We start from the raw sequence: 72,089 nt of genomic DNA, 5'->3' as shown, positions 1-72,089 counted from the left end.
GAGGGAGGAGTAGAGAGAAGAGCTCTGCTGGTACCTCCAGAATCCAGTATATGTAGGAATATATGTAGGAAGTTACTTAGTTCACCAATAGGTAAAAGACCCATTTGGATTTAGTATTCATAAGTATTTGAAAATAATGTATGATATACTCACCAAATGGCAACTACCTTTCTTAACAGGAATTACATAACCTATGAAACTATCCATAATATAAAGACATTTTCATGAAGTGAACCTTTTATTTCTTAGGTTTGTTATAACAAGTATAAAGAAAACATGTGACAGAAACATGGCTCCTGTTGTACCCATATTCATTCCCAATAGAGTGTTTTAAGCTGGGCATAATCACAAATATAATTTGTGAGGTTGGATCTCCTTTTATAGCCAAATCATTAGTGCATACTATATATAGTACCTAATAAGAGCTCAAGCTCTGTAATAATCATACCTGACTTCAAATGCTGGTATTGTCACTTGCAGACTGGGTCAATTTAGACAACTCTTTAATTACTGTAAGCTTAAATTTTCTAATTGGTAAAATCAATAATGATAACATTCATCATGGTTTGGGAAAGATTAACATATATCAGATAATAGCATATTTTATTAGTTAACATTTGTATTATTATGGTTGCTAATTTTACTGTGGATAACAATGGGACATTTACTCTTATTGCTCATTGAATATAATCAACCACAATATCAACTACTTATGTAGAGACAACTACTAAAATACCACAAATATGTCTAATATAAAAGAATTCATATAATTATTGTCAAAGAGTATAATCTTCAAATGCATCCTATCTAAGCTTGTACTTTGGTTTCCAGACTGCTAGTTTCTCAGGTATCTGTTTTAATGACTGGTGACTAATCTTATTGCTTCTAATGTGAAGTCGGATAATCAGTTCAAAGTCAGAGGATCATCTTCCACAAAGTACTGTATGTGGTGGGGCAGAAAGAAAAACACACACATATGTGCACTGGTAGTCTGGAAATAAATTAAGTATTTTATAAATTGTCATGCTTCCTGTTTATTGTCTCAGATAATTGACCAGGTGTTCACAGAAGCCAACTTTGAGGTTTCTAAATTCTTTCCATCCTCTCTAGACCCTTGGGCAGTTCTCACCTCAGTGAAAGATCAAATTCTCTCGGCGCACAGGAAGAGAACTGTTTATTACAAGCAGTAAGTGCCAAACACATTATTGGAAAAAGCAGCAAAAGTTGTTGCTCCCTACTCTGCAAGAATACCTCAATTTTCTTGTTGTTTTTGCTGGAGTTTAGCTGATAGCATTTAAGGAAGTCTGTAATATAATACCAAATATTTTACATGAATATGAATGTCAAAACAAACATGAGCCACCTTTTCTAAATTAGCTACCTATTCTTTCTAACTAGGTAAATCAACAAAGAAAAGTATTACCAGTGTAGCACTTTCAGAAATAGCCAAGGATTAATATTAGCCAAGTGTTACAAGTTCACCTCTCACATAGCATTTCTAATATACCTGGTCAGAAAAAAAGTATTCTTAATCCTGTGAAGGCAGAAGAATGCCAAAGTCCTTCATGATTGATGAAACAAAGACAGAAAACAGAGATCTTTATATTATGTTTATAAGAGCTTTATTGAAAATTTCAAAATACATAAGGAGAAAGTAAGATTGATGTATAGCAGCTTTTGTAACCACAGCATTGCATTTATATCTCAAAATTTTCAAGAATATTTAGTATAAATTTTAATAGTACCTCCTATAATGCCAGTTGTATCAAAAGATATGCAGTCCTCAAAAACCCAGTTAACATCATTACTCTTCATTAACATTTATTGACCTGTATTTCATTCCCTCCTGATTTTCTTATCACTCTTGTAGTTTCACTTTACCATAAAAGTGTTTTTAGCACCATCAGGATGATATTAGGTCTTTTCTTTTTTAAGATAAAATGTTCTCAACCTTTACAAAAGAATAATATTATTCTAAGTTTTATCATTATTTATAGTGAAACAGAATAATCTAAAACTTTCATAGCATGACATACTATGAAATAGTTATGAAAATAGTTTATTTAAACAAAATTACTATTAAAGGGAGCCAAGTTCATTTTAATTCCATTATATAAAGAAATCTCACTTTTAAGCTTATAGAATCAACTATCTAGAAAATTTTAAATAAGATTTTTTTTAAAGTTTGCTTTGTGTTATGATAGTTAATGTCAAAAATTCAACCTCACTGTGGTTTTGATAACTTATTTACATCTTAAAAATTGTTTACCTTTCAAGCAATAGCTGTATTTTTTATTATTTCTCAGTTTGGTTTGTTGTAAAAAAAATAGAATCAAATGTTTGAAAGGGGGAAGAGAGCTCACCTCTGAAATACAAATACAGTTATAATAAAATAGTTTATGAGTAAAACCAGAAGCATTTACTGATTTTCAATTGTCCTCTACAGATAAATTTTCACTTCCTCCAGTGACACCTATCACTTCTTAAATGATTACAGTCATGTGTCACTTAGTAACAGGGACATAATATAAGAAATACTTTATTAGGTGACTTTTTGTTGCATGAACACCACAGAGTGTACTTATATAAACCTAGGTGGTATAATTTGCTACATACCTGTTTTATATGGTAAGGCCTCTTTTCCCTAAGCTACAAAGCTTTGGAGCCTAATTCTGTAGGCAATTGTGGCACAGGGGTAAGAATTTGAGTATGTAAACACAACCATAGATAGAAAAAAATAGAGTAAAAATACTAGGTCATAGGAATTTTTTAGTGGCATTATTATCTTTTAGGACTATGGCAAATGGAGTGCTAGCATCCAAAGTCAGGTATGATTACTTCAGATATTGAGCTCTTATTAACATTATATGCAGTTTATTGTTGACCAAAACATCATTATGGGACACATGACTTCAATGATAATAAGGTAGGAAAACAACCAAAGAAGCTATCTGAAACACTTTTACCCCCTGAAAAAACTGAATTTAAATTCTCCTGAGAAAACAATTTTAAATAAAATGGTCATAAGAAACAATCCCAAAATTGTACTTGTGAAGACGTTTTTCATTCCCTAACAATTGAACTCACCTATGAATTCCACTTTGATAGCTAACAAAATTTTACTATCAAAGCAAATCAAATTATTTCTTTTTGATATTCTTTATTTCTTTCTCCCTTTTCCATAGAATTTTTTAATAAGCTTCTGGTTTTCTGCTAGCCTTTTAAAGTTCTGTATTTAGTGCCAAAAATCAAAACCTTTCTAGTTAGAGTTTACTCTAAGGAATAAACGTTTTTTGAGAAATCACCACTTAAGGAACCAAAATGTAATCACTTTGACATATATTTAAAAATATACTTTCACATTATTAGTTTGGCAATTGTAGTATATTCAAAGAATATCCAACTTTAGGAAATAATCTTTGCCTCAGATGTTTTCTTGTACATGTTTTTTTTTCTATTTTCATAAAGATCATATAACATAAAGTTTACCATTTTAAGCATCTTAAGTGTACACTTCTGTATGAGTATATTCCCATTCCTGTGAAATAGATCTCCAGAACTTCTTCAACCTGCAGATCTGAAACTCTATACCTAATAAGCAATTCTCCTTTCCCCTTCTCACTATCCCGTGTTAATCACCATTCTACTTTAAATTTCTCTGAATATGGCTAATTTAGATTGTTAGGTAGAATTCTGCAGCAATTCTTCTTTCATGACTGGTTTATATCACTTGCCATGATGCCTTCTAGGTTTATCCATATTGTAGCATGTGACAGGATGTTTTACCTTAAGGATGAATCATATTCCTCTATACCATATTTTGTTTTTCCATTCATCCATGATACTCTTTGAGTTGCTTCCACCTCTTGGCTATCGTGAATACTGCTGCTTTGAACATGAGTGTGAGATGTTTCTTTAACTTGAAATAAATGGATTCATGTTTATTCCAGTTTTCATTTAAAATTTCTACTTTAAAAAATGCCTAAATGATGCATAATGCCCACCTGGATAATCACCCACTATTCTGCCTATTTTCTTTATGGTCTGACCATTACCTCATTTTTTTTATACAGTAAATATAAGCTCAAAATGTGCATTAACAATAAAAGTATAATTATATATTTTAGATGAAAAACAAATGAAATTTGAGAGAATATATACAGATATATTAGATCAGGCTTGAAAACATAAAATGTTGAAGTCATTACAGAGCCAAGCAACTGAAACCAATTTTGTTTTCCATGTTATTTCAGTTGAAAAGGTTCATTGCATGTTTCTCATGGTGCCTCTATTTTTTTAAGTATAAACTGAATATTTTTGGTATTAGGAAGAGAACAGACCCAGAGAATCAACATCAGCACCACTCATTACTAGTATATGTATTTGTCCTCCTTAGTGTCCCATTTGATCTTCAGAGATTCCGACTTATTCTGTCTTAGCATTCTTAAATAAAAGAAAGTGAAAGTGTCTTTGTGAAATATGAATTTGAAATCTATTTCCTGTTTTTGTCCCAGATCACTTATCCTAGCAATTTATAATATGCTCTGGAGCCCTACAGCCTGGGACACAAATCTCAGCCCCACCACTTGCTTGTTGTAGGACCTTTGGCAAGTGACAAGGTCTGAGCCACCATTACATCTGTCTTAGTACCTACCTTTTTAGATTGTTAAGAGAATTACACAAGTTCACGTATGAAAGCACTTGAAACAGCACTCTTTGCATGAATAACATTCAATATTTATTGACTGAAATTTTGTACCTAATAAGTTAATACTTCAAAAAGAACAGAAAACTTAACTCCCTTTATGAAATACTGAATACATGTAAACAATAATTGAAATACATAAATTTATGAAAAAGATGAATCCATGTTCCATGTTAGTTTTTTAGGCTTATACAACAAAGCAGCAAAAATTGAATGGCTTAAAGTATGATAAATTTATTCTCTCACAATTCTGAATGTCAGAAGTCAGAAAACAAGGTGTCACTCCCTCAGAAAGCTGTAGGAGAGAATCTTTCTTTGCTTCTTTCTAAATTCTGGTGATTCCCGGTGATCTTTAGTATCATAACCCCAACATTTTCCTCTGTCTTCACACGACCTTCTCCTCTATCTTTCATTCTTCTATCTCTTATGCATAGTCATTGGATTGAGTTCCACTTGGATAATTCACATTTCTCTCATAAAGAGGCACTTAATTATCTCTGTAAAGGCCTTTTTTTAAAAAGTCACATTCACAGAGTATGCATTATGTGTTTCTTGGGCTTAGGACATGGAGATATCTTTTTTGAACTTACCACTCACTTTCCTGTACTACACTTTCTTTCCCTGTACCAATACTACACTTTCCTTGTCTATAACATTGGATCTTAATTTAACAGATCCCTTTAAAGTAGAATTAATATTATTAAATAGTAGGACTGATACATTAATTTAGATTGATATAGTTTTACATTTTTTATCTAATAATATTTAAGAGAAATTTTGGTTTTAATATTTAAGGAAATATTACCATTTGCCTGACTTTTTTGTTGATGAAAATAAATTCACTAAGCATGCATTTTCATTTAAGCCTTCAATTAAGAATACACTAAAACTTAAGAAGACAATTTTCTAATTATTTACAATTGAGGTTTGCCAAAATTCTTCATTCAATATATTGATGATGTTATTAACTTCTTAAACAATACACAAATGTGGTGCTTTTGACATTGTCACCATCTTTGGTACACACAATCTTATGTAAAATTTGGAGTCTAGCAGTAGATGAAAAGGCAGATGCTAAAAAAATCAAAGCACTCAAATAATTGCTATCTCTAGGGAACATGTTGGCAAAAAATGCAGAATTTTTGAAACAAGAAGACAACTAAATTAAGTCATGTTTTCCTTTGAAATCTTAGCATTTTTTAGTTAGTCCTTGGTTTTAGATTAAGATGCAATGATTTCCCTTTTCATTTAGAGGGGAGGGCAGAAAAACATTCAGGTGGAGAAATATGATGGAGAAATATGATAGATAAGTCAAGGCATAATTTCATTTAAGCCTTATGGTCATCTTGCAATTTCATTACTAAGAAGGAAAAGTTTAAAAATGACATTAAACGTGAATACATTTACTATAAAAATAATTTTAAAGTGTTATTTATAATCATTTTGATTGCTTGTAATTATTAATTAATGTTAAAATTTTACATTAATATGATGTTCATCAGAAAATATATATGAAAACTAAAATAATGATAAATTTTACTTTGAGAATCACTATCATACAAGGTTTACTTTTATCTTGTGAAGTGGGAAAGTGGATTATGTCTATATCAATATATACGAAGGTAAAGATCTATGAAGTCATTGAGTCTAAGAAGGAGATATTACCGGAAAAAATGGTTATTTTTGTATATATGGAAAGGGAGAATATTTTAGATGTACAATTTTTTTGCTCAGACATTTTTGACTTGGTAAAGTTACATGTAAAGAAAAGTTTCCTAGATTCCCCATCTCATTTGTCCATGAGCTAAAAATCAATATTATAACATGTTTTCACAATGTGTGAATAATTTAAAATAAATTTTATTTTTATTTATTTTGTTGTTTTTAAGTTGTTAGACAAAATGATGTCCTGAAGTATATATTTATTGTGGCATAACTAAATCTATTTCATCAACATACGCATTACTTCATATGATTATCATTTGCACATTCATGCTAGAACACTTTTCAAGAATACAATACATTATTGAATGTAGAAGATAATAAGTCAGCTTAAGTGTCCATCAACAGAAGAATGGATAACTAAAATGTGGTATAATGCAGAAAAATACCACATAGCCGTACAAAGAAGGAAATCCTGTTATTTGCTACAACATGCACGAACCTGGGGAATGTTACACTAAGTGAAATAAAAATTGCATGTTGTCATTCATAGGTGATGTCTAATAATGTTGATTTCATAGAAGTAGAGTAGAAATTTCATTAACAGAGGTTAGGTAAATTACAGGGATGAACTGGGAAGTTGTTGTCAAAGAATATAAAAGTACAATAAATGGTATAAGTTCAAGAGATCAATTGTGAAATTTTATTAAATTAATTAAATCTATGTCTCAATGATTTTACAAAATAAATCAACTTTCTTATAATTTATTTCAACCCTCTCTTTTCTTCCTTTTTATCTTACTTTCCTCTGTTAGCTATATAAAATGTCAAACTAATATAATTTTACAAAAGTTGTGTCTCACTATTATCATTATATTTACTTTATTATTTTCAAAAGTCTAATTTAATGTCTTAGATTTTTTTGATGATACCTCTCCCAGGAAAAAAAAAATCGTTCCATGTGCATTATAGTACATATATTGGCACTATAGGAGAAAAGGAAGATCATGTACTTTCATTTTCAACTGTTACCAATTATTAGGTAAACCAATGATAGCCTTACTTTATTCATTTAATAAATGTTATCATTTTGTTATATATATATATATATATATATATATATATATATATATATATATATATTATCAAAAAAAATCGTGCTGCCCACTTTTAACATATGCAAAGCAATCATGAAATTTATTTGGAAAAATAAAAGACCCAGAATAGCCAAAGCAATCCTTATCAAGAAAAGTGAAGCAGGAGCCATCACAACACCAGACCTAAAATTAAACTACAGAGATATAGTAACAAAACCGGCATGGTATTGGTACCAAAATAGATTTGTAGATCAATGACACAGAATAGAGGACATAGAAACAAACCCACATAGATATGGTTATCTCATACTAGACAAAGGCGCCAAAAACATTCAGTGGAGAAAAGATAGCCTGTCCAACAAATGGTGCTGGAAAAACTGGAAATTCATATGCAGCAAAATGAAATTAAACCTCTATGTCTTACCCTGCTCAGAAATCAACTCAAAGTGAATCAAAGACTTAGGCACTAGAACAGACTCTACCTAACAGAAGAAAAAATAGAACAAAATCTTCATCATGTCAGCCTACGATCTAACTTCCTTAACAAGACCCCTAAAGCACAAGAAGCAAAATCAAGGACCAATAAATGGGATGGATTCAAATTAAAAAGCTTCTTCTCAGCAAAGGAAACAATCAGTAATGTGAGAAGAAAGCCTATAAATTGTGAGAAAATCTTTACCACCTATACCTCTGATAAAGAATTAATCTCTAGGATATATAAAAAACTCAAAAAACTTAACACCCCAAAACACAAATAACTCAATACATAAATGGGCTAAGGAACTAAATAGGTACTTCACAGAAGAAGAAATAAAATCACACAACAAATATATGAAAAAATATTCAATATCTCTGGCAATTAGAGAAATGCAAATCAATACTACACTAAGATTTCATCCCACTCCAATCAGAATGGCAATCTTCAAGAATACAGGTAACAATAAAGTTTGGCCCGGATGTGTGGAAAAAAGTTACACTCATACATTGCTGGTGAGACTGCAAGTTGGTACAACTATAGAAAGCAGTATGGAAATTCCTCAGGAAGCTTGGAATGAAACCACCATTTGACACAGATATCCCACTCCTTGGTTTATACCCACAGGACTTAAAATCAGCATACTATAGTAATGCAGCCATGTCAATGTTTATAGCAGCTCAATTCACAATAGCTAAACTATGGAACCAACCTAGGTGTCTTTCAATAGATGAATAGATAAAGAAAATATGATGTATATATCATATTTTCTTTTATATATATATGGATGGAATATTACTCAGCTTTAAACAAGAATAAAATTATGGCATTGTCAGTAAATGGATGGAGTTGGAGAATATCATGCTAAGCAAAATAAGTCAATCCCCCAAAACCAAAGGCCACATGTTTTCTCTAATATAACAGATGCTAATTCACAATAAGTGGGGTGGAGCACTAGAGAAGAATAGAGTTACCTTAGATTAGGTAAAGGGAAGTCGATGGAGGGATAGGGAGGGGATGTGGGGATAGGAAGGATAGTAGAAGGGAACAGGTATTATTACTTCATGAATATATGTGACTGCATGACCAATGTGATTCTACAATATGTACACTCAGAAAAATGAGAAGTTATATCCTACCTGTGTATGATATATCAAAGGGCATAAATGCATTCTACTATCATTTCTAACTAATTAAAACAAATAAAAAATTTAAAAAACAGAATATACTCCAGAAGAAATAAATAAAGAAAAAAAAAAACATCAGAAACCAAGCAGCTTATCCAGTTAAAAATGCACATCTTAAAAAAAAAAAAAAAAACATAATTGAGAAAAACATTGTTCACTTTTAAAGGTCTTGTTAAACTAAACATTTTAGGACTAAACTGGTTTGGCATCTGTTCCACTGGAGAGTTCATCTTCACATTCTTGGCAACAATGATGAAGGTTATGGTTAATGATAAGATAATTGGCCAACGTTTTTGTTGGCAAAACATTGAACACATAGCAACATCTAAGTTTCACTCACCATCAGAACCAAACATTGAGAAAACTAGGGATAATTTTGGTTTTCTATTTATATTTAGACAGTGCAGCAAAGGTAATGGAACACAGAAGTTTTTTAATTATATACATTAACTCATAGAAGAGTGATTTTTTAGTTTTTTTTTAAGTAATCCAGAGACTTAGTAAAGCTTTATTGTTACCAAAAGATGTTTAAGAATTTCTTCATAAAAAGTAAAAGTCAAGTTATTATGGTTTCTCCAAAATGCAACTACAGAGAAAACCTTGTATGTGGGTAGTGATCTTAGGAAATATGAGTAAAAGAGAGAGGAATGAGAGAAGATACAGTAAAGGAAGAAAGACAGCGAAGGGTACACTTATTAGAGGATTCCTGCTGTGAACCATTGATGGTCCACTCTATTGGATTCCTCTAATTGTCCCACTAAATATGAAAGATAGGATTCATCCACCAAATCATCTATCAATTAAGGGTGACACCAGGATGGGAAGTCCAGTACACTTTTGTTTTGGGAGGTGAAAAATGTCACAGATGGAGAAACACTTGAAGCTACTTACAGTAAGTGTGGTTCTCTCATGATGAGGCTAAAGCTGTTTTCCTCAATGGTAGGAATCAAGGGAATATACAGGAGGGATTCAAGAAATTTCTCTAAATGTTTTGCAAAAATTTGACCCCCAAAATATTTCTGTGTGGAGCAAAACACAGAATCCATAAAATTTTAGACAATATGGTATATGAATGAGGGATTTATATTACTGTACTGAAACAATTCCCACAATATGGTATTTTTCTGAATATTTCTGAACAATTCATTCTAGTTCCTATGAATGAAGTTCATGTTAATTTTTCAAACTTTTCTTCATTTAAAAATTAAGATGTCCTACTTGCTCTTTAAAATTATCTTTAGGTTAGCAGGCATACTACTGCACTGTTGTATTTCCAGTGACCTGAGAATCTGATTCAGGATGATCACAAATTCAAGGACATCCTCCAAACTTAGTGAGGACCTGAACAACTTAATGAGATCTTGTCTCAAAATTAAAAAATAAAAAGGGCAGGGAATATGTTTCATAATTAAGCACCTTGAGGTTCAATTCCTGGTACAAAAATAAATGAATGAATAAATAAATAAATAAATAAATAATATTTAAGTGAGATTCCTAAAATATCAATGTCTTTTAATTAAAATTACACAGGACCTCAAGAAATTTAATATTATACACATACATTTATGTATACATAGTTGTCTTGAAGCCGAAGTTAAAGTTACTTTATAGTCAGGTGCAGCGTTCTGTAATCCCTGTGGCTCAGGAGGCTAAGACAGGAGAAAGGCAAATTCAAAACCAGCCTCAGCAACCTAGTGAGGCCTTAAGCAATTTAGCAAGACTCTGTCTCAAAACAAACACACAATAAATAAATAAATAATAAATAATAATAATTTTTAAAATGGTCTGGACATGTGACTCCATGAATAAGCACCTGAGTTTAATTCCTGGTATGAAAAAAATTATTTTATACACTATTACTAAAAATAGTATATATTATTTATAACAATATAAATATATTAATAGTCAAGTCATTGACTTTGGTTTCTTATAGCATGTGAAACTTTATTTTCTTTCTACCAGATAATATTCAACTTTTTAAATTGGCAGACTTAATAGATATGATCTTACCAATATTTTTATTGGTGCATGGTAACTATACAGCATAGTGGGCTTCAATGTGGCTAGATCATACAAACATATAATATAATTTGAACAATTTCACTCACATTCTCTTTCTTTGCTCTCCCTTCTTACTACCCCTAGATTCCCTTCCTTTACACTGTAGTCTCCCATCTACATTCTGAGTGAATTTAAAAAAAAAAAATCTTAGAGACTGCTTGCAAAGAACTAACCCATTCCTTGGACCTAGGAAATTTGGTTTAGGAGAAATGGCAGATCAGGAATTACCTAAAGTGATAAAGCCATTTGGACATTGTCTTTTAGTATGTCCAGTTTTTAAAATCCACAATGCCTTCACCTCCTTTTTTTCTTTTCTTTTATTCTTCCTTCCTCTTGCCTTTAAAAGCATAATGTTGGATTTAAGTGAAATATGAAATTTTACCCTTTTTCTATTTTTATTCTTTGGTAGTACTTCCTTCTAGTATATTCATTGAAAGTTTGTAATGTGCAATGGAAACTATCACAAGTTCAAACCAACTGTATCTCTTTTTCTTATCAGTCCTTTGCTTAACCAACGGAAGTGTAGTTTTTGTGAATGGACCTTGCAATTTGGGCCAATATTTTGGAAACAGAGAGTCTAGCCATTGTGTCTCTAAGATTGTTTGTTTATATGATTGCAGTAAACACAGCTGAATAACTAAAATTCAAAGCAGATTCCTGAGCAAACAAATTCGACCTCAGTTTTCATGACACTATATTCACCCTCTGTTAGATGCATATGCTTTCTCACCTCCCAAACTGCACATTAAATAAGTGATAGTATATTTCACTTTTTTATGCATGACAACTATAATTGCACAGAAAACTACTGCCTCCTAGTTGATCTTTCACCCCTAGAAGCATCATAAAATGTTGGCTTCTTTGTCAATTGTTCAAAATTCTGAGGGGAAGTATTCAATTAATATTATGAAAAGATGTGATATAGAAAAAATAATTTGTTGACTCAGAGTTAAATGAACAGCAGGGAATTGTCACAAATGAATCTGGACTTTCTCAACTCCTGCTTCCTGGTAGCAAATTCATTTTAAAAATATGTATAAACTGAATGCGGTTGGAAAATCAGTTGCATTCATGAGTATTTGGTCTGGAACTATATCTGCTCAAACATTTCTTCCATATTTTCTCCTGGTCTATTTCATGTTCAAGCAATAATTCATTTGCACGAGTGGATAAAAACAAAAAAATCTAAATAGGGAGTAATAGTGGGAAGTAGTTTAGAAATCAAAAGGCTTTAAAATAGCACAGCTGTTCTGATATTGTTATCATGCCAGCTATTTAAGATTGTTAGATGATAGTAAGAGGCAGAACACATTTTCTAGGCAGCTATTTTGGTAAACACATTTCAGCCATTGTGCTGTGCATTTATCTTTTCTTGTGATGCTTCCCACATGCACACATTGAAAAGATGCCAATAATATGTGTGTGCTCTTTGAAAGATAAAAGTTCATGATTGCAATTTTTGGTACTTCTTGTACCAGGAGACCAAAAGCCATTCAAGTGTCCTGACTCCAAGAAATGAATTATACATGTTTCCAAAACTAATGGAATGATTCACACAAAGTATCAGGATTTGCCTGGCTCCAATGCTTGCAGTTGCTGAGCTATTTACTCCTCAAAGCAGGCTTTTTACAGCAGGGATACACCGGAAGAAACTAAGAACCTGAACTTTAATGAAACATTCTCATGCGATTATGCCTAACAAGCTGACCCACTTCACTTTTATGTTTCTGTGTCTTCTACAAAATATTCATCATAATAGTCTCTACTTCACAAGTCTCTACCTCACAAGTCTCTACCTCACAAGTTGTGAGGACTACATGAGTAATTTAAGAAGACAACCTAGATGCTCCTCAGTAGATGAATGGATAAAGAAAATGTGGTATACATACACAATGGAATATTATTCAGCAATAAAAGAGAATGAAATCATAGAATTTGCAGGTAAATGGATGGAGTTGGATAATACAAAGCTAAGTGAAGTTAGCCAATCCCCAAAAAACCAAATGCCAAACATTTTCACTGATATAAGGAGGCTGAATCATAGTGAGGTTGAGAGGGGGAACATGGGAGGAATAGACTGAACTCTAGATAGGATAAAGGAGTGGAAGAGGAAGGGAGGGGAAATGGGGGTAAAAAAGATGGTGGAATGAGATGGATATCATTACCTTAAGTATGTATATGAAGACATGAATGGTGTGAATATACTTTATATACAACCAGAGATATGAAAAATGTGCTCTACATGTGTAAAATAAATTGTAATGCATTCTGCTGCCATATATAACAAATCATCATCATCATCATCATCATCATCATCATCATCATCATCATCAAGAGCTCTGACCTGTGATAAGTATTTTGTAAATGCATTATTATTGACATAAAAAATTTTCATTACTCATCTTTTATCCACTCCTGGCTCACATTTAGATATACTTGTCTCTTGCCAACTTAGTGTACCTTAAGAAACAAATATGAAAGCCTACTTAACTACTCTGACCTCTTCCTACTTTCATGGTATCAATCATAAAATACAAATAAATAAAAGTATTGACCCTTTGGGTAAACAATGCAAAATGCATAAATCCCTGTTAAAACCTAAGTGTTAATCAATTTCCAGCCTTCCATACATGAGTATTTATTGGTTGATTAGGGCAGAGGGATGGGAGGAAAAAGAGGGGGCAGGGGATTAGAAAGGATGGTGGAATGTGATAGACATTATTATGCAAAGTACATGTATAAAGACACAAATTGGTCTCCACATACTTTATATACAACCAGAGATATGAAAAATTGTGCTGTATATGTGTAATAAGAAGTGTAATGCATTCCACTGTCATGTATTTTTTAAAAAAATCAATAAAAAATAAGAAGATAAAAAATAATAAAGTATAGCTAATAATGAACAACAACTAAACTTGATCTTTTCATTATGTTTCCACATATATCCAACTAACATTTTTTTTCTTACCAAAACTCCTAAAATGAAGTAGCTATATATAAGTTACTTGAATATTTGTACTTTATACACATCTACTCAATAAATATTTGTTGAATTAAATATAAAGCAAGTTATGTGTCACAGGGAAAATGGAGCAAGGAAATATAAAACTGTCAGACATAGATATTACATGAAGACAGAAAAGTGTTAAGATTCCTATAGAAGGGATGGACCTGGGAATGATGAAGAATGCCTGAGGAGCAGGACCATGGGTTCTGGAAACCTAAGTAACAACAGAAAAAATAATTTTTAAAATGGGTTGGGCATGTGGCTCCATGAATAAGCACCTGTATTTAATTCCTGGTATGAAAAAAAGTTATTTTATAAACTATTACTAAAAAATAGTATATATAACTTATAACTCAGCATAATATATTAATAGTCAGGTCATTGACTTGAGTTGCTTATAGCATGTGAAACTTTATTTTCTTTCTACCAGATAATATTCAACTTTTTAAATTGGCAGTCTAATAGATATGATCTTAGTGATATTTTTATTGTTGCATGGTAACTATACAACATATAGCATTGAAGTACACTTCAATGTGGCTAGATCACACAAACATATAATATAATTTGAACAATTTCACTATCATCTTTCTTTGCTATCCCTTCTTTCTGACCCCAGATTCCCTTCCTTTACACCATAGTCTCCCATCTACATTCTGAGTGAATTTTTTAAAAAAAGAAAGAATCTGGGAGCTGAGAGATGTGGATAAATATATGCCTATGTCCATGGAAGAATTTGCTTTAACATCTTGTATTTTTTCATAGGAATTAGTGTGCTATTGTTTATAAACATCTGAAACTATGGTGTCTGTTCTGGTTTGGATGTGAAGTGTCTGCCAACAGCTCAAATGTGAGACAATGCAAGAAGTTTTGGAGGAGAAATAATTGGGTTTTAGCCTTAACCTGATCAGTGCCTTAATCCCTGATGGGAATGACTGAGTGGTAACTGGAGGCAGGTGGGTTGTGGCTGGAGGAAATAGTTCATTGAGACATAGCTTTGGGGTATATATTATTGTTATTATTTATTTATTTATTGTGTATTTGTTTTGACACAAAATCTTGCTAAGTTGCTCAGGGCCTCACTAGATTGCTGAGGCTGGCTTTGAATTTGCCTTTCTCCCTCCTTAGCCTCCTGAGCCACTGTGATTACAGAGCGCTGTGCCTGACTATAAAGTAACTTTAACTTCAGCTCCAAGACAAGTGTGTATACATAAATGTATGTGTAATATTAAGTTTCTTGAGGTCCAGGTAATTTTAATTAAAAGACATTGATATTTTAGGAATGTCACTTAAGAATTATTTATTTACTTATTCATTCATTCATTCATTTTTGTACCAGGAATTGAACCTCAAGGTGCTTAACTATGGATCCATATGCCCAGCCTTTTCTATTTTTTAATTTTGAGACAAGATCTCATTAAGTTGTTCATGGCCTCACTAAGTTGTGGAGGATATCCTTGAATTTATGATCATCCTGAATCAGATTCCCAGATCACTGGAAATACAGCAATGCACTAGCATGCCTGCTAACCTAAAGATAATTTTAAAGAGCAGGTAGAACATCTTAATTTTTAAATGAAGAAAAGTGTGGGGTACATACTTTGTATCTGGAAAGTGGAGTCACTTTCTTTCTCTGCTTCTGATCATCATGTGAGCTGCTTCCCTCCACTACTCTCTTCTGCCATGATGTTCTGCCTCAGCTTGAGCTCTGAGGATTGGATCCAGCCTTTTACAGATGGAGACTTCTGAAACAGTGAGCTTCCAAGTAAGCTTTTTGTTCTCTACAATTGTTGTGATCAGATCTTTTAATCACAGAAGTGAAAAAGCTGACTAATCAGTGTCTCAGGGCAAAAAGGAAGAAGAGGAGGAGGAGGAGGGGAGGAGGAGGAGGAGGAGGAGGAGGAGGAGGAGGAGGAAGAGGAGGAGGAGGAGGGGGAGGAGGAGGGGGAGGAGGAGGAGGGGGAGGAGGGGGAGGAGGAGAGGAGGAGGAGAGAGGAGGAGGAGGAGGAGGAGGAGGAGGAAGCAGCAAACAACATGACAAGAAGCTTCCATGTCTAACATGATAAAGCTGCTCCAAAAGAAGTGACAAACAAAAAGGAAGTCATTTGTCAATTATCAAAAAATGTGAATGACAGTTTTCCCAGAATTTTTTCTAGACACCAAGTTTAAGCAATTACCTTGTTGCTAAACTTTTGAGAAGATCTAAACTCAAGTTGAAGAGCAGTCAGAGAACATATAATCCCTCCTATTTCAGCATCAGCACTTTTCAATTTCATAAAATCAAAACATCTTTGAATCCTAAATTGTTTCCTAAATAGTTGTAATAGTATTTCATCTATCTTTCTCCTCTATAAGCGATCAGGAAGCATGAGCTTATCTTTAGAAAAATTGTTGATTTAGTTTTACTTATTGGCAGACAATAAAAACAATAGCAGGATGGTAAACCCAAAGACTCAGAATCTCATTACACACATTAACCTTTCAGCAGAGGATGATGCAGTCATATCATAACAGAAAACAGAGATTTTTTTTTAACCAATACTGCTACAGTTTTGATAATGAATTTGAAGTTCTCTAAATGAAATGAGTTGTCTAAGCTTTAAATTTAGTAATAAAGTAAGTCATGGAACTCAGAACTAAATTTTTGTAGGTTTTATTTTATTTTATTTTAAATGGACATAATAACTGTATGTTTTATATGATACAATGGGTTGTTTCATTAGTATATATAGTGTAATTATCATATTAGGGCAAATGGCATGTCTATCACTTCCAACATTGTGTTAGTCAGCTTTTAATCACAGACAAAAAGAATACATGAGAAGAACAACTTAAAGGAGGAAAAGTTTACTTGGGGTTTGTGGTTTCAGGGGTTCAATTTGTGGTCCACCAACTCCATTGCTATGGGCCTGAGATGAGTCAGAACATCATGGTGGAAGGATATGATGGAGGGAAGATATTCAGCTCGTGGCAGCTAGGAAAGAGAGAAAGAGAGAGACCAGGGACAAAATATAATCCCTAAGAGCAAAATCCTAGTGACCTACATCCTCCAGCCACACCTCACCTGCCTACAGTTGCCACCCAGAAATCCATTCAAAGCACTGTAATCCATCTAATGGATTAATCCACTGGTTGGGTATAATTCTAATCATTTAATCATTTTGCCTCTGAACATTTCTGGGTTATTTTGAGCATGAGCTTTGGTGGGATACCTCCTATCCAAACTACAATAAACATTTACAATTTCATCATGCTGAGAACTTCCAAAATCAAATTGAGACTATCCAATATATTGTTGTTCACTATAATCATCTTACTGTGCAATAGAACTCTAAAACTTATTCCTTATGTCTAACTATGTTCTGTTGGTCAGTGTCTCAGTATCCCTCTCTATGCACTGCCCTCCCTGTTAAAACTAAATTTATATTTTCAGGTTTACCCACTGCAATATGCTACAAAGATCGGGAAGAAGCACTGAGAAGTGAAACAAAAATTCTGCAGAGAACATATGAAAAGGTTAGAGCTAAAGTAAATATTCTTAATTTTAAATGGGAAAGAAAATGAGATACACCAGCCAGAATAATCACAACTTTGATAGGCAAGATCCTGAAAGGGGAGGGGGGGTTCTCTGGATAAAAATTGTGTTATTAAATTTTGCATTGTTGTAACCAAAATGCCTGAAGAGAGCAACTTAAAGGAGGAAAAATTAATTTAGTATCATGGTTTCAGATGTTCAGTCCATGGTCCATTGACTCCATTACTCTGGGCCTGAATGAAACTGAATATCATAGTGGAGGATGCAGTGGAGGAAAGCTGCTCAGCTCATAGTAGCCAGGAAACGGCGAATGAGATAGGAAGGAGGAAACAGATATAGTCCCAGTGTACATCTTTATTGACTTACTTCTTATTCTCACCACCCAGTAATACCTTCAGATTATGAATCCATCAAATAAATGTATTAATTCATTGATGAGGTTATGGTTTCATAATATAATTGTTTTACCTGTAAACATTCTAGCATTGGTGAACACATGAGCTCTTTGGGGGACATTTTTAGATATAGCACATAACATGGCACTTTGTTAAAAATAGTTTTAAAAGTATGGCTTATAGATTGGCCTCTGAATGGATGACAAGAAATAGTAATTCATGCAACAGATGCTTTTCAATGAGCACATACTATGAATCAAGCACCAGTTTTAGCAAAGATAGGACTTAGATCCTAAGAGACAGGGATAGCAGAAAGTTTCTTAAGGAATGGGATGAGGTACAATGAACCAAACAATGGTCCAACTAATAAACAGTAGTCAACACTAAGGTAGACACTATGAAGTATTAATAGCGATATTCAGAGCACTGAGGTCAGTCTCCTCGAAACACTCTTATACTATAGTTTCCTTTCCTTTACGATTTTTTGAAGTCTCAATTATCAGTATGAAAAATATAGCAGACTATTGTATTTGCTTATCTTATATTTCAAAGTATGTGTTTTTTATATGCAAATTTTATCTCTCCAGAACCATTCATTGTGAGAAAATAGAACAAATGGTGGATAAAGAACTGAAAACACATGAATCAAGCCACAGTTCTGTCATTTAGTAGATTTTTGGTCTTAATGAAAGCTCTAAGGAAGAAACAGTTACTATGATTTAAATATATAGACATATATATATGGCTTCTTTGCTGAAAATTGATATAATTCCCACCTCACAAGATTTATGGGAGAATTACATAATCTAACATTAGTAAATGTATCTTATAAAGTCAAATCTTAAAACACTGGCTTAAAAACATGACAATTGAAACATCTTCCCTAGATGAAATATATGAAGAAAACATTAAAATATATTTATAAATGTATCTGCTGAATTGGAATATATACTATTTACATATTGATTTAATTCATTTATTTGTGATACTGGGGACTGAACTCAGGGGCACTTCGTCACTAAGATACAACCTTAGCCCTTTTATATTTTTTTTTATTTTGAGACAGGGTCTTACTAAATTGCTGATGCCAGCCTTGAATTTATAATCCTCTACTGTATCTTTTCAATTCACTGAAATTATAGGCATGTGTTATCATGCCTGGCAAAATATTTATATATTAAAGATTATTGACTATAATATCTACATTCCAGGCTCAAATTTACTTTATATTGGTTACATAGAGTTAAGAACATTTGAGTTCTCACAACAAAGTATTCACAAATGGCATTTCATAAAAATCCCCAATTATAACATTTACTACATTTTACTATACAATTAATTTTTTACAGATGGCACATGGTTAAAAATTTGAGCAATAACCATATTGTAAAAGGGTATATGCAATTCAATTTAACACAGACAAATTAACCACCCCTCCTACCTAGAACTAAGAGTTCTTTATGTAACACAACTCTACCAGCAGAGTTTTTTTCTATCCTTCAGAGATATTCTATATATTTAAATCATAGTAACTGTTTCTTGTTTAAGATCTCTTTGTAGTATCACACAGTGTCGAAATAAGTTAGTTAATATAGAAATATTAAAGTGAAATAATTTCTAAAGGCAGATTTAATCAATGGCTCTTAAAAGTTAAAATATGTATTAAAAATATAAGAAATAGGCAATATTTAGAATTTCTAAGTGTTAAAATGACAGCAGAAATTTTACATATAATGAAATTTATCATAGTGCAATGTTCACTTCTTACTGAAAAACTTTTGTCCCATGATAGAAGTATGCTCCCAACATATATTGGTGTGAATTTGGCATTGTATGGGCCATATTATATGCATGTTCAGTCTGTGTACTCAGACATACATTAGTGGCCACATGTAGATGTGAATTAAAATTAAGACACATGACTCATTACTAGATATTTACATATACTTTAATGCATTTTATAGCTGGAGAGACTTATTGAAGCCTATGTCTATATAATAATGTCTTAAAAGAACCCATGCCAATTGAAGAAGTTTCAAAAGTTAATCTACTAGTATATTCCAATGTACTCAAATGTTATTAATTCATGCTTTTAATACAATTTTTAACTATCATATATATGTATAATCAGTAAAATTCAAGGGTAAAATTTTCAAAATCTCTAAATTTCCCTTGGGAATGAAACTTTTCTAATAATTTGGTTTTAAAATAATATGTTTTTCTAATATGGTGGTATATTTACTAACATTATCCAAGTTTATAAGAATTCTATCATTAGCAATTTATAATTTCTCAAGTTCAAAGTCAATGTTTCTCATCATATAGTTACTTCATAAATAAATGTAATAAGGGGTTGGAGCTGTAGCTTGTCTCTATCAAAACTCATTTTAGCAAATCTGAGTTATTTCTATAATCATTTCTTCATATTATACTATTAAAATAAATATAATCAAACAATTATGATGATTGAGATATTAAATAAGTGTTTCTTTAACTTTATTATTCTTTAAAGAGATAATAAAATACGACTGTAGTAATAAAGAGGGAATTCTTCTAATGCTTAGGATGTTAAAAAAAAAAACTTTCTGTACTATTAATTCTTATTGATGACTTAGCCTGAATTCTATTTTAAAATAACCACTTTGAAATAACAATTTTAATTAATATATTGTGATATTGTGTACTTCCTTGTAAGTAAATTAATGTTACTACAGATATAAAGAGACAGATTCCTAGGGGAATTGATTGTTCATATTACTTTTACCTGGAAGAATTCAAGTGTGTCATCTTTGACCATCTATACATACATATGTTGGCTTAAAAAGAAAACTTTAAAATTGCTGTCCAGGAGTCTTAATTGCAGACAACTATAATTAACAATTGGTATAGTCTGGATGTAAGTGGTTCAAGATTCAGTAAGAAGAAAAACAAAGAGCATGTCTATAAATACAAACATTACTGTGGGAACCAGTGAATGCTTTCCACTAATGTAGTTCTCTTTCTTTGTCTCATGGGTCAGTCAACATCCACCACAGAAACATATGCAGGCCCTTCTTCCCTGTACTTACATGCAGTTCAGTTTCTTTTATCAACTAGCATAGAAGTTTCAACAAAAAGGCCCTGAAACCTCATTTTCTAAATGTGAGCAATACTTCCTTGACCTTCACTGGGGACTCCCCAGGGCTAGAGCTAATCCCTTCCCTATATTGGTTTCCACAGTGTCACATATTAGTATATAGTAGTTTAAGAGACTTGCAGAATTCAGTGAAGTGTACAAAAATTTACAACAATTTGGAATCATAATTTATAATTAAAATCTGTCATTTCTTCACTATTGATGTATGAACTCTTGTAATAATTGGCACTCAAAACTATAAACCTTTTATGAATATTAACTTGAAATGAATTTAACACTAATACATAGTTTGAGATATATAAACTAACACAATTTTTGTGTATATATGTGTATATATATAAAGCCTCCATATTTTGAATTTTAGTTTTTTATATCTAAATAATTTTAGATATAAAATTTATAATGTTAACTCATAACATTATTATTTAGTATCATATGATTAAAGGAAGAGTGGTATTTGTTAACTAATTGGCTCAACAAAATTTAAGAACAATCAAAATAAACTAGAATAAATCAAATGGTGAAATAAATTCTACATGTTAATTCATATAAATTATAACTTAAAATAATCAAAATTTCTCAAGCATATGATAATATGCCTGAGCCTTAACTGGATTTTAATTCAGTAATCTGTGAACTTAATTACATTAGTGAAAAGCACATTTCTTCTACTATACTTAGATACATAGTTAGCTTTTTTAGTACTCACTTATTGATTTGGTTAATATATATTAAATATACAAGGGGAGAAAGAGAGAAGACAGAATGAGGGAGAATGAGATAACCAGGTAGAGCTTGCCTATAATTTCCCAATTGTATATTAATTACCATCACTTCTAATTGCTTTCTGAATATTTTAATTACTTAGCTGAAAAATCAAGGATTTTTAGGATTATAAATATGGAAAAAGAAAGAGAAAGGGAGAGCAAAACCAGGTCAGAGAATCAGAGATAAAGAGACCTAGAAAAGTCATTTAGGCCAGTAATATTGTCTGGCTAATTGTACCCTTCTAAATAGGTGAACTATTCACATCTCATTTATTGTAACTAGGTTAAAGTTATGTTTAAAAGAGCCTGCTTTATTATTAAGAGTTGATGAGATATTTAAACAAGAATGATATAATCAGATATTTTTAGAATGGTCAGTTCTGCAGCAGGAGGGAGATAGACTAAAGACAGGGAAGCTAGTGAGGAGCTCTTCGCAAGACTCACAATGAGCATTGACGTGAGCTAGAACAAGGTGGCTCTAAGTGGTAAATGTGACAGGATTTAACATGCAAATTTTTAAGCATTACAAAAGGTAAAAGAAAGAATCTAAAGTACTCTCAGGTTTTCATTTTGACAGTTTAGTTTGTGATTTCACCATTTGGAAAGATGAAGAGTAAAGAAGGACAATAGCTTTGAGCAGGGTTAAAGATGATTAATTTCTAAGACATGTTCAGTTTGAAGCATTTGTGGGCTAGTCAAGGAAAGATGCAATGGACAATAGAGACAAAGATTGGAAGCTCCATAGAGAAAACTTTGAGCTTTTAAAACCGTAGATTAGGAAGATGTCAAAATGTGACATATTTCACAGTGAAAAGTCAAAGACACCAGAAGAGATTTGCAAAATTGAGAGGAATTATAATTATGAAGCCTGACAACATGAAAATACACCTACAGTATATCTCATTTGGGATAATAGCAATGTAGAGAGTATATATGTATATAAGCTGTCTGAAAGTTACAGAAAAAAAAAATTGCTGGATATCAGCAATCTTCTTATTTTCAGAATTTTCATTTCTGCTCCTGCTGTATGGTTGTTAGTGCTTTTTCTAAGGTTTCATAGAGATGTTAAAGAGAAAAGTCTCCACGAGCTGTCTTGACCATGCAAATAACCACATGTAACCTTCCTGAGTCTGTATGGCCCCTGGCAAAATGCCAGGTGTTATTTTTGACTTGTTTACAGACTCTAACATAACCTATTAGCATTTATGAAGTTATTTCTAATAAATTAAGACACAGCACCTCTTAGTTATTCTTTCCAGATTATAGAGTCCTAATTATTTAAGTGCATCTTCATAAAGAAATCTTTCCAACTCTTTGATCATTCTAATTGGGACTTTAAAATCTTTTTTTCTCCAGTCCCGTTTTAGCTTTCTTGCAGTGTTACAACCAGTCATCATTGTAGCCTGTGTTTCTTCCTCAGAAGGCAGAGCTTGTGCTCTACAAGCTTTTTATCCTAGGTGATAGCAGATTATTTGCCATGAAGCAGTGTTCAACAAAAGTTGGCTAAATAAAAAAGTAAGAAATTAATTTCCAATAGAATTCTGGATCACACCAACCCATAGTGTCCTTTTTGATCTTTTTATATTATACTGGTCTAATGTTATCAGGGAAAAAAAAACAACAACAACAACAGAATAATACTCTATCCTTAGTCTATGCCAGGTATGGACAAAGCATCACACTGAACCAAACCTGGAAAACTTTCCACTTTTATAAAGGAAATGTACTGAAAATCTTCCACAGTCATCATTTCACATTTTCTCATGGCTATTGTCATATTATAATGGCAGAGTTGAGTAATTGCAACAGAGACCATATGGCCCCAAAATACTGAAGCATTTGCTGCTATATGACCCTTTGCAGAAAATATTTCCCAACCCTAGATCCATAATATAAGTGGTATGTATAGTGTATTATTTATATGTTTGGTATCACTTTTTCTCTGTAAGTGTTGGACATTATTTATATAAACATATCTCATTTAGCTTTCAGCCTGTAACTTTGTGAATTACACTATAGTTTAATCCCATTCATAATCCATTGGTATGTATCATCCTTAAACTTAAAGAGAAAATCAATCTTTTGTGGAAATTCTGGATAAGTGTCAAAGCAGAGAGCTCTGCTATGATTATTCTAAATTCTATTGATGACATCAATTGTATGATTTTGCATTTATACAAATGATTTATCATATATTATCTCACTTATTTGTTTAAAAAATCCTATGATTTAAAGATTATTGTTATTACTATTGCTCTAAAAAAGGAAAAAAAATAAGGTAGCTGCACAAATACATCACTAAAGCAAAATATCATTCACTTTTTTTCCTCTGATGGAAGAGTCCTACTGTAGATGATTTCTTCATTTTTGAATCTCAGAGGGATAATAAGTCTTTAAAATTGCAGTCTTTTCTCATCTCCCTCCAGTCTCTCTAAGTATAAGGAGAAGCTAAGAATGTCAGGTTTCACTAATATCAAATCTGCATCCTTCTTAAAGGCATAAACAACTGCAGTTTCATTTGCAATAATATTTCAGTTCTTCCCCTCCCCATAAGGGAATTATCTTTTTGAGAAACTTAAAATGAGGACAGTACTTAATCTAACTAGTTAAAAGTTATCTTTATTTCAATTCAGCAAAATTCATACAAGTCTGAATCATGATAAATACAGTTACTAATATACCAGTTTTCTATCCTATATCTAACCTATTAATTTTGCAGTTTTATTTAACCCTTTCTCACTGTCTCCAGGCCCCATGATAGGTCTTATTTGTCCACATTTTTAATCTCTTGATTAAAACAACAATGTGATTGAAATTTGAACTAGTAGCCACAGTTTCTTGGTGTACCTACCAGTAATACCCTGTAAAATTTTCAACATCTGCTAACCACCCTATTCTCGGTGTTTCCAGGCCACACACCAGCTCTTATTTGTGCACGTCTTTATTCTCATGAGTACACCAACAATATGAAATGAATTCAAAGGCATTCTATCCTGCTTTTCTTTGGGACTCCTTTAAATATCTAATTTGCCTTCTATTAGTGAAAAGAAAGTTTGCCAAGAAGAAAACTTCTGAAGGCAATAATGAAAGGTGAATATACAGTGGGAGTCAACAACAACTAAAATCCAGGTAGAGTTCCTAGAGTTCCAGTCTTTCTTCCAGAGAACATAAATGAGTTCTAAATATTTTTTTTTATTCTTTACTTGCATTGTGAAGCAATACATAATACTCTTCTTCTCTATATTACACAAACTTTTTTTCTAATACAAATAGATGTTTATTAGAGATAATGTACAGCTAAGAAGTCTTCCATAAATAAGAAAGGACCTGTGAGTCTATTTGCATTCTGTTTAGAAAAAGACAACCCTCCATTGAAAAATGCTTTTGGATCCTGATTGTTAATCTTCAAAACAAATCTAGAATTATCCTCTAGAGTGCTAGGTGATATAAAAAAAAAATTGAAGCATAATAATAATCTCTGCTGATTTGGGATTTAGAGTGTAACATGAACTCTTTAGTGGATACTGGGCTCCTTAAAACTGTTTGACTCTAAGAAGCATTTTCAAAGCTATCTAAAACTTCTTTGTACTAACTAAAGAGATCTCAGTTGCATTTCTGAGAGCTCAACTCTTGGGAAATTTGAAATACTTTAAACATGTGTTTGAGTTGGTTAGCTATAAAAGCCATTTTCACATGGGGTTTTTCCCAGTGTCATTCCCTGAGCAATATGGTCCACAGGAGCCAGATAGTAAACGAATTCTGTCTGCTTGTTTTACTTCCTCTCCTTAAACTTTATTTTTTTTTTCTGAGAACAGAAAAACCTGCTCCATATGTCTGGGTACTGCTGCTTTGGAGGCCTTCACGTGAAGATAATAGGCACAGCTTCTTGGCATATCCCCTGGTAATTCTCAGGAACTTTTAAACATCTGCAAAACACCCCTTGCTCACTGTCTTCAGGCCACATGATAGGTCTTATTTGTCCACATCTTTAATCTCTTGATTAAAACAACAATGTGATTGAAATTTGAATTCAAAGACATTCTTCTCCCATTCGCTTTGTCCTAATGGTGTCTACTTCCTTGTAGTCTCTCCCCGGTACAAAGCACAATAATTAAAGACACAGTTCTTCTGGATAGTTACAGTGTGTTGATGAAAATAAGAAACAAATGGAATGGTTTCAGTCTTGTGGAGAGTCTGTATTTCAACAGAGGCAGAAACCCAACCCACTGATAACTGCATTTGCTAAGAATGAATTAGGCCAATTCTTGTGGTCTGATGTTGGAAAAATGAAATAAAGACATTTTCTATGGTTTCATATCAACTCTTGTTCTAATTTCAATTTTACCAAATAGGAAGATTACTATTGTGAAAAGAACAGTTTAAGCAGTAGTGGGAGTATAACCTAAGATAACCCTGAGTATCATATTTAAGTAGAACTTGAACAGATAGAATATAAACCTGGTGAGAACAGGAGCAGGGGACTGCTGTTCATTGTTATATGTACTCTATTGTTAATTCATTGGGATTGAACTCCTAGCCAACAGCACCATCCCTCCTGCCTGAACAAATGTATTTATCACGTTATTTTCTCTGTAAGGCACAACACAGTTTGTTCACTGAGAACACTATACAACCCTGCAGCAATAGTGTCATTGGTCATGTTGAACACAGAATCACCCTGAAAAAAGCATAAGAACGTGAAAAATATGACACTGGAGAGACTTTGAAAAAGACTTGTCTACAATAGGAGCTGAAACAAGCACCAGAGTTTTGCCCTGTTTGATGTCATCTGAGAACTTTTACTTTAAGTGTTCAAATGTTTCACCACTCTACACATGCCCCCAAATGACTGTGAAAGCATGAATATTGATTTGGGTATTATAAACACTGTCACTTTAGCAAATGGGCAAGTTTTACAAATACAGAATCCAAAAATAATAAAGAATTAATTAACAATGAGTACCAATTGCATATGAAAGGTATGTTTATACATCTCATTATATATAAAGTGATTTAGGGGAGTTAGATATAGTATATAGAGAATAATAAATTAGAAAACAGATGTATAATAGGCAAAAGCAAAATTAAGACTAAAGACAAAACAAAATATATTCACACCACAGATTTTCAACGAGTTATTAAAATCAGGTCTCATATTTGGATTTAAGGTTCTGGGTATATAGAATTATATGATAATTCAAGCATGGAATCTGGAAAGCACTGATATTGAAGGGTTGGGTATGATAAGAACTTACATATTAAGTCAAATATACCAAAAATGAGCTTTTCATTTTTCTTGATTGTATACCACTTTTCTGACCTATGCAAAATTATGTTTGTCTATTTTCGTTTCTATGTATGACTAAAATACCTGGCAAAAAAAATTTAGAGGAGGGAAAATTTTCTGGGGAGGCGGGGAGGTTCAGTTCATCATGGGCCAACTCCATCACTCTGGGCCCAAGATGAGGCTGAGCATATGGAAGAAGGGCATGGTGGAAGATTATTGCTCAGTCCATGGCAGCCAGGAAGGAGAGAGTGAGTGTAAGGAGACAAGTTCAAAATATAATCCCAAAGGACCATCCCCAGTGATTTGCTTCCTTCAGGCACTCCCCACCTTCCTACAACCCAGTTGGCCCATTCAAATCATTAATTCATTACATGGATTAATTACCAAATGGATTAAATCCCCTGATTAGGTTATATCTCTTAAAATCTATTCATGTCACCTGTGAACATTATTGTCTTAATACAGAGCTTTTCTGGACAACACTTCATCTTCGAAAGATTAAAAAAGTTGTAGTACAAATTTTATTTCAAGGAAATCAATGTTAAGAAACCACTCTGCATCTCAATAATCTACAAAGTATGACTCTTTAATAACTTTGTGAGATGAAAACTGGTGCTATATATACTGATCAAATCATCCTAAGCAAACTATAATTTACAAAATTATGGAGAAATTACATAGGTGCATCAGGTTTTTGTGCTCAAAATTAATGATAAGATAGTTCAGGTAGAGAAAAACATGACAGGTGAGGTAAATTCAGTTGTATATCTTCTTCCAATTCTGTATTTAAAGACACCATGTTGATTCACTAAAAGTGACCCTCTTCAGAATTATTTACACCAGAGATATCAGAAAATAGTAAGGGATGCTTTTTCCCTAAAAATTTTTTTTTAAACATTTATCAGCATATACTTGACTAAAATTCAGAGTGCAATACATTACATATTTCCTATAAAATATATCATATTTTCTTAGATAATAAATCATTAATATTCATAATTTGTACTTTCTTCCTTCTATATATAGTAGGCTAAGAGCTAAGGAAATACAATGAAGTGGAATGCCACTGAAATTCTGTTACTATTTTCAGTTTCCATTTCTTCTTTCAGAAAATAATTATTTCTGTTATTTTGGAACATAACTTTTTTTAGCTTTCTACTTTCAAAAAGCTGTTAAAATAGTTTGAGCTGCTTTGTTACAAATAGCTTTATGAAATGCTAGTGATAACAATTATCTAGGACTGCTCCTAAAATACACCAAAAGGAAAAGAATGTCTAAAATATCATGCTACATATGCTTATTTTGAGTCTATTAAAATTGGTTTACTATCATAGCTTCTCTCTAACAGAAAAGATACTTTGGTAAATTTTTTTATTCATTTTTTTCTGTTTACCAAAATCATGATACTGTCTGCCTTGGAAGAAATCTTTATTGTGGTTCTACCTCTGTAATCTACAACTTCTTTCTTGTTCTTGACAATCTATTTTCTTCTTAAGTACATAAGCCATGTTTTGTTTTTCTCTAAAAGTATAACTAAAACTCAATGTTATTGTCAACATAATTCATGATTCACACAAAATAAATTAATAGTTAAATACTACTGGATACTTTCAATAATAGATGTGCTTTTACTGTTATTTTAAATTTTTAAAATTTTTTTTGACATCCAATCTTATTCTTGCAGTGGCGTATAATTTTAGGAGACTTTGCCTCATTTCTTTCTGACCCAGTTGTCAATAGACTCTAATCTATTTCTTTATAATAAGAAATTCTAAAATTCCTCATTAATAAGTCAGTGATTAATAACTATGTGCTCTGATTACTGAAGGCAACTAATATTTAAAAAGTTGGTCAGAAGATTACACCAAAACTTTTAATTTAAAGTGTGGCAATACCAAGTAGAGACTAAGCTATTTTGATTTATTTTATTTTTAAGTCAGTTTTTATTCTAAGACATTTCATTTAATTTTTTAATGTCATATTTGGATATTCTAAAATATATTTAGGATATTTTCTTTAAACTCATGGCTGATTCCTTTTGATTGCCTTTTTTTGGTAAATCAAAATAACAGAAAACATAAAGAAGCTATTATTAATTCAGGCCCTACCATCTTAAGATGCCACAATGAGGTGCACAATGTGGCTCATTACATTGATTCTTAGTGTCTTATTTTCACATATATCAGAGGAGTCAGGGAAGTTTTCTGTAAATAGCACAGATATGGGGCCACTAGCTACGGCTTCCTCTCTCTACAATCTATCTGTAAGTAGTTTTCTCATTTGTAAAAGGAAGGAGTTAACTAAATAAGCACTAAGCTTGATTTTTTGGCACTCTTAACTCTACATTTTTCAAATATAAAATTAAAAAAAAAAAACACATGGAGATGGCATATCGGGTGACATATGCATCCTCCTTCCAACTCTTTTTATTCTCAGTCTGAGAAAGGGTGGTGTGTGTGTGTGTGTGTGTGTGTGTGTGTGTGTGTGTGTGTAACAATAAAAATAAAACTATTTCAAAGCAAAATATAAAAGTCTAGTTTTCCACAAATAAGTAAATATTTATTATATTATACAAAACAGTATTTATTTATATTATATATAAACATATGCATTTTAAGAACATAATAAAACAATTTGTCTATGACTCATGACACAATTAAAAAAGTTACTCCTACTCTTGGAAGATAGAATTTACTTTTTAAGTGGAAATCTAATAAAGCTCAATCTTGTAGGGTAAGTGGTGCTTTTAGAACAACAGCACTATCCTACATAATAGATGAGGCCCTGAATAGATTCATTCAGGCAATGAAAGCATACCTTAGAATTCATTTTAATTCACAGTTAAAAGTTCTAAAACACTTGCCATAATTAGATGATTTTTATTTCCTTGTAGATAATATATATTTTTTGTTTGGATTCATTTTGATATAATTTTAAAAGCATGGAATATAATTTGCCCTAATTCAGCACCCAATGCTTCTACTTTCTCTAACATCCTCCCTTTACCTGGTCCCCTTCCTCTGCTTTACTGATCTTTCTACTATTTACTTATAGTTTTGTTTTTTTTTAAATTAGTGTCTAGTGCATATACATAAAGGTGACATTGGCTGTGGTATATTCTTATATGTACATAGGGAAACAAGGTCAGATTCCTTCCATTTTTCTTACCTTATCTCATCCCTCCTTCTTCTCCTCAACCCCTTTCCTGTACTCCACTGATCTTTCTTCTGACACTATCTAGTTTTAAAGCAGTTTCATTCTCTATATCTTATCAATACTTACAAATTAACTATTTTTATGGACATAAAGTTAAGCAGAACCTGTTAACCACTCTTTAGACTTTGCCATGAGGATTCATTTTTGCCTTAGACAGTGAGTACACTAGGAGTGACTGAGATGCTTCTCTAAGTACCAGTCATTCACAAGAAATATTTAGAGTGATTTATTACAATTGTCCTTTTTGTCCTCATACAGAACCTAAAACTTTGTTAGTTTGTAGTTTAACTCCATTTTCTTTTTTTCATATTTTTTATTCATTTTAATTAGATACACATGACAGTACAATGATCTTGACATATCATACTATTTGAATCAGATGGGGTATAATTTCTCATTTTTCTGAGTGTACAGGTTGCAGAATCACATTGGTCATACAGTCACGTATATATATACAGCAATAATAATGTCTATTTTATTCTGTTGTCCTTGCTTTCCCCCCTTCCCCTCCCCTCCTCTCCCATCACTTCTTTCTACCCAATCTAATGTGACACACTTCTCCTGTTTTTTTTTCTTTTTCCTCACTTCGTCATACATGTATTCTGTATAATGATGAGGGTCTCCTTCCATATTCTGTGCATTTACCCTTCTCCCTCCCTTTCCCTCCCTCCTCTCTTCCTTATTTAGTGATAATCTTCTTCTCATGCTCTTACTCCCTACCCCATTTTGAGTCACCCCCCCTTATATCAGAGAAGACATTAGGCATTTGTTTTTTAGGGATTGGCTAACTTCACTTAGCATAATTTGCTCTAATGCCATCCATTTCCCTGTAAATGCCATGATCTTGTTATTTTTTTAGAGCTGGGTAATATTCCTTTGTGTATATATGCCACATATTTTTTATCTACTCATCCATTGAAGGGCATCTAGGTTGGTTCCAAAGTTTAGCTATTGTGAATTGTGCTGCTATAAACATTGATGTGGCTGTGTCCCTGTAGTGTGCTGTTTTTAGGTCTTTGGGGTATAGTGTGAGAAGAGGAATAGCTGGGTCAAATGGTGGTTCCATTCCCAGCTTTCCAAGGAATCTCCATACTGCTTTCTAAATTGGCTGCACCAATTTGCAGTCCCACCAGCAATGTATGAGTGTACCTTTTTCTCCACATCCTCACCAGCATTTGTTGTTGTTTGACTTCATAATGGCTGCCATTCTTATTGAAGTGAGATGGTACCTTAGAGTAGATTTAATTTGCATTTCTCTGATTGCTAGAGATGGTGAGCATTTTTTCGTGTATTTGCCATGAGGACCAATACTCTTCAATCTATTTAAGGAACTAGAAAAAGAGGAGTACTTCCAAATTCACTCTATGAGGCCAACATCACCCTGATTCCAAAACCAGACAAAGACACTTCAAAGAAAGAAAACTTCAGACCAATATCTCTAATGAATATAGATGCAAAAATCCTCAATAAAATTCTGGCAAATAGGATACAAAAACATATCAAAAAGATTGTGCACCATGATCAAGTGGGATTCATCCCCGGGATGCAAGGCTGGTTCAATATACGGAAATCAATAAATGTAAGTCACCACATCAATAGACTTAAAGACAAGAACCATATGATCATCTTGATAGATGCATAAAAAGCATTCGACAAAATACAGCATCCCTTTATGTTCAAAACACTAGAAAAACTAGGGATAACAGGAACTTACCTCAACATTGTAAAATCTATCTACACTAAGCCTCAGGCCAGCATCATTCTAAATGGAGAAAAACTGAAGGCATTCCCTCTAAAATCTGGAACAAGACAGGGATGCCCTCTCTCACCACTTCTATTCAACATAGTTCTGGAAGCACTAGAGAGCAATTAGACAGACAAAAGAAATTAAAAGTATAATTATAGGAAAAGAAGAACATAAACTAGCACTTTTTGCTGATATGATTCTATACCTAGCAGACCCAAAAGGTTCTACCAAGAAACTTCTAGAACTAGTAAGTGAATTCAGCAAAGTGGCAGGATATAAAATCAACACCCATAACTCAAAGGCATTTTTGTATATCAGTGACAAATCCTCTGAAATGGAAATGAGGAAAACTACCCCATTCACAATATCCTCAAAATAAAAAAAAAACAAAACTTGGGAATCAATTTAACAAAAGAGGTGAAAGATCTATACAATGATAAATCCATTTTCTAATTGTGCTTTCCAAGGTTTATTTAAACACTCTCATTTATTTTATTGTTATTTTTTTCTAATCTTTTCCACTTAACTGATTTATTTAGCATACTGAATATTTTCTTTCACTCATGTTCCATGAAGTCAAATTTTGAGTTAAATAACATTTCACATTAAAAAAAAAATCTTAGCATGCTGGGCTTCGTGGGAAGAACTTTGGACTGAGTATCTGGTATTCTATAACTTTTCCATGTATTGTCATTTATTTTTTTCTTTTTCAATTAGAAGTTTTTAGACAATTTGTTTTTTTAACTTATTTATCATGATGCTAAAATATATGACCTTTTAAAACATTTTTTTCTAGTTCCCTTACTAGAAAACCACCATGACAATTTTTGCTCCTTTCAACATGCAGTTGTAGTTTTGAGATTTCAAAAGAAGATTGGACCCATCTTTTACATGATAGAAGTTGAGGCCCACAGAATGCATATTTATGTATATCTATAATATATATCAATATTTTTTTAAAAACAAAGTACTACACATATAAATTGTCCAGACCAGGAGAAAACAGACAAACAAGCAAAAGTCCAAAGGATATATAAATCCATAGGACCCTAATTTTAAGCCAATCACATCTCCTTTGCTCATTGTTAATTAGTCCAACTTCTACCTGAAAACTTACATTGGAATCTATATCAGATTCAATGGTATTCTGATACAAGGAGGAAAAGAAAGAAGGAAGGAAGGAAGGTCTGTCCAGGCAGAGTTCACCTTCATGGTACTCTGGGAAGAACAAAAGAGGTAATGCTTAAGAACAGGTAACTACAATAGTGGTTTCTTTACCAATATTCTAATTAACTTTTAAATAATGACAAGATAATATGCTGTGGCTTTTACAGTTTTATTATTTTTATCTGGCTTTCTCTTTTTTAAATGAACTATTGGTTTTTCTAGTATTTACTTTGTTAATAACAGTATTTTTAGAAATGTCAACTATCAAGATTTGTAAGATGTTATTAAATATATTTAGGGCAAGCTAGAAACATTTTCACCTTCAATTTCTTGATATAAGAAATAAATCACAGATACTGATGGTGTCTATATTCCTTTCCAATATTAAAATTGTATGACTTTGGCCAAACATATAATGTAAATTTCTTCTACATTTCTTGAAGTAATACCTGCAAGATGCTGGAATTTATTCAAAACGTAAGACTGCAGTGAAATGATTCATGATTCCCAGATCACTGTAGATATATTCACATGTCATTGCACATAAAAACTATTTTTATAACACTATAAAATGCTCATCTTATTGTATTTATTTTACTATAAAATATATAGCTATAGAAATGTCTGAGATGGCACACCTGTTCTTAATCCAGCAATATACATGGTAAAATTGGAAACAATTCACCTGTTACATGAGGCAAAAAAAAGTGTCCTTCTGAAATTTCTTTCCCAGGAGTAAAAGAGAGGTACAACATTTAAACTCCATCAAAAATATCCACCAATTGCCAAATCTGTACAAAACATTTTACTGTGTGCTGCAGCAAACAACAGTCAGATGTCATTCCAAAGGACTTAAAATTCATTTATAAGCAGCATAAAGTAAGCATTTATTCTTGTCTTTCTGCATTCATTAATTCAGGATGTACCCATTCTTATTTAGTAGTATCCATGGAGCTTACATTTTGGTGAAAACAGGAAAAATCATATCACAGATAATTACTGAGTGTTGCAAATGCTAAGTAGACAAACCAAACATGGAGAAATGATCAACATTTTCAGGGTGGTTTCTTTGCATGGACCGGTCAAGCAAAGTCCTACTGGGGAAGTAACATTTAAGCTCAGATTGAACATCAAAAGGAAAACAGTTTTTTGTTTGTTTGTTTTGTTTTTTATGTTATTTTGCAGTAATGGGGATAGAACCCAAGGCCTCACACAAGCTAGTTAAGCATTCTAGCACTGAACTACACCCACAAAACCTGCAAATAGCTTTTAGAATATATATATATATATATATATATATATATATATATATATATATATATATATATATATATATATATGAATTATACTTGAGGTACAGCAAGATACATTGCAAAGAACCTAAATTTTCAAGTATTTAACTTGTCTGAAGAACAACAACTAGATGACAGATATTCTGTGATTTGAGTTGAAGTCAAGAAGACAGGCAGGGAGTGGATTTGCATTCATAAAATGTTTAAATTATACTTTAAACATTAGAAAAAGCCATAGATTTAAGTAGTTGAGTGAATGAATGGTTTTTGGTTTCAAAAAATCAGTCAAACTTTCCTGTGGAGAAAGACTGACAGAAAGAAGACCTGCTAGGGAGTTTCTTTAAGAAACTAGAAAGAAATTATGATGAAATAATGAAGTTATGATGGTGAAACTAGGCTGAAAAGATGATGGTTTTGGTGATTATTAATGGAGCTGAAGCTAAGTGGACAGACTCGGGATATGTTTTGAAGGTGAATTTGAGGATACTTGTTTGGATGCTGAGATTAAGAAGACACAAGGAAAAGGGAAGAGTTTTCGATTTTGGTTTTAGCAAATATGCTGCAAATTTAGCAAATAAAAATAATTTTACTGAGATGAGGAATGAGGGAGGTTGTACTATGGGATTCAGTTTTAACTTAGAAATGCCTTTTTGATACCTACCTGGAGTGACTAAGGAAGTAGATACACCATCCTTTCATTAAGAGAAATGGCATAAAATTTACTATTAAAATAAGTGAATTTTAATATACCAATCAATATGTCAGGATAACACAAGTAAGGTTAAAAGGATCTAGGTTTGCTACCTTCTTTTCTCACTTGATTTTTATTATTACTTTTTTGACTAATCAAAGTGCATGTATTCTCATGTAGAGCATGTTTTGACGTGTAATTACTTGAGTTTACTAAATCAGGCTAGTTGGCAAAAGTATTATCTTGCATAGTAACCATTATAGTTAAAAAAAAGGAAGGGAAGATAAAAAGAAAGAAATGAAATAACTAAAGCTTAACACTAAGAAGACTTAACAAAACAATTTGTAGTTCTCTGATAGTTGATTCCCTTTTTTTTTTTTTTTTTTTTGTCTAAAATTCATCAGAAAGCATTATAATGAACATTATAGAACAACATTCCAATCTGTAAAAAAAAGAAAGTTTTTGGTCCTCCTAAAATATATTTTTCATTATGTTGAATAAATTAAATAATCAGAAATACTTGAGTGCCCACTTTGTGTCCAGTGAATCGTATAATATGTGTATGGTACATACTACGTAAATATTATTCTTTTCAAAAAATTTCTTTATCTAGGACAGCAACTTTCTTCCAACTGTTTAAAACTATTTTTCAAGGCAGATCCTCTGATAAAGTTGGTATGCCTTGCAAAACCAAATATTTTAAATAAAATATTTAAACAGATATCTGAATATTGACCTGATGTAGTTTCTTATTTTACATTAGCAATATATCAGCAGTTTTTCAGATTTTATTTTATTTATACCTGGATTTGGAGCCATTTAAAGTTGTTCTTTAAGTACATTTTATTAAAATATACATGACTAGATTATATATATTAATTCATGTATTTGGAAAGATCTTTGACAGCAGATACTATCAATGTAAAATAACCATAAAACACTATTTTAAAAGTTTATAATATCCATGTATAAATATTGAACTTTTAAAAATTCAACATATTTCCCAGAACCAGAATTTTACTGACATAAGGTTTTCTGAAACATGTCTTTGCATGTATATGATGTTATTCAGAACTAATTTGGGGCCTGTGGTTAAAATTAAAACATGTGGCATTAGGTAGATTTTTATAAAGGCTCCATTAATAAACATTATTGATTTTTAAATTTTTGCAGGGTCTAACAAACTTGAGTTCTTTTTTTACAGCTTTGTCATAAAAGTGTACATTTAATTAAATTTCTTTTAAAATGAAACATAAAAATTGTACATGTTAATGGAGCATCATGTAATATTTCCCTACATGTATGCATTGTGTAATATGTAAATCAGGATAAATATATCCACCTCCTCAAATATTTATCATTTCTTTTCAGTGAAAACATTGAAAATTATTTCCTTTAGCTTTTTGAAATGTGCAGTACATTATTGTTTGTAGTCACCCTACTATGCAAGAGCTCACCAGAACTTCTGATCCTATCTAACTGTAACTTGTTACCCATTGACAAACGGTTCTCCATTGCTCCCCACCACTGTTCTCCCAGACTCTAGTTACCACCATTCTATTCTTTACTTAAATGAGATCAACTTTTTAGATTCCATTTCTGAGTGAAATCATGCGTACTTATCTTTCTGTGTGCCTGGTTTATTTCAGTTAACATAATGTTCTTCAGTTCTGTCTAGGTTGTTGCAAATGGCAGGATTTCATTTTTTGTGACTTAACAGTATTCCATCATGTAAATGTACCGCATTTCTTTATCCATTCATCACCTTAAGTTGTTTCCATTTCTTAACTATTGTGAGTAGTGCTGAAGTAAAAATAGGAGTGCAGATGTATCTTTGATATAAATAAAGTTCATTTCCTTTGGATATATACTCAGTATCTGGATTGCTGAATGATTACAGTTGTTTAATTTTAATTTTTGAGGAAACTCCATACTATTTTCAATAATGGCAAGATGAGTGTATATTCTGACAAATAGTATGCAAGGATTCCTTGTCTCCACAATCTTCTCATTACTTCTTTGTTTAGATGGTTGGAAATCTTCTTATAGGGGAGTATAAACTCAGCCTAGACAGCAACTTGGATTTGTAAGACATCCCTAGTCTTTTAGACATATCTCAGCACATTGCATAAGGATTGCATTAATTCCCTACATGTTCTCACACACATTGCTTCAGGGAAGAATTTTGATTGTTTGAGCTTACACTGAGTGTTCTTTATTTTATTTAAAAATACAGCAAAGCCTTAAGTACTATTTCTTTGACTCAATAATACCCAGCAGATTGCATGAATCCTATTCTACTTATGAGACTAAAATTGATGTAATCCCCTAATTGGCAAAACAATAATAATTTAACAAATAGTCTCATTCACTTTCTTCTGTCTAAAAGTTTGTTCTGCACAGTTTCTTTTCTAACTTCTTTTTTTTAATTTTTTATTGGTTGTTCAAAACATTACAAAGCTCTTGACATCATATTTCATACATTTGATTCAAGTGGGTTGTGAACTCCCATTTTTACCCCAAATACAGATTGCAGAATCACATCGGTTACACATCCACGTTTTTACATAATGCCATATTAGTGTCTGTTGTATTCTGCTACCTTTCCTATCCTCTACTATCCCCCCTCCCCTCCCCTCCCATCTTCTCTCTCTACCCCATCTTTTGTAACTTCTTTACATATTATTGGCTTCCTCTAATTTCTTTATTTCAGTAAGTTTGTTTATTTAATAGCTCTTTATTAAATTTCTTCTCAGTGTTAGACTACTGATTTAGGAATTGAGTATATCAATGAACAAATACTTTCTTCATGGAACTTATAGACTAATGGCAAAAGAAAAGGAAAAAATAATATATGCATATGTAATTACTGACTCAAAAAGAATAAGAGAAACAAATAATAAGAAAGTGATAAAACAAGAAAAACTCTTCAGGATTGGATAGCCAAAAAGCTTCCCAATTTGAGAAGACTAAATTTGAACCAAGACCACATGGATTAAAACAGTCCATTCTTCAAATGAGTCTATAATAGGTAGTTAGAAAGAAGAGTTTGATGAGACTCTTTTGAAATAAGTGAGTAAAAACAACAATTTTTAATTTTTTTTTTTTAGAAATTGGGAAGAGTTGCATGTAACTAGAGGGTGGCAATCAAATGAATACCACCTGAAAAAAAATGATAAATTCAGAAGAGGATGGGTATCATTTAAGTAAGACAAAGATATAACCCCTAATGTTCCTCTTATTTCAGAATGATAAGTATGTTGTGGTGAAATTATTTGATAGTATATCCATTCCAGGAGGGGAAAATGAAGCTAATGCATGGCTGTTTTGAAGTCTCATGTACCATCTAGACATTTGGTGATTCACTAGAAGGACTGGGAGGACTTACACCACCACAACAGACCCCAATCTTATGTAGGGGTCCATTTGTGTCTAGTCATGCTCTCCCTGACGCCTTGCCAAGGGAGCCCCATCTTCATCAGTGAAAGGTAAAAATGTGCGAACAATGAGTCTGCCCAAGGAACAATGTTTGAGACTCAAAGTTCAAGGGTTTTTGCTTGAAAGATGGTCACATAGGATAAGATGCAACTAATGAAATTCCACATTCCTAGAAGGAAATCTGATGTTCAGTGACCCAGGCAGGTAATATAACCTTATCAGTGGATTAAACTTTTCAAAGGCTGAATTTCCAGACACCAACCAAACCTTTAAGCAGGCCTTCTATAGGTACCTGCTTTAGGACTACTGTAAGTCTTTCTACGCAGCTGCTAAGGATATGGGTTCAACACATTAGAGAGAACAGCATTCAGAAGTTTAGAACTTGATTCACCATACTGGAAGTGCCCATCTTTTCCCACAAAGGTTTAGTCAGAGTTCAATCCAATCTCAATTTATTCCTACTCTACACAATCATCTTTCATTTTCTGTCTCAATTCTTTTATTGAAATTTTCATTCCTTAAGTCCTGAAGGTATTATTTGCATTATGTTCATGACATTTATCCCATTATCATGTATTGTATTTCCTAATGGTTTAGTCTCATTTTTTCATTCCAAATTGTAAATACTCTCAAAGAATGAATTTTAATTGTGATTAGGCAGTTACCACACTCTGTATATGAGAAAAGAAATGATAGCAGTAATTTAGGATATGTAAGTGAAAGAAATATTTTAAATGTGGAATAAATATAAGGCAATTTATGTTCCTTTTGCATTTTTATTTACTTCAGTGTATTAACATCAATGCTTAAATTTTCAAAAGGAACAAATCCATACTGATAGAAATCATTATTATAACCTGTATAGTAAAAGATCAATGCATAACATCTATACATACTTTACTTTTTACCTCACAATGTTTTTCCTTTTTGATTCAAAGTGCCTAGATGTCTTATATGACAACAAAAAGAGTTAAATTTATTTCTGGAGGAAAAACAAATAGCCATGTAGAAAAACATTATATTTTATTGTGCAGTCGGTTTTGTTATTATTTTATCTCCTGGCAGCAAAGTGAGCATATTTATTATTGTTCTAAACTTCACCAGCCATCCCAATGGTTTCCTATGTTTGTTTATTTTGGGTTGTGGTTATGATTCCTACTAAATGTTTACATATCTCTTCAAGTTTCAGGCCACTTTTAGAAAAGTTATATCCTGGGAAGGTAAGAATTTATAGTCTTAGGAACATATCCACAAAATAATGCAGTATGTTTAACATAATCAGTGATGGAAATAGATTTTGCTATGATGGAATTAATTTTTATATCTATTTCAGTTTTACTAAAGCATAAATGCTAATCTGTGGAAAACAGTGGCTCTTCCTTGCATACCAGACCTTGGAATTACCACTGAGTCTACAACAATAGTGGTGGGTGGACACATGACAATTAGGAAGTGGGTTTCAACCACTAACCCATTCACAAATGCTACTGAAAATGCCTCAAGTCCCAAACCATTGGTTTCTCCCCACAAAGAATGAATGCACAACTTAGAAGTTAAACAGCTTTTTTTCTATTTAATATGAGCAAAGAAAAACTAGAAGTTGAATAAATGTAAATCGATTTGATCTATTTATATAATTATACAAATAATTTAGGTAAAATATCACATTTTCCCTTAATTGCCAAACATGTTTCTATTTCATTTCATGAAAGTAATTTCAGATATTTGTCTTTCCTGAATCTATATGAAATCCTGGGTAGGATTTGTAGTATATCTTGATAGTATAATGGTTAACAGCCAGATAAAATTAGGCAAATTTTGGTTCAAATTCCTGTGTAACTTTAGTAAATATATATAATTTCTTTAATCTCAATTTTCTTATATTTGAAAATGGATACTGATATCAATTTTGGAAGATCTTATAAGAATTAGAAAATATATATAACAGGCTGCAGACTGTCTGCTATTAGTAAGCTCTAGACAAGCATTTTAGAAAGTAGTGGTATTGTTTGCAGCACAGAACCAGTACATATTTTAGGATAGAAATGGTCATTTTCTGATAAATTGCAAGTTTTTTTTTTTTTTTTTTTTTTTCCAGAAGTGTTACCTGCTATTGCCTTAGTATCTTACTGTTGTTTAGGCTGAGGATTATGGCATTGTCTAGATCTTTCCCTGATGCAGCTTTAGCTAGTGTGATGGCTTCCAAAGTTGTCAGAGGGGAAGAAAAACAGCTGTACTAACATCAACTATTCCTTCAATGAGGAAAGAAAGTGATGTCCTGAAGCATCTATAGATCAGTAGGAACCTTCAAATCAAGAAAGACTGAGAACGCATTTTTGAATTACCAAGTTCCACAGTAAAGGCAACTACTAGAAAAGGGGTTTAGACTAGGTGCCAAGACAGTGTTTCTTCAATTCCAGGTACTGTTTTAAGAAATTTACTTACATTAAGTCATGCAATCCCCTAAACAACCAAATGCTATCTCCATGTGCTAGACACTGTTATAACTTTCATTTTATAGATGAGGGAACTGAAACAGGGAGAGGTTGACTGAGGTTCCCAAGGTAACATGGATTATCTGTGATGGGGTTTAAATCCAGTTTATCTGACTTCAGTGTCTGTACCCTAATTAATACACTCTATGGACTCTCAGTGAACAAGGTAATGACACTGCCAAGTAGTCACAGCAGTAGGAGGATCCTGCCAAATGGGAAGTCAAATTTGAGCAATGTTGACAGAGCAGTGATTACTGTGTCAAGTGGGTTTTATAATCAGAGCTTCCTCAGCTTTATAAGCTTCTGGGAATTTCTCTCTCATTCTCTGCTGTGATTCCTGGATGTTTGTTAGAAATATATATTTAGAATTCAGATTGGCCTACAAATATTTTATCCTTAGGGAGAAAAATAAAAGGATAATAGGGTCCCAAAGAGGAAGACCTCATGAAGAAATGGGAAGTTATGAGATATAGTTTAGACAACTATACTAGCACTCTCAGATCTTTTAGTATGGGAAAAAATTTCAAAAAAACAACAAGAATATTTGTTTTCAAGTCCCCCCTTTCCTGTGAACAGATAAGATTATTCTACTTTTAAACTATTAGTTTTAAAAATTCCTCTGTGCTTATTTGGTTCAGCTGATTTTAATTTCTACACTTTTTTATAACAAAATATTTCTAAATATTTTTTAGTCAAACAACAATTACTAAGGAAGGTCCTGTATCAGTTATCCATTGCAATGGAAGGATCACTTCAAATTTAGTGGATTAAAAGGGCATTCACTTACACTACCCCTGAATCTGTGATTAGGGCAGGGCTCACAGAACAGTGCCAGCTCTGATCCTTGTGTCATCACTTTGGCTCTGAGGTCTAAAGGATCTTATTCAAAGATGGCTTATTTGCATGGATGGCAAGTTGATACCAACTAATGGCTTGAAACAGAGCTGTGGTCTTAATCAGTCCCTGCCTAACTCAGTCAGCCTTTGCATAGGTACTGAGATTCTTCACTGCATGGTGGATGAATTCTGAAAACTGGTGTCCCAAGAGATTCTTTAAGAAGTTCTTTTGTCTTTAACAACCTAATCTCAGGTGTTATCTCAGGAAGTCACAAAGAACCACTTGTGACTAAGGAATTGTAGACTTCATTTTTCCAGTAGGAAACTGAAAAAGATCTGGATGAATACTTGGGACTAAAGGTGTAGTCTAGTTATTTTATAAAGAAAGTATCGTTTGCCACAGGTCCCTCAGGCACCTCCAAATCATCTAGTGCTTTCACTGGTTATGTCCCCAAATACAAGACCAATATGTGTGTCCTTTCTCCTGACTTTTAAATTTAGTCATTGAAATCATCCACCAAGATACTCAAAATGTGATCTTTAAGTCATTATAGAACTGAATAGATCATTTTCAATTATTTAAAGACAGACAAAATATTCAAAACATTTAACAATTGAAACTACACAGGCCTTGACTTATCAGAATAAGAACCTGCTATAAATAACCAATGCCACTATATAGACACATAGCAACTGTATATTAGCTCTGCTCATATAAACGACTTGTTTGGGAATCTGTATATTTGCTTTATACATATTTAATACTATAAATAGAATGACTGGCCTCTATAATGTTTCAGCACTTATAATATATAACATTATATAATACATAACATTATATAATATATAATATTATATAATATATACTATGTTATATATATGTACATATAATATCTATTCATATAATTATTTAATAAAACTTTTGACATGTTTACTGTTTTACAATCATATAATATACTTTTTAGCATTTTCACATGCTATTAAATATCTCTCTAAAAAGATATCTCATTTAATTATACTGATGTACCTAATTTATTTAATAGGTTACCTAGCTTAAAATTTGGATTATTTCCAAAATTTTGTTATAATCAATCAAAATGTGATAGCTTGGCTAGGGATGTAGCTTAGTGGTACACTGTGTACTTAGATACTTAGGATCAAATACACACACACACACACATACGCACACACACCCACAACATGCAATTGTTATCCCAGGATGCATACATTTATAATTTCTTCCTTTGTGGAATTTTTCCAGAAATAGAATTATCATTTGAACACAAATTAAGAGTATTAATTATTAATGCTGGGAATAAATATGGCCAAAGTGTTTTCCATAAATGGTATACTAATGTCCATTTCCATTGTAAATAAATGGGACTGTTCCCCTGAAGTTCAAACACCATGACTAGACTATTATTTTCACTTTCTAATGCCTAAAAATACTAGTGATATGCCCCAAATCACAGGGATTATAGATATATTGCTGGTTTAATAATAAATATAAACATGAAAATAAATTAAGGTAATACATCTAATCTTTGTTTTTAAATACCAATTTCAGTTTTCTCAAGAAATAAGTTAAAGAGGGAAATAGCATATAATAATTTTAAAAATTAAAAGTGCTTTCTTTCACCATTAGTTTGAAATCCTTTACTACTTATACAAAAAATCTAATTTGGAATGTTTCTTCTCCAAATTGTACCAATTATTTGCCATACTTTGGCTATTTTCATTCTTTTAATAGACCTTCCGAAAATCACTGGATGAATCATGGATTTTTAGAGATAAAGGTCTTAGTATTCATTCGTTTAATTTATAGATGAAATTAACTACTTTGTTGAAGAAGGTATGGATACTTAATGTTAGACCTAAGCCTAGACTTAAATTCCTTCCTTCAATACCAATTTTTTAAATTACTCTTCCTTTTAAAAATATTATTTGATTTAAAATAATTATTCTACTTGGATTATAAACAAACTTAAATCTCAAGGATAACAAGCTACATTTTCACAAATAATGTGATTATTACTTATTATGTATTAATGACTTAGGACATTCCAGGAAAGAGTAAGCCCCTCATATAACCCCCAAACACCCTTGCTAGGTGGCAATAGAAGCTAGGAGTTTTGACAAAGGTACATAGTTAACCAGTGACTAGCTCAGAATGAAATGCAGTTTTGCATGGTTCTGGGAACCAATTTGTCACAGTGCCTAGACTAGGACACACAATTTACAATGGAAATCAATTATATAAACTAACTTTTTTTTAGGACAGGATAATTATAAATATTTTATAAATAAACATTTGATACACCCAGTATCTTGCACTTGTATAATACAACTGTAACAGTGGGAAATGAATGCAAAATATTTCAATGAAAATAAAATTGCTTTGAAAATCAGGAAGCCTTGTACTACATGTTACAACTGTCATTGACTGTTGAGGGTTTTTCTGTAAATTAGGAAATGTATAGGCCTCAATTGTAAAGTGGTGATTTAATTAAGTGAATCCTGATATCCTTCCAACTTTAATAATCCTCTATTTAAGAATCTTATAAATAGAGTTGAAAAAGGAATAATATCAATTAAATTTCGAATTACTTATTCATCTAACAACATTTTTGCATTATGCAAAAGTGGCTTTACAATCATTGTACATATTATGTATAATCTTTATTTTAGTCAGGCATTCCCCTCTTACCTATAAGATCTCACATATATTCTCCTTAACTATGTATTATAGTACATAATGAAATCTACTTACATTTTCTACACTATTTGGCAAAATAATTTGTACATGGTAGAAGCACAGTTAGGAAAAGGCAGAAAATTGGAAATTTCACTTTAAATGCTGGCAGGTATAAACTAATATAAAAGAAGATATAAATGCAGAAATAAGTTTTCTAAATTAGTTGGCTACATCAGGACTCTACATAATATTTCCAGCTGAAACAGAGGGAAAACAACTAAGTGGTACCAAGTATTTTATTACCATTGGCTAGCACAAAAGCAAACAGAAAAATGAAAATGACTGTATACCCAGAAACAATAATCTGATACCACAGTATGAAAATTGTACCTTTATAAATAGATTAGTAACTCTTTGCTCAAAGATTTTTCTCATTCTATGGTCCTTGTGGTTTTACTAAATTTTAATTACAAATTCAGTGAGTTTATTATGGGTTATATTTTTATATTTAAAGAAGATAAAATAAAAACTGGTTTTAGATTCTGTTAAATCATCAATTTTAATATTGTAGTTTCTTTTATAAAACTGAGGAATTTCCAACAGTATGCATTTCTATAAAAATCATATTGTTAATTTCATTTTATTCTATTGTAACTCCAAAAGCAGTAAGTATAGAGGTTTTATGGAGGGAAAAATAACTGTGTATCAAAAAGTAAGGGGAAATGAGATTCAAGTAGAATTTGTACATTTTATACTTTTAAATATTTTTATGATCAATATTTGATCATCAAAATTCTATAAATTTAAGAAAGGCCCATTTTAGATGAGTTATCTCTTCTACAAAGAGACTAAAGCAGCATCCCAAATTATTTTATTAATTAAAAACAAATATAGTATTTGGCTCAAACGTCACAAATATTTTTATGTAAAAATATATTTTATTTTTCCCTAATACTTTTCCCGTAATAAGTTCAGGCTTAGGGAAATCAACTTATATTTTGGGAGAACTAAACATATATCATCGTGAGGCCATCCAAATATTACAAACTAGCACTATGCTTAAAATACCTGAAAGGATGCTTATGTTTACTGCTCTTTCAAAATGTAAGTATTGACATCCACATACCTGTCAGTGTAGGCTTATTTCTGCCAGTATTGTAATTCCTCACATCTCTCCTCACAATTTATTTATTTATTTATATTTATTTATTTATTTATTATTTTTTTAGAGAGAGAGGGGGGAAAGAGAGAGAGAGAGAGTTTTTTTTAATATTTATTTTTCAATTTTCGGTGGACACAACATCTTTATTTTATTTTATGTGGTGCTGAGGATCGAACCCAGCACCCCGTGCATGCCAGGTGAGCGCGTTACCACTTGAGCCACATCCCCAGCCCTCTCCTCACAATTTAAATCATATTACTATGATTATTTGCTTGCTAACTAACAAATAGATAAAAATCATTTTTATCTTACATGCTTGACAATCTGTATGATTTTAATGTATTTTGTGTGCACATATAAACATGTAAATGTGTCCATGAGAGAGAGTGACAGAGAGAGACTTTTGGTAAAGAGAGAAATCTCAAATATCTCAACTAGTATTTGACATTTGGCATATTTTAACAGATATATTTAATTTAGATACATTTAGAAAAATTTCATAATGAAACTTTCTCAGTGCATGCTAATAATCTTGTTAAATCATTTTGAAATTTAAATAATTTCTCCAGGCCCCACATTACTTAACATTATATGTTTAAAATTCTGCCACGTGTTATCTATAAACTGACTTTTAAAATTTTTCTTTTTATTATTCTTCAATTTGAAAATTGTCAGTTTCTTTATCAATTCTTGTTTTCAAACCATGTCTTAATTTCTAATTTCATTACCCATTAAATGGAACCAGGAATTTTTGGCAAGATAGTTGTTCCTAGGACTGGGGTAGGGAATGTAAAAAACTGAATGGAAATTAGATAGAATTGCCATCCAAAATATAAAATTAGATGGAATTGTCTCTCTGGCAAATCTGGGAAAACTTCTGGTATATAATATTTGTAGCTTAAAGTGGCCCATGTGCAATTTGAACATGACCTTTGATGAAGAGGGAGTAAAGTGTTTTTCCTGCTATTCCCTAAGCTGAGAATCATTGGATTTGGATTCTGAGTCAGCATATTTTGGCTAAAATATATGAAATGAAATCAAAGAAAATAATCCTCATATATTAAAAGCAGTGATGATGAAGTACTTGCTTCAAAGAGGTCCACAGGGATTAAAAGATATCATTTATACAACAGATGTTATTAGGAATTGCGAAAATCTTTGTGTTTATTCTGATCACCACTGATGACAGTTTTCTGCAGTTATTTTGTTAGGCATGAATGAGCATAGTTTAAGGGGTCAAATCTTTCCAAAGTCTATGCTTTGTTCTTTACCCTTTGCCATCTTCATTTCCTAGCATTATCTCAAATGTAAAAGAACCATATCAATTGGTATGAGGCCGATAATTATATGCATAGTAATAGGGGCATGCAATCAGTTGTCTTTTCCAGGCAGTTGCCTAGAAAATGTACCTCTCATGGAGAGTCAATATCTACCCAATAAGGATAGATTCAATCAGGCAACATTTTCCTAGAAAACGACCTTCTCCAGCAGCCATGTAAATGCTTTTATAAAAGTCTTATCGGGTTAGCAAGTAAAATGATTATTTTTAAAAAAATCAGATTCAATACTAATAAGAAGCCACATTCTAGAAAGCATTATCAGGGAGTAAACAAGGAAATTATGATGGCTATTAATGGGCATAATATTCTAATGAATAAAAGATGAATAGAAAAGGCCATTGTTAAATATTTCAATTTTCCTTTCACTAAAAATATATTGATTTTTTATTTGCCAGTAATTTTTTTTGTAAAATTTAGTAAAAGCAGCAATTTATTCATAAATTGAACCACCTTGAGATTACAAGTATTCCCACTATGAATTAAAGTTATTAAAATTATAGGAAGATGTCTTGTTAAATCATAGGTTCCTGTGCTTTCCCAATATTAATATATGGCCTTTGTTTTTGTAGATTGAAATAAAATTACTTCCTGAAAACTTTAAGAGGTTTTAGGTATTTAAAATTAATTATTATTATTATTGATTGACATATAAAGGATGATGATACTTCTATATCTGAAACTTATGACACCTTGAAATTATTTGGTTCATTCTTCCCCTAAAGTTTGGGAAATACTTAGCATCATCATGAAAGGATACTCACTATTTATTTATAAAACTCTTTCTTTGACTTATTGCTTATTCAGTTTTAGTACACATCTGCTGCCCCATGAATACTAGAGGATTTAAAAAATTATATTCTGAATTAAAAATTCTTAAAGTCAAACATAAGAAAAGTTAGAATTCATTTTCATCTTCAGGTAAAAGCAGTCTGAAAGATTATTTGTTGCAGATGGGGATGTTCAAACAAAAGAGCAGACAGACTGTCATGTACAAAATGAAAATATGTAAAACATTCAGCTTCCTGAAACTTTTCCTTCACACTGGATTTAGCCAAATTACAAAAATGTCAAAAATTATTTAGATAGTTCTTAAAAGGTCACCTCTTCTGTCCTATTTGATAATTCTTTAAAATATTACTTGTAAAGGTATGCATTTTAAACATGACTGTTTTATCAGACCTTTCAATCCTAAGGCTCCAGTTAAAAAGAGGTTGTGGGGACAAATGCAAAATTATTTTAACTCAAATTCTTCTGTTTCAAGCCAACTGGCATATGTGAGGGAAAAGCCTAAAAACAAATCCATCATTTATAATTGACAGAGTCACCATTCCTGGCCTATGAAAGTCTCAGTTAAACTTGTTTACAAAATTATCCTCTCATACACTTTTCAACTAACCTTCCACTGAGACGTAAAATCAATATAGAAGGATTGCCCTGGTCTTTGTGTATCAAGACACATTTCAATCAATGACTTTTTTTTTTCTGTATGTCTGGATAAATTTTAGGTCTGTTTTCTGCCCGGAAGAAGTTCCATGAACCCTTTTATATATGGAACCATTTTTGCTTTAGTGTCTCTGAGTTGGAAAGGAGAGCCTCATGCTCACATAAAACAGACAGAAAGTCGTGCACTAATGCATCTTCAATTCTAGTAGGAAAAGCTGAATGATTAACAAAGTAAACAAATTTTAAAGTTGATACCCATTCTTACACTTACCAGCAATTATAGAGAAAAACATCAGAAAGAGAAATAAAATGAGCAGATAGTACAGAAAACAGCTCTTTTCATTTCTGTGGGTATACAAGATTGTAATATTTGCTTTTGTGCCAATAAGATGAAAATTTTTTCCTTTCCATTCACCACTGTGTTTCTTGCATTTATACCTTGTAATGTATATGGTTTAAGTGTGTAAATATGAAAGAGACGTACTACTTTGAATGAAAGTAGTTGTGTTGAGAACATTAACAACAAGGGCTGACATTTCATCTTGCTCTGCTGATGTTACCGCTAAGTATTTCTGTAGCATCTATCAGCACAAACTTTATCAGGTGGTACCGTCACCATTATTTCACAAATGAAATGAAGTCTTCAAAGTGTCAAAACATAATTACATTTCCTGGAATTACTTATTTAGAATAGCATAGAGAATTGTTCGGGATAAAGAGATAACCATGTAGGATGATCCCATAAAATCAAGATGAACAAATTTCTTCATTTGGGTCATTGCCAATTAGAAGACTTGAATTTTAATGTAAGTACAACTTAAAATCAAGGAATGCTCCAAGTGACCTACGATTGGTAGACAATCCTAGGAGTCTCTTGCATTTGTATAAAATTTTCAAGGACAAGCACTGATAGCCTGTGACCTGAACTACCTTGTCAAGAATGTTTGTATTGAGAAGAGCTATGGAAGAAAGAGATACTGTCTCCTACTTGAGCAGAGGAAAAGTTTCTTGACTTTCTTTTTTATTTTAATTGTCAAACATAATAAAGATTATGTCGCCTTCCAGGGGCAAGTTCAGGCAGGTTTTTAGTCCATTATGAAAGATTTAGGTTTCATAAGCTTGACACTCCTGAGTTGTGACCATATTTATTAACTGTGAAGCATCCACCTGCACCCTTTTGTGTCAGCCCTATAGGACATGGGGAGTACTGGCAGCCAACGCAAACATGAAGGCCATGTGACCCAGGAGTCTTGTGTCTCCTGCCAGCACCAATGAAGCTATGACTGTCTAACTTGTTAGCGATCAGGTATGATAAATACTCAGACATTCACAGTTTTTCACACCAGTGATCAATTTAAAAAGAATTTCATTAATCTGCTTCCTCTAATATCTAGTGGTGGTAGAATTAAGTGCCAAAAGCATCAATTTGGGTGGCCATTTAGTTTCGAGGTCTTCAGAAAAATAAATTGCTTTTCAAAAGTACTTTAAAAGACTTTCTTTGTATTATTTGCAAACCAAAACAATCACTCCCTGTGTATCCTATTGAAATCCTTGTCACACCAAATAGTGTCAATTCATGTAATTTATGTTAACCATACAGTTCATATTAATTTTACTTTGACTGAAATAATGTTAACTGTATTAGTCCCCAATATAATTGTGTTTACAATATTGTCACTATAGTATTTATTAAAAATGCAAATATTTGGGTAGAAAAGAATTGAGATATAAATAAAATATAAGACATGTATAGATGCAACACAAGAGAAGCAACCTTAGTACCACAGCATGTGTTTTGTTGACTTAGGCTAAATAGGGACCTTTACTTGGATATTATAAACTCACTGTGCTAGAATTACAGGTAGAGTTTTTACCTCAATGCCAGAGGCTAAGCCAAAGGCTTTATCTTTATTTCTGACAATAGTACTAAAAAGGAATTTATGATAGTGATGTTCTCTGGAGTCAGAATTAACTGTCAGACCTTAGAAAGTCACTTAAATGGAAATCATGGTAATCCCTACAGTGACAGTGTCTGTTCACAGACTAAGTACTAAATTGATTTTACATTTATCTACACACTTCCTATATCTATAACCATCTCTGCATATATTGATTAGTTATAAAACTATAGATTTTTAATTGTGACCTCATTTTGATGATAAAGAAAATAAAGCTCAATAAGGTTAAGCTAAGGGTAAGTCAAACATGCATTAAGTATTTGGACTAAGCATTGAACCCAAATTTATGATGGCAGAACAACACAGGCAATCCAGGTGGACAAACAGAACCTGCATTTGGATAAATTATAAATGATAATCTACAGAGGAAAAGGTAAGACAGATTAATGTAAAATTTATTACAAGTCTGTCCATGGTACAATTTGAGCAGTGTGGGGACTAAGAATCAAAGAATTATGGTTATGGTTTTATTTACTTGTCGATTTTCAAAACCATCTGCATCTTAATGTTTGATTGAATTTTGTTTGGGAGGGAATGTATTCATTGAATATGATTCTGAGATTTATAATCCCATATCTTATACTGTTCATTGTTTTAGACTTATCCCATTAGCTAAAAGTATGAGGATCCAAATTTTATCTGCATTTTTCTTGAAGACTATGCTAAATATACTGCTGATGTTATTTAGTACTTTATTCCAAATTCCACTTGGGATTCTACCTTGGTTATCCAGGCCAAATCACATATTAAGCTCTAGGTCATTTCTTGGAGTTTCGCCTTAAAAATCTGAACACGTGACAGATACAGTAATTGATTTTAAGTGTTTCCCCTGGAACTATACCACATTCCTTTCTTCTGGAACATAGAAATTTTAGTGAGGACAGAGGAGTAGAGTAACATCTTATAAGGTAGGAAAAGGTAGAGAATCCCTAAGCCAAACATTGCCCCTCTACTTTTTCTCTTTATTGGGCTCTACTGTATTCTTGCTTAATCATTAAAAGGAAGAGATAAATGTTTATGATTTTTTAAAGAAAAAAGGAGGACTTCATGTTTTTTTCCTACAAAAACCATGTAGGAGAAAATGTTTCAAAATATAGACCACACAGAAGACAACTAACGGAAGAAGTTGTGCTCATAGTGCATCTTTATTTGTGATCCTACTGTTAGTCCATCTGGAAGCTTGACTCTGAAACAGTAGCATAAAATGATGTCCTGAGGACTATGTATCAGAACCTTTGAAGATCAGGCCTCTTTCAGACTTTTTTTTTTTTAAATCTTTTTCCAATATGGATAGATTTTGATTATTTAAGCTTTACAGTGTTTAAAGAATGTGACTAATAGTATGTTAATCAAAGAAAAAAGTGCAAGAGACAAATAAGGCACAGTTATAGACCTACTTCCTATCACAGGTCATTTCGAATCGAAAAATTAAAGTTGATCTTTTTATTAATTATGCCTGTGAATCAAAGTGTTTAAATGTATATCTTTCCATAATATAACTCATATAGGTAGAAACCATGCTTTGTGTTTAATTAACATCTACCAGTTAGCATTTTAAGTTTATTTTTTAATGTTCAACAAAAAACTTGTGTAAACATCTAAGACACCATCGAAATGTTTCCAAAGAAAGTTTTTGCAAAGTGTTTGAAAGATATTTTCTCCTGGAAGAGCAGCTGTAAAAATAATGGAAAATTGCTTTGAACTCATTTATGAACATTACCTTAAAAGTTTTATGTTCCCATGTGCTAAGGTGTAAGTCCTCCCAAAAATCCCTTCCAAGAAATACACTAAAAACAAGGCATTCTAATGCCTAATGATGCCATACCTAACCTTAATGTTCTTGGCAAGCAGACAGATGAGCAGCTACAATTCTGCCAAAACTTGATTAAGTACATTCTAGGATGTCATGTTCAGATATTTTTCACTCAGATAGTATTCATAGTGTGATAGCCAAGTAATTCACAATTTGCCAACCTTCCACACCTCATTTCAGATTAGGTAGAGGAAAATCAGGTGAAACAGTCTCCTTGATTAATTTAAGAAGTCTAATATAAAATGTTTAGACTTTACAGTTTTCTAAATTTTAAGATTTTTATTAAGTCTTATCATATGTATCTCATTTTTGGAAGGGCAACATAAAATTGAAGGTAGCATTTCCCATGAATATTTGTATGTGTATGTTCATACAATGTTGATTTTTCTTTGGTTTATAGGAGTCACATACATTTATAGTTTAGCTTTTGCATTTACAGGTAATCTTTTGTAAAGTATATAATTCCTCTCAGTCTTATTTCCTCATTTTTAAAGTAAAAGTATTACCACAGGTGTAGCTTTGTGTGTGTGTGTATGTGTGTGTGCAGGCGCTTCAATACACTTCTCAAAGTTGCTTTTTTGTTTTTGCTTTTGCTTTTCTTTTATAAAGTGCAGGTTTGTGGCACCTTTGCATTAAGCAATTCTAATGGTGCCACTTTTCAAACATTGTGTGCTTACTTTCTATCTTGGTCAAATTTTGATAGTTCTTACAGTATTTAAAACTTTTAAAAATTGCTCTATTTTGCTGATCTGTTATCAGTGATTCTTGATGTTACTATAGTTACTATTGTACTATTGCAGCCTTACCCATAAAAACCAGTAAACATTATGGATAACTGTTGTTTGTGTTCTCTTTGCCCTGCTGACCTGCCATTACCCCATCTCCCTCTTTCCTCAGGCCTCTTTGTTCCTTGAGATAAAACAGTACTGCCATTAGAACATTGAATAACCCAACAACAGCCTCTAAGTGCTCAAGTGGAAGGAAGTGTTGTTCATTTCTCACCTGTTGATGTTTTAAAAAAGATTAATAAATAAAATGAGGAAAAGTGTGATTGGCTGAAAGCTAGGCCTCTTAGGCCAATCAGTTTGCCACTTTGTAAATGCAAAGAAAAAGTTCTTGAATGAAATTAATAGCGTTACTCCAATGAATACATGAATGAAAAGAGCATGGAACTGACTTATTGCCAATATGGAAAAAGTGTTAGTGATCTGGAAAGATCAAATCAGTCACAACACTCTCTTCCACAAAAGCCAAATTCAGAGCAAGGTTCTAATTCTTAAATTCTATGAAGGCTGAGAGGTGAGAAAGCTGCAGAAGAAAGTTTTAAAGCTAGTAGCAGTTGTTTCATAAGGTTTAAGGAAAGAAGCCACCTCCATAATATTAAAATGCCAAGTAACACAAATACTGATATAGAAGCTGTAGCAAATTATTTAGAAAATCTGGCTAAATAACTAATGAAAATCACCCCACTGAAGAGCACATTTTTAATGAAGAGAAAACAACTTTATATTGCAAGAATATGCCATCCAGGACTTTCATAGTTAGAGGGAAATAACTGCCTGGCTCCAAACTTCAAGGACAGGCTGACTCTGTTGACAGGGGTTAGTGCATCTGGTGACTTTAAGTTGAAGCCAATACGTGTTTATCTTTCCAAAAATCCCAAGGCCCTTAAGAATTATACGAATATACTCTGCCTCTGCTCTATAAATTGAACCACAAAGCCCAGGTGACAGCATGACTGTTTATAACATGATTTGGCAAATATTTTACGCCCACTGTTGAGACCTACTTCTCAGAAAAATAGAGACAGAAGGAGAAAGAGAGAAGATAGAGAGACTGATTAATTATGTGCCAGATCACCCAAGACCTCTGATAGAAATGTATGAGATGAATGAAATTCATGCCTAATAATGCTATTCTGCTGCCTGTGCATAAAGGAGTAAATCTTATTTTCAAGACTTATTACTGAAGAAGTAAATTCAAAAGGCTATATCTGCCTTAGATAGTGATTACTCTAATGAATATGGATAAAGTAAACTGAAAAATCTTCTGAAAAGAGCTTATGATCCCAGACGCCATTAATAAATTTGTTATTCATGAAGGAAGTTAAAATACCAACATCATTAAATTTGGAAAAAGCTGATTCTAGCTTCATGCATGAATCTGAGAGACTAAAGGCTTCAGTGAAGAAAGAACTTGTAGACATAGTAGAAATATCAAAGTGGAACCTAAAGAGGTGACCAAATTGCTGCAAACACAAATAAAAATAATAGAGGAGAAGTTGCTACTTATGATTGAGCAAAGAAAGTGGTTCGTTAATACCATGAACATTTTTGAAAGTAACAAAGATTTAGAATATTCTATAATCTTAGTTCATAAAGCAGTGACAGAGTTCAAGTCCAATTTCGAAAGAATTTCAACTGTTGCAAAATGCTACAAAATAGCATTTCACATACTACAGAGAAATCTTTTATGAAAGATTTTATTGTCTTACATTAAAAGACTAACATAGCTGCCCACTCTTCAGCAACCACCACTATGATCAATCAGCAGCCATCAACACTGAGACAAGAACCCCTACCATCCAAAAGATATGAATCACTGAAGGCTCAAGTGACCACTGGCATAGTTTAGCAATAAAGTGCATTTTACATTAAGGTATTTACATTTTATAAAACACAGTGTTGTAACATATTTAATAGTCTACAGCATAGTGTAAAGATAACTTTTATATATGCACAGGGAAACCAAAGAATTCATATGAAATGCATTATTGTGATATTCACTGTATTTCAGAAGTCTGGGACAAAACCCATAATATCTCCAAGGTATACTTGTAATATTGAGCTCATCGTATTGTTATGAACATATTAGAAAACCTTTGTAAAGTGTAAAGTACATAAATCTCAATCATTTTAGCTCAGTTTTTTCAAGGTAATGTCACTCTTTCCCTCAGCTTGGCTGGCTTTATAAAATGTGATCCCAGATTTACTAGCCACTACATATTAGTTGTATACTAAATACCTGTAATGTTTTGTATTTTATATTTTATGTTTTATATTATTTGCACACTAAAAACCTGTAGTGTTTTTCTGTATTGGATCCAATATCTTTCCAAATAATTTGAAAGATGGGCCCAAAGAAACTGTGTTAAGTTCCTTACAAATTATTTATCTATTTCTATTCTTTAAAACAATATTTTCTTTTCTTATTTTAATTATTCCATATGATTTTATACATGTTACAAAAAAGGGAGATTTTATGACCAAATAGTTTTAGGAAACAGATTTACTGCACTTTATAAACTTCATAGGTAAATATTTTGCATATTTATAGCAAACTACATTTATGCAAAAATCACCAAAATTTTACTTCAGCTGACTTCTACTGTGAATACTAGATAAACGTAACCCCAAAACAGATTTCCCTTTCTCAGAAAATTTTGAGTCTATCCAATTGCTCAGTTTAGGAGTTACTGTGATTTTCTGTGGATATGGTTTGATTCTGACCCCAGTTTTATATGCTGGAAGCGTGTCTTCACTGTGGTGATACTGAGCTGCTAGAGTCTTTAAAAGGTGGTGCCATAGAGAAGGCAATCGCACCCTCAAAAGAAAGGTTGGTTTAGTAAAGTAGATTAATGCTTGAGAAAATAGATTGAAATAAAGCAAGTTTGGCTATCTCAACCATTTATTTTGCTTCCTACCTCATTATGTGATCTCTTCCATGTGTTTGCCTGCCACTAAGATGTCATCTACCATGAGGCTCTCAAAGAAAAGCAGATATCAGTGCCATATTATTGAAACTTCACAACTGTGTATTAAATTAACTATTATTTATAAAGTACCAATCCTACGGCATTTTTTCTTTGCTCTTTTTAGATATATGTGACAGTAGAGTGCATTTGGACATCATATACATATGTGGAGTCTACCTTCCCATTCTTGTGGTTATATATGACATGGAGCTATACTGGTTGTGTATTCATATACATAGGAAAGTTGTATCCCACCCATTCTACTTTCTTTCCTATACCCATACCCCCTCCCTTCTCTTCATTTCCCTTTGTCTAATCCAATGAACTTTTATTTTCCCCCATCCCCCTTATAGTGTGTTAACAGCCAAATATTAGAGGGAACATTCAACCTTTGGTTTGAGAGAAGTGGCTTCTTTCACTTAGCATGATAGTCTCCAATTCCATCCATTTACAGGCGAATGCCATAATTTCATTCTTCTTTATGGCTGAGAAATATTCCATTGTGTATATACACCACATTTTCTTTATGCATTCATCTGTTGAAGGGCACCTAGGTTGGTTCCAAAGCTTATCTATTTTGAAATAAATTGATTGTAAACATAGATATGGTCACATCACTACAGTATGCTAATTTTAAGTCCTTTGGGTATATACCCATGAGCAGGATAACTAGGTCAAATGGTGATTTATTCCAAGTTTTCTGAGGAAACTTCAGTTGCTTTGCAGAGCAGTTTCACCCATTTGCAGTCCTACCATCAATGTATGAGTGTTCCTTTTTCCCCACAACCCTGCCAACATTTATTGTTACTTATATTCTTGATAATTACTCAGGTATTTTTATAGAAATAATAAAATGGATTGGCAGGAATTAATGATTCTTCTTTTGTGTCCAACTGATTAACATTTCTACTGATATTTCTGTACTGAAAATTTGTATGACTATTCCTTTCTACTGCTTTATTTTATTTCAAGCATTCTTTATCCTTCTTTCCGATACTTTAAATTTAAAGCTTACTCTGATCTTTATGTTATTAATTTTTTCACAATTTAGAAAGAATTCTTTTCAGAATATAAGTTTATTCATGTTATTTTTTTAAATCTTCTATTATTTACTTTTTCTTTTAGATGGAGGGGTAACATTTTTAGGAACCCAAATTATTTGAAATTTACCTACCTGTGCCTACCTTTCTACTCTGTCTTTCTCTTGGTGCCTGCTATAGCATAAGTATGTACCCTAGAGTTTATGTTTTGAACTTAATCAATGCTTCTCCTTCCCTTCCCCTGCCTCCTCCTCCCTATAGTAGTGAACTTGAAGCACAGCATGATATTGCTTATTTCATGAAACATTGCTATCTTTTTGTGCATAATTGTGGCAAGTTGTATTTTCCAAATTTGACTTCAGCAATATCTTCAATTCCTTATTCTTCTTTTCATGCTTATGTTATTGAGAGGAGGGAAACTTAATCCCCAATTTTTATATCAAATTGAGGTTGTGACTTCTACCAATAGAGAATGGCAAAATTTACACTATGTTATTCCTAAGATTAGATCTAAAGACTATGGAACTTAGTCCTCTTGGAAACTCCATCCATTGCTAGAGCTCCTCTTAGGATGCCTCCCTTCAAAACCCAGCCATTGAGCATCAACCTCAAAGACAGGCCACATGCAAGTCTTTTGATAACCAGTCTCATTTAGTTTGGACATAAAAGATCTCATCTTAGAATGTAAATATGGAAATGAGACAGTTTCTCAGAAGTGGATCACCTAACCCCAATCTGATATCTACCCAACTGAGTCATCTAATTGGAGGCCTCAAACAGAGTTGTTTTTTTCTGAATTCTCACAGATCTGTGAATATAATAAATGCTTTTTTATTTCACTAAATTTTGGAAGTAATTTTATGATACAGTGATAATAACAAAGTTTAAGATACATTTTGTTTTATTTTATTATTTATTATATTTATTCTTTGGTCCATCATCCCCATCTTCATTTCTAAACAGACCAATAAAAAGTAAGGAGACTGGATCAGGAATGAAAAGTATTTCATCAATAAAGGACCCAATGGCTTCACAGCTGAAACAAGTTATACCAATCATTCTCAAACTATTTCAGGGAATTGAAGAAGAGTAAATTCTTCCAAATTAATGTTTCAGATAAGCACATCAAAGGCAGATACACATATAATAAAAAATTATTTTCCAATATTTCTGGTGAAGATAGATGAAATAAAATCCTTTAGAAATATGAAGAAATAAAATTCAACAGCACATTAAAATGATGATGATTCACTATGATCAAATGGTATTTATCTCAGGAATGCAAGGGTATTTCAACACATACGAACTATAAGTGTAATATATCATTAACAGGAGGTACGCACATAAACACCAAAAAAAAAAAAAAAATGATCATCTCAACAGTTACCAAGAAAAAAAAATTGGCAAAATTTAACGTACTTTCATGATCAACAATCTCAACAAATTATGTACAAAATGAATATACTTCAACACAATGTCATGTTTGGCAAACCTCTACTTAATATCATACTAAGTAATGAAAGATTGAAAGATATTCTCTAAGATCAAGAATAAAACAAGGAAGCCTACTCACCACTTCTATTCAACATTGTACTAGAAGTACTAGCTAGAACAATTAAGTTCAAAAAAGAAATAAAAGACATTTAAATTGAAAGGAAGAAGTTAAAATTTTCCTGTTTGCATACAATATGATCTCATATGTAGAAAATCCTAAAGTCTCCACCTAAAACTCAATAAATGGATGAAATCAGGAAAGTTGTATGATATAAAATAAATATGAAGATCAGCATCATTTATGTAAGCTAACAGCAATCTCTAAAAAAATGAAAAAAAAATCCTATTTACAACAGCTACAAAACAAACAAAAATACGATTAAATTTAAACAAGGGGAATATTTGTACATTGAAAGCTATAAAATTGTGACTAAAAAGCTGAAGACACAACAAATGTAAAGATATCTCATTTTCAGGGAGTAGAAGAATTAATATGGTTCAAATGTCATGTGACTCTTAACAATTTATAAATTCAGTGTAATCATTATGAAATTGCAATGACATTTTTTTCATAGAAACAGAAAAAAAGGCATATAAAATTCATATTAAACTACAAAAGACCCAAGAAAGCAAACCAAATCTTGAGCAAAGAAAAATGAAGCTGTAGGTATCACACTATCTGACTCAAAGTATATTAAAATCTATCATCATTAAAACAGATGGTACTGGCACTAAAAGCAGTCACAGATTATTGGAACAGAGTCGATAGCCCAGAAATAAATTCACACGTTAAAAGTCAGTTGGTTTTCAGTAAAGAATACATAACTAGAAAAAAAAAAAAGCCTCTACAATAAATGGCTTTGGGACAATTAGATATTCACAAGCAGAAGAACAAAATCAGATCCTTATCTCATACCAGTCACAAAAAAGAAAACAAATAACTCAAAATGGACTAAAGACTTAAATGGGGTTGCATCAAACTTAAATGTTACTGCACAGTTAAGGAAATGATTAAAAGAGTAAAGAAACAATTGAAATATTGGAAAATATCTTTGGAAATCATTCCTCTGGTTATGGGTTTATATTCAGATTATAGAAGAACTCAAACACTTCAATAGCAAGGAAACATATAATTTAAAAATGGGCAAAGGTTCTGAATGAATATTTCTTAAAATATGGCAAACCAGTGGCCATGAAAATATTCTCACTATCGCTAAAGATCAGAAAAACAGAAATTAAAATCACAAGGAAATATTACTTCATACTTGTTAGAATGACTGTTACACAAAAGATGAAAATGGAAACTTCTAGAGGTAATCTGGAGGAAAAAAACTCATGCATACTTTTGGTGAGAATACAAGATAGTATAGCTATTAGGGAAAACATATCAAGATTTTTCAAACAAATAAAAATAGAACTACTATATTATCCAGCAATCCCAATAATAGTTATGAAGTTGTTCCTCAGTATTCAAGGGGAATGATAAGAGGATCCCCCCAGAGGATACCAAAATATGAGTATCCTCAAGTACCCTTGAAAAAGTGACATACTAAATGCATCTAATCTACATATATTCTCCCATATACTTGAAATCATCTCTATTTATAATACCAAATACAATGTAATTATTCTATAAATGATTGTTGTATTACATTGTTTAGACAAGAAAGATCTGCTCATGAATGATACAATGTTTAATTTCACTTAGATGTAGAATCTAAAAATGTTGAATTCATACAGGTAGAATAGAATGGGGGTCACCAGAATTTAGGTGGGGGATGACAAGAGTAGAGTTAAAGAGATGTTGGACAAAAGATATATAATTTCTGTTAGGAAGAATATGTTCAAATAGTTCATTGTATAACATGGTGAATACAGATGATAACAATGTATTGTAATGTTGAAAATTGCTAAGAGTAGATTTTATATGTTCTCACACATGCAAAAAAAAAATAAGTATATGAGGTAATGCTTGATTTAGCCATGTTCCAAAGTATAAATACTTCATTAATAATATGTTGTACATAATAAACTTTTACCATTTATATTTGTCAAAAATAAACACACACAAGAAATGTTGGGAAAACATGACATTGTATAAAACTCTTAAGCAAATACACACAGAAAACCAAAAGTATTCTTTTTAACATTAATAATTCTTTTCTTTATAAAAATTGTATTCTAATCGATGACCAATGGTAAACAAAATTTTAATTGTTTTTATATTTTCTTCAAGACAATTTTTAAGCCCTACCACAGTAATGAATGATGAGAAAATAATCTAACCAAAACCTCATTCATTCATCACTTATGTTACAGTTAAAATGAAAGAAACTTAAGAATTATTTTGGAAACTTAAAAGTTGTTCAGTACTTCCTCTTTGATAAATGCCAGCTATTTAAACAAAATAGATAGGGGAGAATTAAATTTAAGAAATTCATTCTAGCACCAAAAGAAAAAGAGAAAGAAGACATTAGTTGGGATTGAATTGCCTGCCAAAAGGAGAAGAAACCAAAATCTTACTGCAAAAACCACACCTCAGGAAACATTCTCAAATGTGACTGAGGGCACAGAGTGGTGGTTTTTATAACAATGTGGAGTAGAAAGTCCATCAAGAAAACAAGAAACCAAATGTGACCATGAGCCAGCGACCAGTAAGTCAAAAGTATAGCTCAAGACCAGCTGACCTCACCATAACGTTCTGAAGACATCTGAAGAGATCTGCTTTTTATACAGGGCAGGGCTATAATGATGTGAGAGTTTACTCTGGTTCCAGATGTTTTTCCTCCTTAAAAGATGTCATTTACCTTTTTATACTTCCACATCAACCACAAACCTCTATTTAATCTAGAAGGGGACACTAGAAATTTATACCTGCTTCAAGATGCTAAATTTTACTCAAGAAGAAATATCTTGGGCTGGGGCTATGGCTCAGTGGTACAGCACTCACTTTGCACGTGCAAGACCCTGGGTTGAATCCTCAGCACCACATAAAAATAAATAAGTGAAATAAAGTTATTGTGTCCAACTATAACTGAAAAATAAATATTTTAAAAAGAAGAAATACTTAATTTTATGATGTTCTCTATAAAAATACATATATTACAGATTATAAAAATGTAATAATGCATGATGATTCTTCAGATCTACTCTGATTATTTGTTTTATTTTTAATTCAAAGCAATCACATTAGCTAATCTTCAAATAATATTTATAGCATATTTAACTTCATTATCCATCTGAGTTTTTTAGACTATGTCTATTCAGAGTTCATAGGGGCTGATAAAAATACATTTTAGATAGAAAGTTTTAATTAACAGGAATGTGGGAGAAACATATATACACTCCACAAACAAAGATGAATGGCCACAAATCTTGCCAACAAAAGCATACACCAAATTAGTAGCATGACCAAAGTTGTATACATTTGTATATATTTGTATGATTTGGCTTTGTGATAATTTTCAAATCTCATCCTAGAAAATGGGTTAAAATTGTAATGTAAGAAACATTCACATATACACCTGGAAGTACTGATACAATAATATAAAATGTTCTCTCTTCAAATTCTGATTTTGTTTTCTCATAGAGAACATTTGGATGGAATTCTATAATGCCAAATAATGACACATATTAAGATGAGTCATTAAGACTTAATCAGCAAAGATTATCATCCTGTATTAGGTAAGTGTTTTATATTATTCTATCTAAAAATTATCTTTGTCCTGAAATCACACACACACACACACACACACACACACACACACACACCAAATATTTAAACATTTATCATTCAATATGTCTATCTATCTCTCCATCCTCCAGTTCCTTGAGCAATAATTTCCTGAAATATACTTGAAAATGTAGATCATCAAGTTTTAGATATAAGGTGTCCTCTTAAAGCTCATATATGGGACAATGCAAGAATGTTCAGAGGTGAAATGGTTAGATTATGAAAGGTATAACCTAATAAATGGATTGACCCACTAATATGAATTAACAGATTGGTAACTGTAGGCAGGTAGGATGTGGCTGCAGGAGGTAGGTCACAGGGGGGCATGCATTTGTGGTACATATTTTGTCCCTGGTAAGGAGAACCCTTTCTGCTTTCTGATTTCCATGTCCTGAGCAGCCTTCCTCCCCCACACCCTTTGGCTATGATTTTCTGCCTCACCTTGGGCTCAGAGCAATGGAGATGGCCATTTATGGAGTGAGACCCCTGAAATCCTGAGCACCAAATAAAATTTTCCTCCTCTAAAATTTTTCTTATCAGGTCTTTTGGTCACAGTGACACAAAGCTGACTAAAACATAGATATGACTACATTCATAACTATATGAACCTTTCTATCCCTTCAATGAGCCCTCTAACCAATTAGCTAACAAATGAATGACACCAAAAAATATTCTAGTATCGTGACCAGATGTATAAATATAAGCTATGATAGGAACTCAAATATTCATATGAAATCAAATGATATATTTGTCATTATATAAATGCTTAGCTCTGCTAGAATTGTTTTTGTCCAAATAATGTACTTTGGAACAACATATTATTTTTACAAAATTAATCATTAGTTGATAAAAATATCTGCCTTAATTCTTTTTTTGGCAGGTGGTACTGGGGATTGAACTCAGGGGCACTCGACTAATGAGACAAATCCCACCCCTATTTTATATTTTATTTAGAGACAGGGTCTCACTGAGTTGCTTAGCTTTTTGTTGAGACTGGTTTAGAATTTGAGATCCTCCTGCCTCAGTCTCCCAAGCCACTGGGATTACAGGCATATGCCACTGTTCCTAGCTGCCTTTATTCTTCTTATAAATATTTTTTTTTTTTACTATTTATAGAACTTTCTTAAGTTCCAGGGAAGGAAGCTAACTAATCTCAATTTATATCTAATTAAACAGAGGCAAATTAGTTGTGATTTGTCTAAGTAAATATGTAGTGGAACTACAATTATAACCCCTTCCTTGAAACAAAGACTCTTCCTTGGCCCAGTGCACATTTCATTGAGACTTGGGGATTTAGGAATAGTGAAGATAATTAGTTATTCAGCTGGAAATATGACTATGATTTTGAAGGGAAAGAAGAGATTCAGAATTTTAGGATATATTTTTTGGTCTCCAAATGTTTAAATCCTTTATAAGTCTTTAGTTGTTAGTTCGTGGTTAAATAAAACATAATTATCTGATAAATCTTTGTAGTGTGGTCTGATTTTTCCTGTAACAAATCCAACAACATGAACCTAACTAGCACATTTTCTGGCTTTCTCCCACTGAAAGAAATTACAAGAAATTGAGCCAGGCTTTCTGTCCTGGGGCAGATTTTTGTAAGAGCTAAAGTTTTAGTTTTCTAGATAAGGAAAAAAAAATAGAGCTCCCTTGGCAATTCTACAGGTTTAAAGCCACAAGACAAGATGCTGATTTTCTTACAGCAGAAAACACAGAACTATTTTTCTGCCCTGGTGTCTGTTTTTATCTTACAGCCATCAATCTCTTAATAGATCCATTACAGGTGTCTAGTTTCTGAGACAGTGGCACACAGACATTGCAGATAACGGGTGCCCTGAGTTGGAGTTGCCATGCCTACTAGTACCAAGTCCAGTAACTTAATCCCAATATGTGTTATGTAACCTCCAAGCTATGATGTGGCGGAAAGGCCACAAAAAAGAGAATATACCCTGAAAGTCAGCAACATCAACCTTAAACATTCGCACAGAATCTAGAATGACAAGTGGGAAAGGCATAGTAGCAGAAGGGAATCGCTGCCAGCTTCCTGAGAGCATGGAAGATCAAAGATGGAGATTCACTTTGAAAGCATGAACACCATTGTGAAAAGAGCTGGATCATGGCCAATTCTTTTCTAATTCTAAAGATGTAAGAATAATTTGGGTTGTCGATAAGAACTCTCTGGGTACAAGGCATTTTCAACTGAGAGATTATGAACCTCCTCCTCTGACAGTCACTCAAGAGAAGTTATCAAGTAGATAGTAATGGTTAAATACCAGTTTATAGAGTCAGGGAATAGAGTAAGTGACCATCCTGGTCACTTTCAGTTATCATATTTTAATTCTAAATTCACTGAAAATATGAACTAAAAAAAATTTTCATTGAAAATAAACATTATTGTTTGGGAATGGAACACTGTCTCATCCACAAAATCATACTGACTGTATTTATTATTTTCTTTGGGTTTCTGATAGTTTCATTGCTTCTTTTACTGTTTGCAATTTTTCAAAGACTGGGTGGCATAGTATTTTGGGATATAAATTAAAAATCAATAATTTGTGAGTTCTTTGCCCTTCCATATATTTGTCACATAGCCTTAGGTAAATACTGAGAATGGAATTAACATTTAAAAATGTTAAACACTAAAAATCAATGATGAAAATCCCTTATTCTTATTATCTTATATTCTTTAAAGATGGGTGTGTTGACAGACTGCCTCTGTCTTCCTCTTTGTAAATTCAAATAAGAATCTTGGAGTACTTAGTATAATAAGATCTCATAAATCTTTCCTTGTTAGTGACAAGTAAACATTACAGAATTCAATGGCTAACATTGAAATGAAATGTTTGGGTTGAAGCTAAAGTTTTTACTGGGAAACTTTAAACAAGTTCAGCTTATTTACCCTCCATTACACCAAACTCATAACACCTTCTGGTTTGGTAATTGAACACTAATTGAATATCAATGTCTGAAGGCTGCTGTGTTCTTCTATTTGTAAATTCTTTTACAATCCAAACCATAGTAAACAATTTCATTTAAATAATGGCTTGACTATTTGCTGAAAATATTTTCATTGCTTAGTTTTTATGTTAAGGTCAAATGACAATAATCCTAATAATTCAGTAGAAATTTTTAAAATATTACAGATTTATTTCCTATAGATAGAGCCAAAGACTAAAGGGCCTGTCAGTGGGACATGGAAATGGGGGTAAGAACAGACAGGAATGGAAGCGGGGTTGTAGAGTGTGGTCCATGCAGCAGCCATCTAAATAACTTCATTAAGAACAATTTGTGGATTCCTTTTTTTTTGTCTCTATTTCATGCTTTCCAATTATCCCATGTCATAATGACAGCTTTATATTACACTTAGTCTCTTTGAATTCTCTTTAAATACAATCATCGTAATTTACCTTTTTTTTTATTCTCTGAACTTAAAATAAGAAGCTTCTACTTGCAGACATTAGAAATTTAACACTCTAGAACTATATAGTTCTTCCATGAAAACAAACAAAACTCATAGTCCTTAAAAGTCTAAATGATTTTCATTAGCCAAAATTTTATTTTTTTCAAAAAAGATGGATAACATAAATCATGACTATTATTTTATTTATGTTATACTTAAAGAATATGGAAGACACTAGCAGTAATGAAAAATTATTTCCTGGGAAGCACATTTGTATTAAAAATATCTAGTCTGCATTTTTTGAAAGTGGACCTTTGTGACATCATCTGGCTTCTAGACCTGGGCTTTTAGGTGTGCTCTGGAATGCCAGCTATCCTTGCTTCTCTAAAGCAGTCTCGTGAATGGTCCTTCACATACATCAAGAAGCATGCTCCATCTCCCGCGGTCCCTAATCAACTTTGAGTTCCTTGTATGCATGTTTCATTCACCTATTTGCATTCTAAATGTAATCCCTTCACTTTAAAGATAAAATCCTTTGGTAGGTAAAGATTTCTGCCTCTTTTTCTGGGACTGGGATTGTAGTTCAGTGGTAGAGTGCTTGCCTAGCACATATGAGTGAGGCACCGTTTCTATTCTCAACACCACATAAAAAATAAATAAACAAACAAATAAATAAATAAATAAATAAATAAATAAAAGTATAGTATCCATCTACAACTACAATTTTCCTTTAAAAAATTTCTGTTTCTCACATGTCGCCCCTCCTTAATTCAGAACACTACTTGTCAGTCTCTGCTGGCCTGTACTTGAGAGTGCACTTCGGCTCTGAGAAAACAGCAACAGTGTCTTCTTTTCTAGAATATGAAGAGCTCTGTGTTATCATGTGGTGGTGATAAGGGTCACTCCTCCATTGCCAGTTCATTTTGATGACTATATTTTAGATACTTCTATAATTTTCCATGTGGTAACTAAGTTATTGAGGTGATATTCTGAAAAGAACAGAGTCAAGGATCTGTGCATTCTTGACCACATAACTTAAATCTCTTGTCTAGTCACCTAACTTTAAAGGTAAAATTCTCCTAGGTAATTTCTAAGTTTCCCATCAGTTATAAAGTGCAATGGGTTTCATACTGTTGGGAATATTTGCATCATTATTTGCAGAGATGTGCTATGCTTCTCTTTTTTCCTCTTTTCTTTCTCCCTGTTTATCTTCTCATTCCTTTTAGCAGTCCTTCTGCTTATTTATATTAGATGGTATTGTTAACACTGCCATGGATTATTTTCTTTGTACTTCGTGTTCATTTATAATCAGTCTTTTAAAATGTTATCAGCAATGTGGGGTTGCTGATATTTAGTATGATACATTTCAAATGCAAAATGAATTTAATGGAATGAAATGTTTCTAGTGCTATTTTTTAAAATCCTTACTGGAGTATGTTCAACCATACTCCTATACATTATTTGAACTTTCCTTTCATAAAGACCCAAAGTGTTTAGGTGGCTTGGTTCATAGACTTCCAACTACAGGAAGATGATCAGCTAAAACTGCAGCTTTGGTGGCATTTGGTTTTTGTGCATGCTTCCTCCAGGTGCTCCTGGACCATGACTAAGCATGGGAGATATAACTTTTGGGCAACTTCAGCTGGAGGAAGTTACTGATGGCTTTGCTGATACTTCCATACAACTATTTCCCTCTGTCTCTCCTTCATTTATGTCTTAAAACCTCTGGGAACATTCTCTGCTCCCCTCAAGCTTTCTCCCACCTGAGTAGTTCTTCAATGATATCTTCACATATTTAATCCTATCATAGTATTAGCTTCTCAGACCCCTAAACACAAACCCCCCACACTAGAAATATACAGATATTTCAATATTTTAAAACGAAAACAGAGAAGTTAAAAGACCACAAACTTCAGATGTATTGAGATTAAACAAAATACAGAGTAATTAACAAATACCAAAAGGGTTTATGATGTTCATGGTTCAAAATGGCCTGTGTCCTTTCTTTATAGGGGATGATTTCTGCATCAGATTTATTCCTACTGCAAGTCCTAAACTGTCTTCAGCACAATATAAACTCCTCTTCACTTAATAAGCACACAAGTATCTTTTTGGAAAATAAGAAAAACACTCAGAGAGACTGACACTGAACAAGCATATCCAAGCTGGATGGAAATATGAATCAATTTTGCAAATCTACTCTTAGTCCTTCACTTCACACAATGTTTGATATGGTGCTAGCCTGCAAGTTCAAGAAAGTATAATAGCTACCACATTTTTCATATTGTTCTGTTTTACATAGGTTTCCCTAGTTCATAGCTGTTTAAACAAAAACATATCAAATAAATTGTGATGAGTATATGTATATCAAACCTAGTTGTTTGGAGCATGTTGTCCATAAGGACTTGCCATTTGCTAAATGGTGAGTTTATAAAACACACCAAAAAGGAATGCTTGTCCAACCTGCAGAAAGCAATGTGGAGTTGCTGATATTCAGGGTGATACATTTCAAATGCAAAATGAATTTAATGGAATGAAATCAAGTTCATGCATCAAGATGAAGTTTAACAGAGACAACATGTGGCCCTGATTTTAAGTTCAAAAGATAATTGTGTAAGTACAGGATATAACTGTTCAAAGATGAGACCATATTTCTTGTGAATGTAATATATGGGTTTGTCCTCTGGAATGACAAGAGTTCACATAAAGGTCCAAGATTTTATATGACCACAAACTCCATATGAGCCAACAGTGTTATTCTGATACTAAAATAGAAAATCTACTTTGGGATGTTACTAATTTACATATGGCAATATCAAAGAAAGTTAAAAACACAGGTCTGCAGGAAGGTTCCTAAATCTGGGCACCAACTTTAAGAGGAACTTTCATAAACACCAGTATTATGAAGAGCATGCTGAAACAAGATCCTGGCTGAGGGTTTGCTCATCCATGCATTCAGCAAACATCTAAGTGCACACTAATAAAACAGAGGAGTACTTAATAAAGGGGATGAGCAAGGGATTCTTGGATTCAAGGAGTTGAAAGCCTACAATAGATAATCTGAATATTGGGCAAGCAGAGAGGAAGACATAGGGGAAAATGCAAGTTGCCTTTAAATACTTGAATATATATTGGTAGTACTGTGTTTTCAATGTGTTTGGAATGTATCACCCAGTGGTGTATATTTTGAAATCTAATCTGTATTTAAATATCAGGAGGGTGGAAACTCACTTCAACTATGATGTTTAGGGCTGGGATTTGGGGGAGTTGATTAGGACTGCAAAAAGTCATCAGCATGAGGCCCCCTTATTGAATATTTGTGGCTTTATAAGAAGAGGTAGAGAAACCAGAAGAGGCATCTGTCTCCTGTCACTCTTCTGCCATGTGATGCCCTGTGCCTCCTCAGGACTCTGCCAACAGGAAGGTCATCATCAGATGAAGGTCTTTCAATCTCCAGATCTAAATAAATGAGCCAGATAGTAGAGGGAACTGGGACCAAACACAGAGCAGGCCCAGCGGCCTGCTGAGGGGCAGAGCCGCCCCCCACCCCCCTCGCCTGCCAGGTAGGGGAAGGGTGACCACCGACAGAAAAGGCCCAGTGGCCCAGGGCGGGACAGAGCTTCCAATCACTCCTGCAAGGTAGGCGGGCCTGCGACCCACCGGCAGAAGAGGAGCAGCCGCCTGCTGAGAGGCTGAGCCGCCCCCTCCCCCTGCGCCGGCATAGTAGAGGGAACTGGGACCAAACATAGAGCAGGCCCAGCGGCCTGCTGAGGGGCAGAGCCGCCCCCCACCCCCCTCGCCTGCCAGGTAGGGGAAGGGTGACCACCGACAGAAAAGGCCCAGTGGCCCGCGGCGGGACAGAGCTTCCAATCACTCCTGCAAGGTAGGCGGGCCTGCGACCCACCGGCAGAAGAGGAGCAGCGGCCTGCTGAGAGGCAGAGCCGCCCCCTCCCCCCCGCGCCTGCAAGGTAGTCGGAACTGAGACCACCATCAGAACAGGTCAGACCTGCAACCGAGAGACAGAACAGGCCCAGTGGCCTGAGGAAGGGTAGAGCCGCCCCCCCCCCCACGCCTGCAAAGTAGGCGGACCTGCGACCCACTGGCAGTACAGCCCCAGAGGCCTGCAGAGGGGCAGTGCCGCTGCCTGCGCCTGCAAAGTAGGCAGAACTGCGACCACCGACAGAACAAGCCTAGCGGCCCGCAGAGGGACAGAGCCGCTGCCCGCGCCTGCAAGGACAGCGGACCTGCTACCGACTGGCAGAGCAGGCCCAGCGGCCTGCCGGCGTGGTAGGCACATTGCCCCAATTGGCGGAGGGGCAGAGCCGCCGCCCGCGCCTGCGAGGGAGACTTTGCAACTATACAAGACCAATATAAATATATAGGGGGAAAATTCAATAGCACAACAGTTTCACCAAGAAGAAAGGAACGCGAACAGTATGAAGAGACAAGGAAAGAAAGGACCACAAGCATTGCAGGTCAACTCAACTTTAGAAGAGGTAATAGCTGCAGCTGATGGAATGTCAGATAAAGAATTCAGGATATACATGCTTCAGATGATCTGGAGTCTCAAGGAAGACATCAGACAGCAAAATCAGACAATGAAAGATCACTTCAACAATGAATTACATAAACAAATCCAAGAAGCAAAAGATCAACTATACAGGGAAATAGAGGTTATAAAAAACAAACAAACAGAAATCCTAGAAATGCAGGAAGCAATAAGCCAACTTAAAAACTCAATTGAGAATACTACCAGCAGAGTAGAACACTTAGAAGACAGAACATCAGACAATGAAGATAAAGTATTTCAACTTGAAAAGAACATAGACAGCTCAGCAAGACTGTTAAGAAACCATGAGCAGAACATCCAAGAAATATGGGATAACATCAAGAGACCAAATTTAAGAGTCATTGGGATACAGGAAGGAACAGAGTTTCAAACCAAAGGAATGAGCAATCTATTCAATGAAATAATTCGAGAAAACTTCCCAGACTTGAAGAATGAGACAGAACCCCAAATCCTAGAAGCCTACAGGATGCCGAATGTGCAAAATCATAAGAGACCCACACCTAGACACATTATAATGAAGATGCCCAACATACAGAATAAGGAGAGAATTTTAAAAGCTACAAGAGAAAGGAAGCAGATCACATTTAGGGGTAAGCCAATCAGGATAACAGCTGATCTTTCAACACAGACTCTGAAAGCTAGAAGATCCTGGAATAACATATTTCAAACACTGAAAGAAAATGGGTTCCAACCAAGAATTGTGTTTCCAGCGAAATTAAGCTTCAGGATGGAAGATGAAATTAAAACCTTCCAAGATAAACAAAAGTTAAAAGAATTTGCAGCTAGAAAACCATCTCTTCAAAACATCCTTGGCAAAACATTACAGGAAGAGGAAATGGAAAATAACAATGAAAACCAACAGTGGGAGGTAGGACACTAAAGGGGGGAAAATAATCAAAGTGGAAAACAAACCATGTTTAGTAACATAAATAAACAAATATGGCTGGAAGAACAACCCATATCTCAATAATAACCCTAAATGTTAATGGCTTAAACTCACCAATCAAGAGACACAGGCTAGTAGAATGGATCACAAAACAAGACCCAACAATATGCTGCCTACAGGAGACGCATTTGATAGGAAAAGACATACATAGGCTGAAGGTGAAAGGTTGGGAAAAATCATATCACTCATATGGACTTCGGAAACAAGCAGGAGTATCCATACTCATATCAAATAAAATAGATTTTAAGCCAAAGTTAATCAAAAGGGATAAAGAGGGACACTACATACTGCTCAAGGGAACCATACACCAACAAGACATAACAATCATAAATATATATGCCCCAAACAATGGTGCAGCTATGTTCATCAAACAAACTCTTCTCAAGTTCAAGAGTCTAATAGACCACCATACAATAATCATGGGAGACTTCAACACACCTCTCTCACCACTGGACAGATCTTCCAAACAAAAGTTGAATAAGGAAACTATAGAACTCAATAACACAATTAATAACCTAGACTTAATTGACATATATAGAATA

Source organism: Marmota flaviventris, chromosome 1 (assembly GCF_047511675.1).
Source record: "Marmota flaviventris isolate mMarFla1 chromosome 1, mMarFla1.hap1, whole genome shotgun sequence".
NCBI classification, from domain to species: domain Eukaryota; kingdom Metazoa; phylum Chordata; class Mammalia; order Rodentia; family Sciuridae; genus Marmota; species Marmota flaviventris.
This window is presented reverse-complemented; position numbering follows the sequence as displayed.